Below are 72,089 nucleotides of genomic sequence, written 5' to 3'. Positions count from 1 at the left end.
ACAATGATGACCACAAAAGCATCAAGAAGATCATTGCAGCCCACTGGAAGACTCTCCTGCTGGACCCCTTCCTTAAAGACATTCTGCCCCCCAGACCTAATATCACTTTCAGAAAGAACAGGTCTCTCAAAAATATGCTGGCACCCAGTAAACTCAAAGCACCAAAGAAACAAACTGCCCTGCTGGACACCCCACCTGTCACCGGTTCATACAAGTGCAGCAAACCCTTTTGCAAATGCTGCAACAACATTGCAAACAAATGCACCAAGTTCACCTGCAGGATCACCAACATCACGTACCCAATCAAGAGTTTCATCAACTGCAGCACCTTCTACGTGATCTACCTCCTCGAGTGCCCCTGTGGTCTCCAGTACGTCGGACGTACCATCCATCCACTGAATCAGCGCATTAACAAGCACAGATCTAATGTCAACAAGGGGTACCAACTCCATAGTGTCTCCAGGCATGCAGCGGAAAAGCACAGTAGCGACTTTAGGTGTCACACCATCATACCCATTGAACACATCTCCGCCGACACGACCCACCACTTCGCAGTACTGAGGAAACGTGAAAACTTCTGGATCTTCACCCTCAAAACTTTGACCCCCTCATCAGATGCCTCCTCACTGCGGGAGAAGCTGACAGCAAGCCGCTGCCAAAACCACCTGTCTCTCCCCTCCCCTTCTACCTCTTTACTCCCTTACAGGTTTACAGCTCCTCCATGACAAGTTCTGAGTGTGTTCCGGACTTCGATGACCTCCAGATTAGATGACAGCCCGCCCGGATGATGATAAACTCTGACATCGGCATCCTGACAGCACTACAACACATCCATCTTCGTGATTGGGCGCCGCCGGGACCTGCCCAACAGTTAATGGTCATATTCTTCAAAATGGATTTGTCGCAGCTGCCTCTAGGAATCACCCGTAGAGGATATACACGTCTTCATTCTGATTGGCCTCCACCTGGATGGGTCCAGCAGCGATTGGCTTACACTTATGAACTTTTTCTACCGCCACCAGCGACAAGGACTTGCAACCCGGACTTATACGTCCCCCCTTTGATTGGCTCATCTAATATCACGGACAGCCAATCAACATCCCGCCCACTATCTTTGGACTACATCCTCGTACGGCTTATGTTCCCCTATGACAGCGTAACTGTACACAGCCAAGTTCGGCTCGCTCCTAATTGGCCACCTCTTCATCTCTCGCAGCAAGCGGTCAATCAGCTTAGAGAGGCTCGTCTCCATTCATTCCCCACAGCGGCAACATTGCATAGCGATGACAGCCTCCTCTTACTGCCTCCTGATTGGTCCCACAGACGCTGGCAGCTTCCTGATTGGTGGCCACCACGGATATTTCTCGCGGTTCAGTTTGAACATCCAAATACTCCTGTAAAAGACTATACCTATGCTTTTTTACATGTTTTATGTGGTTTTCATGCCCCTTCATTGAATATATTATATAGGTCTGTAATGCCCGGCCCTTACCTGGCCCCGGCATCTACCCCACATGACGTCACCAGCTCACCTGGTTTTGGCACCATTTTTCATGTATTTAAACACGTATACCTGTCACCTTGCCATACAGCAACCACCTGCAATTGAAAAAGGGAGCTGTGACTCCCGAAACGCGTCTTGCTTTACATTCATTGTTTTCTTTGATTTCTTATGCTGTAAGAAAAAATTATTCATTTATTTTTTACCAATACCCACGACTTTGGGTTATTTCCTTGGGAGCGCCATCGCAGCTTTTTTCTCCTATACCTCTGCATTACTCTACGGACTCTCCCCTGGACTCCGTCCTCACACTGCTGGCCTGCATACCAAGCTGCCCTCACTGGCAAGGAATATGCTACCCCCACCTGGGTACCCACCTACACCGGCTAAAGACCTACACCGCACCTAGGGCTACCTCCGCTTTTTTCCTCCATTTATTGCTATAGGATAGATAGGAATGGCCCGATAATGAGTCGGATAGAGGGGAAAGAGGGATGTTGAAATCTCCACATAGGACGTTTTGGCCCATTGCGAAGGATGACAATGCTTTTAGTGTAGGGCATAGAAAAGCCGTTTGGCCATGATTTATGGGCATATATGTGAGGCTGTGGCCTAACAGTTCACAGTTAGCAAAAAAAAGCAGGAACAAGGATCCCAAGCGATGAGAAGGTCAGGTTTTACATTTCTGCCTCTGAGGCAGGGGAGCGGGAGAAGCTGAGTCCATCCTCGGGTGGCGAGGGTGACCAACTGAACCACTGTAGGAAGCAAGTGTGGTCTGCTGAAGGAAAAGAGAGTCCCAATCCTGAAGGGAGATCAGCGGCAGCTTGAAGGTTGACAAAAAAGCAGGTAAGTTTCTCTCACTTCTGAGGGTGGTCGTTGTGGAACCATGCCTGGCTATAAGTGAGTAGGGGTATCCCCATCTGTAAACTATATGTGCATTCTGTAGAGTCTGCAGAATGGGTTTCAATGATGCTCTGAGCCTCAGGGTGCACAGGGAGAGATCTGTGAAAAGATGGACAACTGAGCTGTTGTAAGTCAGATGTTTTAGATCTCGGGCTTTGCGCATCACCTCCTCTTTAACCGTGTAGTGGTATGCCCTGCAGACGACATCTCTGGGATTGTTCGGGACTTTTGGCTTTCAAGGCTCTATGAGCCCTCTAAAGTTCAATGGGCATTTCAGCCAGCCATTGCAAGATTTTGTTAAAGATTCTTTGGATCACCCCCGGAAGGTCTTGAGGTGAAGGATTCGGGAAGCCCTTTAATACAGATGTTGATCCGACGGTTTCGGCTGTCAATGTCGTCTAGATGATCAATAGTGTCCGCCTGAAATGTTTGAAGTAGTTTGGTGGTTGACTTTAGCTCCTCCAGTTCTGAGGTTATAGAGGAGCGGAACCGTTCCAGGTCCCCCACTTTTTGAGATATTTGTGTAACCTCTGTCTTCACCGGCTCTAAATCGTTTTGCCAGGTGGACTTAAGATCAATGGCCAGGGAGAGCATGTCCATTTTAGTGGTCAAGAGGGCCAGGAGGGCTTGGAGCTTTGGCTGGTTCTTCTATGTATGGACTGCCATCTCTGGGGAGGGTAGGTGTGGATCCACCTGCAGTCGGGTGCAGGGCAGATCATCATGCAAGGTCGCAGGTGAGAAGAGTGCGCGAAAGTGGCGCCCTGTGAGGCGGTCCCTTTCTTGTGAGTCCTCCGAAGAGGAGTGGGTAGTAGGGGAGCATCCTGGTTGTTGCGACCTTTGAGGGGTTTTAAAGAGCTTTTTCTTTGCGGGGGGACTGGCACCCCAATATGGAGGCGAGCTGTCCCCCTAAGTGGAGTGCCCAATAGATGTAGATGGATCTGAGTCCATTTGCACAGAGTTGCTGGACTGGTCAGATGAGACTGAAGGCAGGCTGGGAGCTTATAGTTACATAGTTACATAGTTATTACGGTCGAAAAAAGACATATGTCCATCAAGTTCAACCAGGGAATTAAGGGGTAGGGGTGTGGCGCGATATTGGGGAAGGGATGGGATTTTATATTTCTTCATAAGCATTAATGTTATTTTGTTCCAGGAATGTATCTAATCCTGTTTTAAAGCTGTCCTGTTAATTGTTAAAGCAATCCTGTTAATTGTTCCTGCTGTGACCAGTTCCTGAGGTAGACCGTTCCATAAATTCACATTCCTCACGGTAAAGAAGGCGTGTCGCCCCTTGAGACTAAACTTTTTCTTCTCCAGATGGAGGGAGTGCCCCCCTCGTCCTTTGGGGGGGTTTAACCTGGAACAGTTTTTCCCCATATTTTTTGTATGGGCCATTAATATACTTAAACGTCTCTTCTCAAGACTAAACAATTGTAACTCCTTTAATCGCTCCTCATAGCTAAGATGATCCATGCCCCATATTAGTTTAGTCGCGCGTCTCTGCACCCTTTCCAACTCCGCAGTGTCCCTTTTATGGACAGGTGCCCAAAACTGAACAGCATATTCCAGGTGAGGCCGTACCAATGCTTTATAAAGGGGGAGTATTATGTCCCTGTCCCTTGAGTCCATGCCTCTTTTGATACATGACAATATCCTGCCGGCTTTGGAAGCAGCAGCCTGACATTGCATGCTATTCTGTAGTCTGTGATCTACAAGTACACCCAGATCCTTCTCTACCAGTGACTGACAGTTTAATCCCCCCTAAGACATACGATGCATGCAGGTTATTAGTACCCAGATGCATAACTTTACATTTATCCACATTGAACCTCATTTGCCAAGTGGATGCCCAGACACTTAGTCTATTCAAGTCATCCTGTAACTTATGCACATCCTCTATAGACTGTACCGTGCTACAAAGCTTGGTGTCATCTGCAAAGATAGAAACAGACCTGTTAAAACGATCCTCTATATCATTGATAAATAAATTAAACAACAGCGGGCCCAGTACTGAACCTTGGGGTAAACCACTAATAACCGGGGACCAATCAGAGTACGAATCATTGACCACCACTCTCTGGGTACGATCCATGAGCCAGTGTTCAATCCAGTTACAAACTAAAATTTCCAAACCCAAAGACCTTAACTTACCTGTCAGACGTCTATGAGGGACAGTATCAAATGCTTTAGCAAAATCCAGAAACACTATATCCACAGCCATTCCTCTGTCAAGGCTTCTGCTCACCTCTTCATAAAAGCAAATTAGATTGGTTTGACAACTTCTATCCTTAGTAAACCCATGCTGGCTATCACTTATAATACTATTATCCCCTATGTATTCCTGTATGTAATCCCTTATAAGTCCTTCAAACAATTTACCCACAATGCACGTTAAACTTACCGGTCTATAGTTTCCTGGGGAAGACCTAGAGCCCTTTTTGAAGATTGGCACCACATTCGCCTTGCGCCAGTCCCTTGGCACAATACCAGACACCAGAGAATCTCTAAATATCATGAACAGGGGTACAGATATTACTGAACTTGCCTCTCTAAGAACTCTTGGGTGCAATCCATCTGGCCCTGGAGATTTGCTTACATTTATATTACGTAACTTACCTTGTACCATCTCTACATTAAGCCAGTTCAGTACATTACATGATGTGTTACCAGCACTGACCTGGCCAATGTCAGCTCCTTCTTCCATAGTGTATACAGAACTAAAGAACCCATTCAGTAGCTCCGCCTTCTCTTGATCGCCTGTGACAACCTCCCCATTATCATTATTAAGGGGTCCTACATGCTCTGTCCTTGTTTTTTTTGCATCTATATATCTAAAAAAAAATATTTAGGATTAGCTTTGCTTTCTTTGGCCACCTGTCTCTCGTTTAGAATTTTTGCTGTTTTTATTAAATTTTTACAGATTTTATTAAGTTTTTAAATGTTATCGCTGACCCATCAGATTTGTATTTTTTGAAGGCTATTTTTTTGTTGTTTATTGCTCTTTTAACATAATTTGTCAGCCATGTAGGATTTAGTTTTAATCATTTATATTTGTTCCCCTTTGGTATATATTTAGCTGTATAGTTATTTAGAGTTGATTTAAAGATGTCCCATTTACCTTCTGTATCAGTATTTGAGAACACCTCCCCCCAGTCTATGTCCTGTAGTGCAGCCCTCAGCCCAGGGAAGTTTGCCTTTTTAAAGTTATATGTTTTTGCCTTCCCCGCCTGTCTTTGTTTTCTACATTTTAAGTCAAAAGTAACTATATTGTGGTCGCTATTACCAAGGTTTTCCCGCACAGTTACATTACCAACCAGCTCTGCGTTGTTGGAAATGATCAGATCCAACAAGGCATCACTTCTTGTTGGGTCCTCCACAAACTGGCCCATAAAATTATCCTGCAATAAATTTCGGAATTGACGCCCCTTTGTAGTTTTAGCCAACCCCGGACCCCAATCTATATCTGGATAGTTAAAATCTCCCATTATTACCACTGTACCTGCCCGGGCGGCCCTCTCTATTTGTTTATGAAGCCGAACTTCTATCTCTTCAGTGATATTAGGGGGTCTGTAGATTACCCCAAATATTATTTTTTCAGTATTTCCCTCCTTTTGTAATTCTACCCACAGTGATTCCACCTCCTCAAAATCATCACACACTATGGCATCGTTCACACTGACTTTCATACCACTTCATACAGACAGACTCCACCACCTTTTCTGTTCATTCTATCCTTGCGAAACAATGTAAACCCCTGCAGATTGACAGCCCAGTCATGCGAGGAGTCCAGCCATGTCTCAGTGACCCCAACTATATCAATATGTTCCTCCAGTATCAAGGCCTCAAGCTCCCCCATTTTATTTGCTAGGCTTCTGGCATTTGTGAACATACACTTTACATTTCCATTCTTTATGTTATTGGGGTTAATGGGATTCAAGGGTGCAAGTTTTATTTTCCTATGAAGCCTATTCCTATTAACTATTCTAACCCCTCCCTCCGCTCCACCCCCAGGTACATTTATAATTCCCACCTCTCTATCTACACTATCTTCCCCCTCTTTGCTGTAGGTTCCCTCCCCCCAAGTATCTAGTTTAAACACTCCTCCACCCTTCTAGCCATCTTCTCCCCAAGCAAAGCTGCACCCTCCCCATTGTGGTGCAGCCCGTCCCTACGGTAGAGCCGGTAACCGACAGCGAAGTCAGCCCAGTTCTCCATGAACCCAAACCCTTCCTTCCTACACCAGTTTCTGAGCCATTTGTTTACCTCCCTGATCTCCCGCTGCCTCTCTGGTGCGGCTCGTGGTACTGGTAGTATTTCAGAAAATACTACCTTGGAGGTCCTTGCCTTAAGCTTGCGGCCTAAGTCCCTGAAATCATTTTTAAGGACACTCCACCTACCTCTTACTTTGTCATTGGTGCCAATATGTACCATGACTGTTGGGTCCTCTCCAGCCCCGCCCAGCAACCTGTCAACCCGATCCGCGATGTGCCGAACTCGTGCGCCAGGCAGACAACACACTGTTCGGCGATCCCGGTCTTTGTGACAGATTGCCCTGTCTGTCCCCCTAATAATTGAGTCCCCCACCACTAGTACCTGTTTGGCCTGCCCTGTACTCCTCCCTCCCTCCTTACTGGAGCAGACACCCCCCTGGCGATCAGAGACGGTATCCTGCTGCAGTTCTGCTAGCTCTGTAATGGCATCCCCCTCATCTGCCAAGCGGGCAAACTTGTTTGGGTGTGCCAGTTCAGGACTAGCCTCCCTGACACTTTTTCCCCTACCCCTCTTTCTAACTCTAACCCAGCTAACTGCCTGACTGTCCTGCAACTCCGTCCCACTGTCCTCTAGACATGTGCAATTCGGTTCGGCACGAATGTCTAATTTACCGAATTTTACCGTTTTCGTGCATTCGGACCCATCCGAATGCACGAAAACATATTTTGAACATTCCCGAATTGCCACGATAATACGAATAGCAAAGTAACAAATACATTCGTTATTTGCCGAACATTCGGTAAATCTTTTTAGTCTTTTTTTGGACTTTAGCGATCCTAAAAAATTATGGAGATACCTTTTTATATTAAAATTTCGTAGGGTATCATAAAAAAATCATAATAAAAAAGATACAGTAGTGATGGAAAAAATTGTATCTAACGAAATGTATCATTTTTATTATGAAATGTTTATTCATTTTTAAACAGGGATCAATTTATGTGAGCGGGTAAAGCACTAAAAATGTAGCCGACAATAATAAAAATGTGGTGTGTGCGTGTTTTTCACTTTTTTTTAAAACATTTTTTAGGCAGTACTACTACTTCCAGCATGGAACACACTCTTCCATGAAGGGAGTAGTAGTTACCTGTACTAATTGACAGATCGCAGGGGTCCCTTGCGATCCTCTTGTATAATGTATAGATGCGGCGGCTGCTCTTCTATGGTCCCCTGCACTCACGTTTATATACACAAATTCATATTTCCCGCAGAGCTGTGATTGGCCAGTTCATTCCAGCCAATCACAGCTCTCTGTGAGAAATAGGAATATGTGTATATATACGGCCGTGCAGGGGACCATAGGAGAGCGGCCGCAGCATCCATACATTATACAGGAGCATCACAGCGGGTGTCAGGAGTGATACCCGCAGTGATCTTTCCTTTACTACAAGTACTACCACTCCCAACATGGAGTACACTCTGCTCCATGCTGGGAGCTGTAGTACCTGTATTAATAGACAGATCGCAGCGGGTGTCAGAAGTTACACTTGCTGCGATATGTCTATTAATGCAGGTACTACAGCTCCCAGCATGGAGCAGAGTGTGCCCCATGTTGGGAGTATTAGTACCTGCAGTAAGGGACAGATCCCAGGGATGTCACTTCTCCTGACACCCGCTGCGATCCTCCTGATGTGAATGTCGGGATCAGCTGTTCTCAGGGCTACAGAGCCCGGAGAACAGCTGACGCTGAGCCGTAGGTATACATCGTATATCTACTGCCCAGCAAGAACTTACAGCGAGCCTGCAATGTGTATACAGTATACACATTGCTGGCTCACTTAACCCCTTGCTGAGCTGTGCGCTATGCGCAAGCCCAGCAAGGGAAGAGTTAACTTACACTGCTGGACAGTGTAGGTTAACCCTTTGGGCGGTATACACTATATACAGCTATCTATAGAAGACGAAGTCCAGCTTACTTCCCTCGAGTCCCGGGCCGGGTTCGTGTAGCTCCGCCCCCTAGTGATGACGTCATTAGGGGGCGGAGCTACAGAAGGGAACAAGGCTAGTTTATTTGAAGCTCTGTTCACATTGTACGTTTTGTATAATGTGAACAGACCCTTCTGGCAGTGTCTACCCAGGCAGGGAGACTCCAGCTGTTGCTAAACTACAACTCCCAGAATGCCCAGACAGCCAAAGGCTGTCTGGGCATGCTGGGAGTTGTAGTTTTGCACCAATTGGTGGCTCCCTGTTTGGGTAGACATTGCATCATGGGTGCTCTCCCCAGCGGACAGCGGCAGAAATGTCATAACCATTTTTTTTGTGTTTTTTTTTTTCGTTTCAGATCCGTGTATGCAGAGGATTACTGCGGATTCGATGGATTACGGCGGATTATTATTTTTTCCTTTAATAAAATGGTTAACGAGGGCTGTGGGGGAGTGTTTTTTTAAATAAAATAATTTTTCCAATGTGTTGTGTTTTTTTTTTTTTATTATTGAATTTTCAGGGTTAGTAGTGGAAGCTGTCTTATTGACGGAATCCATTACTAGGCCAGGGCTTAGTGCTAACCCCCAATTATTACCCCGGTACCCACCGCCACAGGGGTGCCGGGAAGAGCCGGTACGAACAGGCCCGGAGCGTCAAAAACGGCGCTCCTGGACCTAGGCGGTAACAGGCTGGCGTTATTTAGGCTGGGGAGGGCCTGTAACAATGGTCCTCGCCCACCCTGGTAACGTCAGGCTGTTGCTGTTTGGTTGGTATTGTGCTGAGAATGAAAATACGGGGAACCCTATGCGTTTTAAATTTTTAAATTTTTTTTTATATTTAAATAAAAAAAAAACGCATAGGGTTCCCCGTATTTTCATTCTCAGCACAATACCAACCAAACAGCAACAGCCTGACGTTACCAGGGTGGGCGAGGACCATTGTTACTGGCCCTCCCCAGCCTAAATAACGCCAGCCTGTTACCGCCTAGGTCCAGGAGCGCCATTTTTGACGCTCCGGGCCTGTTGGTACCGGCTCTTCCCGGCACCCCTGTGGCGGTGGGTACCGGGGTAATAATTGGGGGTTAGCGCTAGCTGTTTTTGTGGCTAGCACTAAGCCCTGACCTAGTAATGGATTCCGTCAATAAGACAGCTTCCACTACTAACCCTGAAAATTCAATAAAAAAAAAAAAAAAAAAACACAACACATTGGAAAAATTATTTTATTTAAAAAAACACTCCCCCACAGCCCTCGTTAACCATTTTATTAAAGGAAGAAAAAAAAAATCCGCCGTAATCCATCGAATCCGCAGTAATCCTCTGCATACACGGATCTGAAACGAGAAGAAAAAAAAACAAAAAAATTGGTTATGACATTTTTGGTGCTGTCCGCTGGGGAGAGCACCCATGATGCAATGTCTACCCAAACAGGAAGCCACCAATTGGTGCAAAACTACAACTCCCAGCATGCCCAGACAGCCTTTGGCTGTCTGGGCATGCTGGGAGTTGTAGTTTAGCAACAGCTGGAGTCTCCCTGTCTGGGTAGACACTGCCAGAAGGGTCTGTTCACATTATACAAAACGTACAATGTGAACAGAGCTTCAGATAAACTAGCCTTGTTCCCTTCTGTAGCTCCGCCCCCTAATGACGTCATCACCAGGGGGCGGGGCTACACGAACCCGGCCCGGGACTCGAGGGAAGTAAGCTGGACTTCGTCTTCTGTATACAGCTATCTATAGATAGCTGTATATAGTGTATACCGCCCAAAGGGTTAACCTACACTGTCCAGCAGTGTAAGTTAACTCTTCCCTTGCTGGGCTTGCGCATAGCGCACAGCTCAGCAAGGGGTTAAGTGAGCCAGCAATGTGTAAGTTCTTGCTGGGCAGTAGATATACGATGTATACCTACGGCTCAGCGTCAGCTGTTCTCCCGGCTCTGTAGCCCTGAGAACAGCTGATCCCGACATTCACATCAGGAGGATCGCAGCGGGTGTCAGGAGGAGTGACATCCCTGGGATCTGTCCCTTACTGCAGGTACTAATACTCCCAACATGGAGCACACTCTGCTCCATGCTGGGAGCTGTAGTACCTGCATTAATAGACATATGGCAGCGAGTGTAACTTCTGACACCCGCTGCGATCTGTTTATTAATACAGGTACTACAGCTCCCAGCATGGAGCAGAGTGTACTCCATGTTGGGAGTGGTAGTACTTGTAGTAAAGGAAAGATCACTGCGGGTATCAATCCTGACAGCAGCTGCAATCCTCCAGTATAATGTATGAATGCGGCGGCCGTTCTCCTATGGTCCCCTGCACAGCCGTATATATACACATATTCCTATTTCTCACAGGGAGCTGTGATTGGCTGGAACCATCTGGCCAATCACAGCTCTGCGGGAAATATGAATATGTGTATATATACGTGAGTGTAGGGGACCATAGAAGAGCGGCCGCCGCATCTGTACATTATACAAGAGGATCGCAAGGGACCCCTGCGATCTGTCAATTAGTACAGGTAACTACTACTCCCTTCATGGAAGAGTGTGTTCCATGCTGGGAGTAGTAGTACTACCTAAAAAATGTTTTATAAAAAAGTGAAAAACACGCACACACTACATTTTTACTATTGTCGGCTGCATTTTTAGTGCTTTACCCGCTCACATAAATTGATCCCTGTTTAAAAATGAATAAACATTTCATAATAAAAAAGATACATTTCGTTAAATACATTTTTTTCCATCACTACTGTATCTTTTTTATTATGATTTTTTTATGGTACCCTACGAAATTTTAATAAAAAAGTATGGCCATAATTTTTTAGGATCGCTAAAGTCCCAAAAAAAATAAAAAATTTACCGAATGTACCCGAATACTGAATGTATCCGAAAAATCGAAACCGAAAATATTGCCGAACCGAAATTTTTTTCCAAAACGAAAAAACGAAACGAAATGAAACGAAAATTTTTCTAGTGCACAAGTCTACTGTTTTCCCCCACCTCTATTCCCGAGAGTGCCTGCTCAGTGAGCACGAGACTCCTCTCCATGTTGTTAATGCTTCTCATTGTTGCCAGTCGCCCCTCTAGATGCAGGATCTGGGCTTCCAAACGGACAACTAGCACACATCTCGCACAACAATATGCACCCTCAAACTGTTGTTCAAGGATTGCATACATTGAACAGATGTACATTGGACTGCATTTTCCAACATGGAGGCCATTTAGTTATGGGGATTTCACAAATGTATAGGAAAAAACAGACAGTCAAAATTACACTTAACATTTTTTTGTAGACCTTGTGGGCTCAGAAATTAACACTCACAGCGATCTCAACCTCCTGCTTTCAAAAACTCCTGTTTTTGTAACTCCTCTTTCACGCCCCCTCTTACACAGCAACACTCAGAAGAGCAAGCTCTCAATAAGAGTACCAAGCTAAGATTTATACACCTGTGCCCAATCTACTCCTCCTCCCCCTAGAGGTGGAACAGAGAAAAAAAATAAAATGAAAAAGGGTGTTTAAACTATGTGCAAAAGAGAAAGACTTACCCAAAATATGAATGTGGACTATAGGCAGTCGCACCCACTCCACAGATTCACTCCGCACAACAGATAATCCCAGTTTTTGTAACTCCTCTTTCACGCCCCCTCTTAGTAGGAGTTAGATCTCACAGGGTTAATAGCTGTCTGTGACACAGTAATGGCAGTGGGTGGATAGGTAGAGTCCAGTGCTGCAGGAGTTGAGTAGGAGTTTGGGCCTTGTAGCTCTGCTGCTGAGTAGTTGAGGGACTGAGTGCCACCCTTGGGGAAATGAGGCTGAGGGCTAGGCACTGCTGCAAGGGAGAAAGCACCTTGGATCTGTGGTTCAGCTTGTGCAGGGGCCCCCTGAGTCTCATGGTGCGGCAGGCTGAGGGGAGCTCCAGGGGAGGAGCGATCCACCATGTTCAGGGGAGCTGCGCTGGTCACGGCCCTCTGTGTGCAGGAAGGCTGCCTGGGTCTGGGGGTGCTGGTACTTTACAAGAGTTGTTGGTCCTGTGCAGGGTCAGCTGTCTCCACTGCCGGGTCTCTCGGGTCCTCCATATCTGCCCGCATTTTCACGCTGCTGCGCATAGAAGAAGAGGAGCAGGCGCGCTGCTCACATGGGGGAGACTCTGGCTGATCCTGCGCCGTTGTCTGCGGAGGGAGCCGCAGGTCAGCGCTAGCCGGGTCCCTGTGGCTGCTGTGCGGCCAGAAAAAAGCTGTGATGACGTGTGCTGAGGTGAGGGGCTCCCCAGGAGCTTTAGGCTTCCGTTTGTTCTTCTGTCTGCCGCCCATAACGGCCGAAATTAGCCCTATAGTCTGCAGGCCCTCAGGGAGCTCTTGCAAGCTGCGGCCATCTTCTAGCGTGCCAAGCCACGCCCCCCTAACATGTATCTTCAATAGAGATTTCAACATTCACGTTTTAATATTAAGGGTTGTGAATCTCTCTTGTGTACTCATGCTGCTGCCTGCTCCTGTATGGGTCATATAACAACTACATGGTTTAGTGATGCTGCTGAGCCTAGGACATTACCTATATATATGTTTATAGTAGCACTAGGTACCATACATCTTCAATTGAAATTTCAAAATTAATCTTTTATCATTAGAGATTGTGAAGCCCTATTGTCTCCTCATCTGCCGCCAACTCCAAGCTGTGTCATTCAGCCACTATATGGTCTCCTCATGCTTTAGCCTCATCCAAGCTGTGTCATTCAGCCATTATATGGTCTCCTCATGCTGCCATCACCTCCACGCTGTGTTGTTCAGCCACTATATAGTCTCCTCATGCTGCCAAAACCTCCACGCTGTGTAATTCAGCCACTATATGGTCTCCTCATACTGATGCCACCTCCAGGCTCTGTCATTGCGCCGCTCTGCCGCTGTGATTCTAAAAGCGATGTCGGCAATCTGCATGTTATTCTGAATAACAGTATTATTTCACTACCCCAGCACACTCCATATGTGTGTTTGAACACAGTAAAGTGTTCTACACCCCCTATTGAGGCTCTCTGTAGGCCAGAACTAGCTGTTTTTAATATAATTTTGCCACAAATACATTTGGATAGAAACACATTTTTTCTAAAAATTCAGCGAATCGGCCGAATCAAATTTTTCAAAAGTTTGCTCATCTCTAGCTGTGACATCACTGGCTGCTGATAGGCTGCATCCTGAAAGTGATTCAGGGTCATCCCGCCTACCCCCTTCCCGCCTTCTCAGAGTTGACCTTACATTTGGATCTGCCATTTTAGATTCCCTGGACCCTGGACCACACTAAATGGAGTTTAAAGAAGCGATTCACATGATAGAATCGCGGCGATATTCGCATTCGTTGTGAATCAAATTTGTCATGAAATTCGTAACGAATTTGGGTTCATCAGCTTCGATTCGCTCATCTCTAACTATAAAGTTTGGAAGTCTTTATGGACTTGCTGTTCTTTATCTTTCATGTAAAAAGCATGCACTTTATGAACATAAAACCGATCTGTTATGTACAAACTATGTACCATACATTTTTTATGGTCATTTGGAAAAAAAAAGCATGAAAAAAAAATACTGAATTTAGCCTTTTTTTTATGTTTTATGTGTGCACTAATGGACCATTTTCCATTGACAACAATGGAACATATTAGAAATATAGAATATTAGAAAATCAGAGTTTTGGAACCAAGTTCACAAAGTGAAACATTTACCAACATATGCAATTTTATGCAATATTTTATTTTTATTACAGCCAAAAAAGCAAGTGTGTAATTGAATATGTTGAGAAAATTTGTGAACATACGCTAAACTGGTTTCACTGTAAAAAATAAAATAAAAATTTTGCCTAAAACAACAACCTTTTATTTCAATATACAGTTCAACAAGACAACTCTCACAAGGTGGCTCCAGAGGTGCAGGATATGTCAGGTGTTTACACTCTCTTAAAGACAAAGTGACTGACGAAGCGCCTAGGGGTGTGATACAGTCTGTGGCCTGACGTCTGAACTCCCCCCGGATCCACCTGCCGCCTCCCTGGATAGAACGATGCTGTCTTCGAATTAAGAAGTCCCGTTTGCCTGCACCCGGACCGGTGAGCGATCCTTATCTTTTGCCATTGTGTGATTTCTTTCGTCAGGCGTTTACCCGCCATCTGCCCCCCTGCTAGGGGGCGGTCCTCTTCTCCAGTAGGGGTGGGCCCTTACGAGGAGCCCCAGCTGGTGAAGTATCTGTCTCCTCTGTCCCTCGTTGGGCCGGTTGTTTCTGCCAAAGGGTCGAGGATCCGGTTGGTTGTCTGTGGGAATCAAATATTAAAATGACTATCTATGGAAGAACATACACAGAGGATAATCTCCATCTTCCTACTTTCCCCGTCTTTGCAAATTCCAAGCATTTTTTTTTTTGGATTTTCTGTTTGGTTGTTTTTGTGTGCGTAATTATTTTTTTTTAAATAAAGTTGTCATAGGTATGGGGGGGGGGGGGGAGTGTCATTAAAACCTGTGCAGAGTAAAAAATTATCAGTTGTCCATAGCTACCAATCAGATCTCAAATCTGAAATCTGAAAGATGAAAGAAGCTATCAGATTGGATTTATGGGCAATTGGTCAACTGGTCACTGGAAAGGTTTTGATAAATCTCCCTCAAAATACTTTGAAAAATCGCTGCAGTTTTTCTAGCAGCTCTTTCGTAAGCCAGAAGTGAATTTGAGAAGAATGGGGAAGATAAATGATTAATTCTTCTCCCCTCCGATTGATCCACTTCTGGCTTTGGCTGCATCAAAGATTTATAATGTGTGCGTATTCAGACATTTTTCAGGTTATTATTATAATGCCTAAAACTAAAACCCCAACCTTATCTAAATGCTGAATGCTGAAAAAAGCAGGACAAACCCAAACAACGCAAAAAAATAAAAAAAAAATAATAAAAAATCCCCAAAGATGAATGCAGTGCTTTTTAATATTTTACAAGGACTTTTATGTAACATGGGTACAGTGTTTTGGAGAGTAAACAGTGTGTGGGAATGCTTGTATTGTTGTTTCAAAATTTAAATTTTTTGTGAAATCATCAAGTGACTAAATATATCTTCTTCCATATATTAATTTGGAAGGAAAAACGGGACATTTATCTGTATGGCGCCTATTCCCAGAAAACCAAAATGGCACAGGATATTTGTTAAAATAAAATGGTGTTTATTGGTACAAAAAAGGGTGCATCACCCTTTTTTGTACCAATAAACGCCATTTTATTTTAACAAACATTATGTGGCATTTTGGTTTTCTGGGAATAGGCGCCATACAGATAAAAGTCCTGCTTTTCCTTCCAAATTTATATTGCTGCACCGCGACCTGGAGGTCACGGTGAAGGACAATAAGGCTGCTGCCCATATTTTAGACTACAGACCCCAGCGAGTCTACAGGCGCACTGAGGTGTTGTGCCCTCAGCTCAAATAAACACGGTAAGGTGCAACTACTCATGCACACGTTACCCCACCTTAATAATACTCCACTAGGAGTGTACCTAGTTTTTTTCCATATTACCTTCTTCCATATATTGTCCCTTTTAATCTTTAATCTCTGATCATTGTATGGAAATCTTCAGCCAAGTGCATGAGCCCTTAAGTATTTAACTGAAAACTTGGCGGGAGCTCTAGCGACAGTTGGGACCAACCTGATCAGGAGCCATAAGGAACTACAATGAGCTAGAAGGAGTTGTCTTGTGTTACAAGGAAGAAAAGTCACACTTATTTGAGAGGTTAAAGATTTGTACAGGGGGCATTTGCTCATGGTGGCCTCTAGATTCCATTGTAATAACATAAGGAGCTCATTTTATTATAGCAATTACCAAACACGGTTGTACATTATATCATATCCATCAATGACTTAACCTGACCCCAACATGTTTCTAACATTTAAAGCATAAAGGCAGCCGCAAAATTCATTTTATTACTAGCGTTATGATCTGACCTAGCATGGTGATGTCCTGACAACTCAAAGTATAAATAAACTTGAGAAAATCTAAAAAAAAAAAAAAAATTGGGATATCGCGAATAAAGATACCATATATCTCCAATCGCCAATCTCCAATATCTCCAATCGGGATATCTCCAATCGCCTTCACTTATACAGCAGTTTATTTCCAAAGCGATGATTATGAGGTAAGTAGTCATACATTTCATTGCATTTAAAGGGGAAGTACTTTCAACAGGCAAATGCAATGAAGTATTTGGTTACAAATGGATTGCACATAGTTTATTTGTTATAGTTTATTTGTTAGTGCATTTGTTATTGTTTGACTTACCATTAGAAGAAAATGAAACAATGACAATTATCACCAAACATGAACGTGTGCTGGAACCAATGAATAAAATAAATGTATCTATACTAAAGTATTTTTCCCAATTTAAAAAATCTTCCTCCATTCACAACAAAGGGAATAAGAGGCTGGTTTGTCTGGGTCTTACAACTGTGACTCTTGTGATCCTTTGGAGAAAAATTGTCCCCAGAATAAATAAAGCACAATAAACATGTCTCTTGTGCTCCATTCATTCTCTATAGGGGTCTTGAACATTGCCAAGCTTTAAGGACACAGCCCTTTTTCACCTTAAGGACTGAGCCCTTTTTCGCAATTCTGACCACCATCGCTTTACGAATTAATAACTCGAAAACACTTTTACCGAATATTCTGATTCTGAGATTGTTTTTTCGTGACATATTGTACTTTATTTTGGTGGTAAATTTTCGGCGTTACTTGTATCCTTTTTTGGTGAAAAATCCCCAAATGTCATGAAAATTTAGAAAATTTAGCATTTTTCTAACTTTGAAGCGCTCTACTTGTAAGGAAAATGGATATTTCCAATAAATTTTATTTTTATTCACAAATACAATATGTCCACTTTATGTTGGCATCATAAAATGGACATATTTTTGCTTTCTGAAAAAATTAGAGGGCTTCAAAGTAGAGCAACAATTTTCAAAAATGTCATGAAAATTGCAAAATCTGAAGGGACAGATGTTACAGAACTACAACTCCCAGCATGCCTGCCTGGGCAGTCTAGGCATGCTGAGAGTTATAGTTTGGCAACATCTGGAGGGCTACCGTTTGGGCACCACTGTAACAGTGGTCTCCAAACTGTGACCCTCCAGATGTTGCAAAACTACAACTCCTAGCATACCCAGACAGCCTTTAGCCTTCCTAGTGGTTGCCACAGTAAAGATCACAGTAAAGATCAATAAGTGCACGTACATCTAAGTAGTGTACAATTTTGTACCTGTTAATCTGTCAAGGGCCTACATACTGTGAAAGTCCAGGCAAAAGTAATTACCGGCTGGTGTTTTACTCCAATAAGTTTTTTTAAAGCGTACTTGAGTGCATTTTTCTGCCCTCATACTTGGATACCACATACATAAATCTAAGTAATGCACAATTTTGCACCTGCTATTCTGTCAAGGGCCTACATACTGTGAAAGTCCAGGCAAAAGTAATCACCGCCTGGTGTTCTAGACAAATATTGTTTTAAGCGTAGTGAAGCGTATTGTACTCTCCTCATATACAAATAAAGGATGTCAGGCAGAGAAGTTCCAGGACGTGCTCAGAGGAGTGGCAGAGTCCTAAATTCATCAGGCGTAGGCAGAGGTCATAGCAGACAAGGGCGAGGGGAAGCAGGAGTTGCAGTGAGAGGCCTGAGCTCCCGGTATTGGCTGGCGGTCGTGTCTCGACCAGCAACCTATCTGCCATCATGGATTGGTTAACACGGTCATCCACTTCATCACAAGTGACATCTAATACCACCAGTTGGTTCCTCACATACAACCCTCAGTTTGCATGGCCCAGGAACAATCCCTGTCCTCTCATTGCCTCTGTCCTATGCTGTTCCCTCCCTTAAAGAAGTATCTTATGCTGTCGGTTCAGCTCCACTATTCAGTGAAGATGATCTAATAGAGGACAGTCAGCAGCTACTGCCCAGTCAAGAAGTGGAGACATCTGCTGCTTCCTCCGCTAGGTGTGCAAGTAGTAATAAGGAGAGTGATGTGGGAGGTGGTCTTGCCAGTGTTCAGGGTCCTGAAGCAGACATTGTTGAGGAACCTGAGGAGGACATCAGTGATGTGCACACACTTGTTGATCATGATGAAGCCGATCGCAATTGGGAGCCGGGTGTAGAAGGGTCTTTATCATCAGAGAAGAGGGTTGCAGGTTGCACATGAGGCAGCAGCTAAGCCAGCAAGGTGATAGCATGCCTGGTAGTCAGCATGGTGGTAGAAGTGGATATTCTGGAGCCAAACATGCCCGGGGTAGACCACCTGCTTTGTGGCAACCTACCTTCCCGGGAGGTAGTGGAACAGAGGTTCCTGGAGACAGAGGCAGTAGCAGTCAATTGGTGTGGACTGTTGATGGGAAAATCAGCTACTCGGTGGTGTGGCAGTCTTTAATCAAGCATCCGGAGGAGGTTAACATAGCCACATGCAGGATATGTCGGCAGAATGTAAGGCGTGGCCAGGGTCCCAATGTTGGCACCACGGCCCTGCATCAACAAATGCTGCGCCACCATAAAGGGGCCTGAGACAGCCGTGGCTCCAATGTGGGGGTCCAGCCTGCTGCATCACCCAATGGCATGCCGCTTTCAGCCAGCCAAGGCTCCACCAACTCAGCCGAAGGGAGCTGTGTGTCGTGCCCTCCTTCTGTCGTTCCAGATGTTCCTGCTCCTCCTGCTTTTAGTCAGTCATTCCACCAACAATCCATCGGTGAAGCCATGTCCAAGAGACAACAGTATGCGCCAACTCATCCAATGGTGCAGAAGCTGAATGTGCTCCTGTCCAAGCTGCTGGTGCTGCAGTCCCTCTCTTTTCAAGTGGTGGACTCTGCACCTTTCAGAGAACTGATGGCTTGTGCCGAGCCGAGGTGGAGAGTGCCTAGCCATCATTTATTTGTGAAGAAAGTAGTACCAGTGCACGAGAGTGCAGACGTCTGGAGGTGTAACTATGGTCAGGGACAATACATGTCCTTTACGGCTCACTGGGTGAATTTAATTCCTGCACAGCCACAACACCAACTTGGACATGTCACGCCGCTTCCTCCCCCACGCTCTCAGGCCGTTGGTCCTGTGAAAGTGTGCGACTCCGCCTCCTTATCCTCCACTGTGTTCTCCGCCTCCACTGCCCAGACAAGTCTCAGTGCCCCTTCAGCATACCATGTGTTCAGGGCCCGGCAGTGTCACGCTGCTGTTCTTCACAAGGTTTGCCTTTGCCTTCGCGAACGGAGTCACAGAGGAGAGGAACTGCTAAAAGTCATTCATAAAGAAATCGAAGCATTGCTTACTCCACAAAAACTGGAAATGGGAGCCATGGTGACTGACAACGGGAAGAAAATCTTGTCAGTGCTGTGACTGGGAAGGCTGAGCCATGAACCTTGCAAGACATCCTAACAATGGGAAGGAAACTTTGCATGCACTTCAGCTACTCTTACACCGCAAAGCAGACCACCCTTGAGCTGCAGCATCAGAACGGTGTCCCCCAATATAGTCTGATTTGTGACGTTGCCACACGTTGGAATTCCACCCTCCATATGTTGGACCGACTATATGAACAGAGAAAAGCCATCACCGATTTCTTGATGATCCAAGCAGATAGGGGTACTCCCTCATGTAACTTCAATGTGAATCAGTGGCAGCTTATACATGACACCTGCTGTTTGCCCAGGTAATTTGAGGAAGTCACATTATTAGCAAGTCACCAGGATTACGGGATGAAGGACATCATTCCACTGCTTCGTTTCCTACAACACGTGTTGGAAACGATGGCTGGTCAGGGCAATGGAGACGTGGTGTCTACAGCTCAGGGCCACATGAGCCCTGTGGGGGCTGAACTGGAAATGGAAGGGGAGGGGCACAGTGGAGCACAGTTTAGGTTTCACCAAATGGTCATTTTTTCTAGTCATCTGACAGGTGAGAAGGATAAGAGGAAGGTGAGACAGAGGATCCAACCATGGCAGTATGCAATAGAGATGGAGGCAGGGAGTCCCTCCGAGTCACTTGCACAAACAGCACGATGCATGCTCACTTGCTTGCGTAGTGACCGCCAAATTTTCACCATTCAGTAGCGGGATGACTGCTGGCTTTCCACCTTATTGTGCCCTCGCTACCACCACAAAATGGGGGCCTTTTTTACACCCACTGAGAGGGAGAACAAACTGACCTACTACAGAGACATCTTATGTAGTCAGTTGGCCGATGCCTATCAGCGCCATCGTCCATCCTCTTGCAGGTCTGACTCAGGGGGCCCTCTGTGCTCACCTTCCACTGCCATGGCTGCTGGAGAGGGGTGGGATGGCAGGAGCAGTACAAGCTCCATCAGCAGTAGCTTGAGTCTACAGTCGCTGATGTGTAGCTTTCTTCACCTGCATAGTGAAGCAACTCTCAGCAGCAGGTAGACCTGGAGCAGGACCTGAACCAGCAGGGGATGGCATACCTTGACATGCCCATGCCAACACACCTTGAAGATCCTCTGGACTTCTGGGCAGCCAAACTTCATTTATGACCGAAACCAGAAGAGTTTTCTCTGGAAAAGCTGTCCTGCCTGGCCAGTAGTGTGCCATCAGAGTTGGTGTTTAGTGCGGCGGGGGCCATAGTAACCCCAAGTAGAACTGGTCTGTCCACATAAAATGTGGATAGACTGACCTTTGTGAAAATGGATAAGGCACGGATCGGCTAGGATTTCCACCCACCAATGCCTGATGCATCAAAGTAGATTGACGATGGTGCCACACCAACACTTCAAAAATATGGATAGTGCCAAACAGATTTAAAGAGCTGCTCCCCAGTTACAAACATTCCTCTGCATCAGACCTTTTTTCAACCACCTTTGTCACCGAGTACTGGTATTTCCACCCACTGCACCACTCTGTCACCGAGTCCCTTTCAGGACTCCTGATGCTGCTTCTGCCACCTCCAGGCTGTCTCATTCAGCCACTATTTGGTCTCCTCATGATTCAGCCACCTACAGGCTGTGCCATTCAGCCACTCTATGGTATCCTCATGCTTCAGCCAACTCCAGGCTGTGCCATTCAGCCACTATATGGCCTCCTCATGCTTCAGCCATCTCCACGCTGTGGCATTCAGCCACTATATGGTCTCCTCATGCTTCATCCACCTCCAGGCTGTGCAATTCAGCCACTATGTGGTCTCCTCATGCTTTAGGCAATTCCAAGCTGTGGCATTCAGCCACTATATGGTCTCCTAATGCTTCAACCACCTCCAGGCTGTGCAATTCAGCCACTATGTGGTCTCCTCATGCTTCAGGCAATTCCAGGCTGTGGCATTCAGCCACTATATTGTCTCCTCAGCTTCAGCCAACTCCAGGCTGTGCCATTTACCCACTATATGGTGTCCTCATGCTTCAGCCAACTCCAGGCTGTACCATTCAGCCACTGTATGGTCTCCTCATGCTTCAGCCAACTCCAGGCTTTGCCATTCAGCCACTATATGGTCTCCTCATGCTTCGGCCATCTCCAGGCTGTGGTATTCAGCCACTATATGGTTTCCTCATGCCTCAGCCAACTCCAGGCTGTGCCATTCAGCCACTATATGGTCTCCTCATGCTTTAGCCGCCTCCAGGCTGTGGTATTCAGCCACGATATGGTTTCCTCATGCTTCAGCCAATTCCAGGCTGTGCCATTCAGCCACTATATAGTCTCGTCATATTTCAGCCAATTCCAGGTTGTGTCATTCTGCCACTATATGGTCTCCTCATGCTTCAGCCACCTCCAGGTCTGGGCCATTACCTAAAAGCACTAGCTACCATAAATCTTCCATTTAAATTTTGAAATTCATATTTTAATTTTAAGGATTGTGGAGCCCTATTATCCAATCATGTAAAATCTTCAATTTACATTTTAAAATTCATCTTTTAGTCTTAGGGATTGTGAAGCTCTATTGTCTACTCATGCTGATGCCAGCTCCAGGCTGTGTCATTTAGCCACTATATGGTTTACTGTTGCTGCTGGTCTTGGGCCATTATCTAAAAACATTTTATGGTTTCACTAGCTAACCTAAATCTTCAATTTACATTTTCAAAAATATCTTTAATCTTCTCTATTGTGAGGCCCTATTGTCTTGTCAGGCTGTTGCCACTTCCAGACTAGGTTGTTCTGCCACTATATGGTCTCCTTGTGATGCCGCAAATTCCAGGCTGCGTCATTCTGACAGATTACAGTCTCATGCTGCTGCAACCTCTAGGCTGTGTCATTGTGCCGCCATGTGACTCCTTGTTAGATTGGGTTTTGTGGTCCTACAGTATTAGTTCAAAGTAAACACTGGGACATTAAACTTGGGAATCTAATATAAATCTTACATTTTAATTTTAAAAAATTCGATGTAATCTTTTCAAGACTGAGGTCCTATGGTTACATAGTTAGTATGGTTGAAAAAAGACACACGTCCATCAAGTCCAACCAGGGAATTGAAGTGAAGGGTGTAAGAGGATAAGGGAAAGGGATGTAGTTTTATAATTCTGCATAAGCATTAATGTTATTTTGTTCCACGAATGTATCTAACCCTGTTTTAAAGCTGTTAATTGTTCCTGCTGTGACCAGTTCCTGAGGTAGACCGTTCCATAAATTCACAGTCCTCACGGTAAAGAAGGCGTGTCGCCCCTTTAGACTAAACCTTTTCTTCTCCAGATGGAGGGAGTGCCCCCTCGTCCTTTGGGGGGGTTTAACCTGGAACAGTTTTTCTCCATTTTTTTTGTATGGGCCATTTATATACTTATATACGTTTATCATACCCCCCTTAAATGTCTCTTCTCAAGACTAAACAATTGTAACTCCTGTAATCGCTCCTCATAGCTAAGATGTCCCATGCCCCATATTAGTTTAGTCGCGCGTCTCTGCACCCTTTCCAACTCCGCAGTGTCCCTTTCATGAACAGGCAACCAAAACTGAACAGTATATTCCAGGGGAGGCCGTACCAATGCTTTATAAAGGTGGAGTATTATGTCCCTGTCCCTTGAGTCCATGCCTCTTTTTATACACGACAATATCCTGCCGGCTTTGGAAGCAGCAGCCTGACATTGCATGCTATTCTGTAATCTGTGATCTACAAGTACACCCAGATCCTTCTCTACCAGTGACTCTGCCAGTTTAATCCCCCCTAAGACATACAATGCATGCATGTTCTTAGTACCCAGATGCATAACTTTACATTTATCCACATTGAACCTCATTTGCCAAGTGGATGCCCAGACACTTAGTCTATCCAAGTCATCTTGTAACTTATGCACATCCTCTATAGACTGCACCGTGCTACAAAGCTTGGTGTCATCTGCAAAGATAAAAACAGAGCTGTTAATACCATCCTCTATATCATTGATAAATAAATTATACAACAGCGGGCCAAGTACTGAACCTTGGGGTACACCACTAATTACCGGGGACCAATCAGAGTACGAATCATTGACCACCACTCTCTGGGTACGATCCATGAGCCAGTGTTCAATCCAGTTACAAACTAAAGTTTCCAAGCCCAAAGACCTTAACTTACCTGTCAGACGTCTGTGAGGGACAGTATCAAACGCTTTGGCAAAATCCAGAAACACTATATCCACAGCCATTCCTCTGTCAAGGCTTCTACTCACCTCTTCATAAAAGCAAATTAGATTGGTTTGACAACTTCTGTCCTTAGTAAACCCATGCTGGCTATCACTTATAATACTATTATCCCCTATGTATTCCTGTATGTAATCCCTTATAAGTCCTTCAAACAATTTACCCACAATGCACGTTAGACTTACCGGTCTATAATTGCCTGGCGAAGACCTAGAGCCCTTCTTGAAGATTGGTACCACATTAGCCTTGCGCCAGTCCCTTGGCACAATACCAGACACCAGAGAATCTCTAAATATCATGAACAAGGGTACAGATATTACTGAACTTACCTCTCTAAGAACTCTTGGGTGTAGTCCATCCGGCCCTGGAGATTTGCTTACATTTACTTTACTTAACTTACCTTGTACCATCTCTACATTAAGCCAGTTCAGTACATTACATGATGTGTTACCAGCACTGACCTGGCCAATGTCAGCTCCTTTTTCCATAGTGTATACAGAACTAAAGAACCCATTCAGTAGCTCCGCCTTCTCTTGATCGCCCGTGACAACCTCCCCATTATCATTATTAAGGGGTCCTACATGCTCTGTCCTTGGTTTTTTTGTATTTATATATCTAAAAGAATATTTAGGATTAGTTTTGCTTTCTTTGGCCACCTGTCTCTCATTTAGAATTTTTGCTGTTTTTATTACATTTTTACAGATTTTATTAAGCTCCTTGTACTGTTTAAATGTTATAGCTGACCCATCAGATTTAAATTTTTTGAAGGCTATTTTTTTGTTGTTTATTGCTCTTTTAACATCATTTGTCAGCCATGTAGGATTTAGTTTTAATCGTTTATATTTGTTCCCCTTTGGTATATATTTAGCTGTATAGTTATTTAGAGTTGATTTAAAGATGTCCCATTTACCTTCTGTATCAGTATTTGAGAACACCTCCCCCAGTCTATGTCCTGTAGTGCAGCTCTCAGCCCAGGGAAATTTGCCTTTTTAAAGTTATATGTTTTTGCCTTCTCCGTCTGTCTTTGTTTTCTACATTTTAACTCAAAAGTAACTATATTGTGGTTGCTTTTACCAAGGTTTTCCCACACAGTTACATTACCAACCAGCTCAGCGCTGTTGGAAATGATCAGATCCAACAAGGCATCACTTCTTGTTGGGTTGTCGACATCATATTACCTGTGGAATTATCACAAGAATCCAATGAAACAGCTTGGAGCGATAACAATGAACCATAACTGATTAAATTAAACATTTGCACTTTCATAATCAGGGGGGCGCTGTGAGGTAGAGGATTGAACATGTGGTATCTCGCCTGGCAGAGGACTGCCAGCTCGATGCTCACCAGAATGGGTACTCAAAAAATTCAAATAAATTCAAATAAAATAAAATGACTTAAAAAATCTCTTTATTCTCTTCAATTTTGACACCATATGGTCTCCCTGCTGCCACATGGATGCTCTGCAGCAGTGATACTAATAACAATGCCTGTAATCTGCATGTCATACTGAATTACACTATTATTTCACTTACACAGCACACTCCCTATGCGTGTTAGGACAAGGCAAAGTGCTCTACACTCCTATTGTATTACACTCCAAATTATATTCATTGGTAGACTACATTTGGGCCAAGAGGATGCAGGATGTAACTGTACATACTGCTCCTGGACTATAAAGAATGCTCAGGTGCCTAGCACACTTCATACCCGGTTGGTATGGCTAATGCCCCTGGCTAATGTCAGACATCGTCAATCAGGCTGATAACAGGCATTAACCCCAATCAAAGTTGAAAATTGTATGTCCTGGAATTGTAGTTAAGCTGACTGAGACCGCCGCAGGAAAATCACAGGGTTACGATCTGCTTACAGCACAGACAGAGGTCTCTTACCCTTTTTCCTGAGATTGGCATTCCATCTTTGCAGGCAGCCTCAGCAGCCTTTAGTAATGGAGTGCTGATAACACTGATCAATACTGTACTATGCCCTAGCATTGTTCAGTGTATGCAATCAAAAGATTGCATGTAGTAGTCACCTGAAGGGACTAAAAAATTGTAAATAAAAAATATCCACTCCAGCTCAATTTGTAAACCTGTCTGTGACTCGGACCAGTGCTTGGCGGCACTCAGACAACAGGATACAAAAAACAAAAGGGTCCAGCTCAGATATGTCCAAAAATCATCTAGTCTTTATTGTTAAAAGCCAGCACATCACAGGAAAAGTGACACGTTTCAGGTGTTGATGTGCACTCTTAATCATACATTTAAGAGTGTACATCCATCTGCACTGGAAGTCTGTTTTTAAATTCAGGCTTCATACATATTGGGGGAGATTTATCAAAACCTGTCCAGAGAAAAAGTTGCTGAGTTGCCCATAGCAACCAATCAGATCGCTTCTTTCATTTTTAACAAGGCCTCGGTAAAATGAAAGAAGCAATCTGATTGGTTGCTATGGGGAACTCAGCAACTTTTCCTCTGGGCAGGTTTTGATAAATCTCCCCCATTGTCTTTGATTTATATCTGGATTTTTTTCTTCAATATTATGTTCACCTTTTAGATGGGAAACTCATATGAAGATCTGAAAGGCTACAAGATTATCAGGGGGTGCAGGAATTATCATCTTGACGAGTTTCCGAGTTACGAGTCATCATCATCTTTATGCTGTGTACAGGGCATTTACTTTTTGAAATTGCCCTAAAATTGTGCAGTTTTACCTCAACTTGCATAATATCTGTAAGATTCTGCTGTGTGCGATAGAATCACCCAATTTTACTAAAATTTTGGAAAATAGCAGTAAAATTGCATAGGAAATTAGCAGCTTAAAGCTAATTAAATGCCCGGTATGAACACATTATGAGTTTACGAGTGACAAGTCATCATCATGGATGCAGGTAAATGCTTTCAAATGATTTCAAGAACACGTAAATGGGTCACTTTTATGAGTGGGAAATTCAGTGAACCTCTCCAAAAGACCAGCTCTTTGAGAAGACCATACTTGTTATGTAAACCAAATATTGTATGACTGATTTTCAGTCCACTAACCATAAAGAGATAAATATAGACCAAGTGGTGCCTTTATACTCTAAAGGGGTTGTCTTATTAGGTCAGAGTCTGTCCATCTTTCCAATATTACAGCAAAGAGAAGTGTCAGGATTCGGCAGGCTGGAGGTGGATCCTCTGTGCCAGAGAGGGATTGGCGTGGACCGTGTCGGTGGACCGGTTCTAAGTTGTTACTGGTTTTCACCAGAGCCCGCAGCAACGTGGGATGGTCTTGCAGCGGCGGTAGCAACCAGGTCGTATCCACTGGCAACGGCTCAACCTCTCTGACTGCTGAGATAGGCACGGTACAAGGGATTAGACAAGAGCAGAGTCGGACGTAGCAGAAGGTCAGGGCAGGCAGCAAGGATCGTAGTCAGGGGCAACGGCAAGAGGTCTGGAACACTGGCTAGGGATACACAAGGAACGCTTTCACTGGCACAATGGCAACAAGATCCGGCAAGGAAGTGCAGGGGAAGTGAGGTAATATAGGGAAGTGCACAGGTGAACATACTAATTAAAAGCCATGCGCCAATCAGTGGCGCACCGGCCCTTTAAGTCGCAAAGAACCGGCGCGCGCGCGCCCTAGGGAGCGGGGCCGCGCGCGCCGGGACAGCACAGACGGGGAGCGGGTCTGGTAAGCGTGTCAGGATGCGCATCGCGAGTGGGCGCGTCCCGCAGCGCGAATCGCATCCCGGCTAGGGACATTTTCGCAGCGCACCCGCTCAGCAGGTCTGACCGGGGCGCTGCGAGTAGGAGAACGCTGTGAGCGCTCCGGGGAGGAGCGGGGACCCGGAGCGCTCGGCGTAACAAGAAGTCTCTTCAAGAGTGTCTCCTGCTCCATTTATACAGACCTATAAAAATGCAAGTTACTAAATACCTATCGGGTTAGCCAATAGGCAGCTCCCTAAAAACACTGAAGGCTACCCTTATAGTACACACAGTTAAAAACCTGACTCGCGTGCAGTGCTGTGCCGTAGGTTTTTCTGCCTCGCATTTTAATGGACAACATCCAGTGTGAGAAATGTGCGAGAACTGCTTAGAGTGTGTGAGAACAGTGTGAGAACTGCTTAGAGGGTATTGAGCTGTGGTTCCTGTTACCCATTTTTTATATTTTTTGCAATTTTTTAAGTTAAATACTTGTTATACAGGCTATAATATCAGATTATAAGGAAGGGAAAACCTCACTGACCTCCATAATTTCAGATGGTGTGCGATATTGATGGTGCAGTCGAAGGTCTTTAGTGGTGTCACTGGTCACTTCGTAACGGGTTTTGATGGATATTACACACACACACAGGCTACTTACATAATGTGCAGGCACCATACAGATTTTAATGTCTTCATCCCCTAACAGATAGGTACATTGTAAATGTAACATTTAACATCTTGTGTTTCCAGGCAGTATAAGAAGCCATTTTCCATGCGTTGTGATTCTGGACATGACGGTGTCTTTTTACTCAAATGAGTTCCAGCCTTATGTCTATATCCCTTGAGAAATGGGAGAGCCTAATGAAGACTGGCAGACAAGGTATTGTGCCTCTGATATCATGTTTACCTTTGACCCTTATCTAGTATTGAACTTGCTCTTTTGTTTCATAATAATGACATAAACAAAGAAAAGCTGCAGTACTTATCACCGCTGCTAGTAAAAGTTCCCGAAAAGGACACACAACATTCAACTGGCTGCAGAACATTCAGCCCCTTTAAACAGCTCCTTGGTGGGGGTGTACCAGAAATCGGACCCCACCAACCTAGTATTGATGGCCTATATGTTGTATTACCCCTTTAACCCTCCCTATCTTTTTTTTTTCTGTGTACCCTTTGTAGATGTATTGCATGTGTTTGGTCCTATGCCTGTCATTGTGGCAACAGAGAGGGAAGATGTCATCAGAAGATACAGGAATGAAACCGTGGGGGTTTTATGTCTTGTCATTTAATGTTAATCCATATACTAGGAGGTCCACATATTACAGCTTGCACATAGCATATTTCTTGCATACCTCTTGACTGCTGCTACATAGGGACCTGCACTATTCTTTGTTAGTTTCCTGCCGCTGTGCTGTGGGCCTACCAATGTTGTATATTGTAGTAACATATCTCACAATCTAAAGCCAAAGGCATTACAACATTGTCTGTAAAGTATTTTTTTTTTCACAACTATCATCTTTATCCACTCCGCTGTTGTAGATCCTTGTGCGCACAATCATTTTGGCTGTGTATGTAATAAGCATGTGGAAAATGCATTTGGGGACATTTAGTTCTGTGTGAGGTTCTGTTTTCTGGATCTTTTCACATATTACCACCACTGCCTACCCCATGAAATAAAAAATTTACACCATATTTGGGATCCATAAGATATTTTTTAAAGTACTTATGAGTGTATCAGCAGATGTACTGTTGGAAAATGGCCGGTTTCCATCTTCCCCAGTATTTCACAAATGATCTACAGCATTATAAGATTTCATATTTCCAAATCTCATGCGCTCTCTTTTCTAACCATTGTATCTGTTTGAATGACCCAATCTTATAATGTGACTTTTCCCCTCCCTATAAACAATATACGGGCTGTACAGAGACACATGAAGCCCCTGTAGTGATAGTCTCAGTGATACTCTGCATGCTGCAGTCTGGTGGTCCATTCAGCTTCATATTATAAATTCATATTTCTCTTCCCAACAATACATAAAAGTGTGTACCTCTTTCGCCATGTTTTAGTTGCCTTTTATCGTAATTTAATTTAAATAAAAGAAAACAAGCGGTATTCAGGCGCTGCCAGAGATTCTGAAGCAGCAGAGTCCCATTGTATTTAATGGGGTTCTGCTGCCCTGTCCATTGCAAAAATTCCATGCCAGAAACATCCATTTTCTGTGTCTGCAGAAAGAATGAACCTTTTAATTCTTTCTGCGCACTCTGCATGGAATATATAGCCATCTATGAGATGGTGCATTGCCCTGCGGTCTTAGCGCCGCCGGCATGTTATGTCAGCACCCGCAGTCTCCGGAATGTTTGCACAGAGATTTTAAAACAAATATTTTCCTTATTTGTGTCTTTCATGACATAATTATTTAGAAACCTTCTGGCTAGATCTAAAGGCAGAACAGGAACTCTACAAGTCTCTTCGGCAGACCCTCTGTGAATGTGAGACTGATAGCCGGTAATATTGAGTACGGGGATCCACTTCCACTGGAAGTTCTGGAAGCAGGCATTAAGATATAAGCAGGTGAGTTACACCCCACTGGTCAGAGGAGGCAGTATAGGCAGGTAATACATTTTGTTGAGCTTACTTGAATCTCTCTCTGCAGGTTGTCTTATGAGTGAACAAGCATCGATCCCAGCTAGTAGCTTTTGTACGACTCCAGAGCTTGGCTGGAAGGGATATAGGAAAAATCTGATGGGAGATTAAAATTTGGTGTATTTGCCTCAAATTCTGCATGGATTGCATGGTGTAGACTCACTATAGATTTCACTCCTCACAATTAATAAGTTGAAATCCATAATAAAATGCACATGTTATACACATGGATTTTAGAGCTGATTCACAGCTTTGATGGGGAAATATGAAGGATCCCTTGTACTGTTCTTATTGTTAAGACCGAAACTCCATAGCCTTTATTGGCAAAGTTGTGTTTGTAACAACAATAATCATCCCCTCCCTTTTTTCCATCAGTAGTGACGATCATATTGTATCACCACCTCAAAATGTAACCATGGAGCTCTAGCCTTAAAACCAAGGTCATGTGTTAACACCAAAAGTCTTACAGTTCAAGTCCTTGTCAGTCCCACCTTGAGGGGGTACTCCAGTGAATTAACCCTATGTAATATCTGCTCGAGGAGGGGGACAATAAACAAGACAATCCTTTTTTTACACGGAAGCCCGCACACAGCGTTCGGAGTAATGAACTTCCGGATGCTGTGAGCGGAGCTCCGAACTGCAGGGCAGCGCACAACCCCTTTAAGGTTATTTTTAAGGCAGCAGTGTCATGGCAGGGTGCACTGGTGCTGGTGCTTGTCACACCATGATAGATGCACCCTCCATCCAGGGATATTTGAAAAAAATAAATAAATAAATAAAAAATAATAATAATAATAAAAAAAAAAAAAAGGGAAATAAAAAAGTAAACATGTCACGTAGCAAAGAGTGTTTAGAGGAGTCGTGGGTAGTTACACTATACGGGGAGGGGGGGGGGACGCAGTCAGAGCGTTTTCTGGCATGGTTGGAGGTGGTTTGGTTCTGGTGTAACCCATACAAACCGGTTGTCATATTTATTGCAGATTTGGGTGTTCTGTATCCGGTGTTACGTGTGCGGCTATGTTCTAGCATATCTTTGTTCAAGTTACGTCTAGTGGCTACGGTTAGTACTCACCGTTCATCATGTTGTTTCAGTCTTCATACTGCACTTACTATCATTACCTTTCCGTAGGTCGGTGGTAGTTTCACGTCTCGGCCACGGCAATTATATACATTCACACTTGAGTTAATTGTTAGTACACAGCTGGTACACATAGGCATTGAATCATTGTTAATCTGACTCGTTTTTCAGATGAGGTTCAGTGCGTCTCTCATTACTGTCACGTTTTCTTTGAGTACAATTGTTGACACGGGTAGCGGTTGCTGTTATCTTGACTATTCTTCAAGGGTGACCGCTTGCCTGCGGTGGTTACTGACACGTCTTCAGAGCCATTGCTAGTTAGTCAGGGACTTTGTATACTGTAATCTTGGCTCGCGGTCAAGAGGTATTCATGGTCTTAAATTACTTTCATGGCTACACGTGTCATGCATACATATCACAGTCAATTGCAGGCAGTCTGTTACACGTAGCGCAAGCTAAACATACACGAGTTCGTTATCACCTTCAGCAAATACAGGGAGGTCATATGCTCGGTTAGTCTAGAGAGAAGGGAAGAGCTCGACCTGTACTTGCTGAGGGTTACCGAGTATGCTTACACATATGGTGGCACACACTTCTTTGACTATCATAGAAGCTTTTCGGCTATGGCAGCAGCAGCGTATAGCCAGGATGGTTATGTCACTGATTGGAGCATCGAGGACCCGCAAATGTTTTGCAGCCATTTTGCAAGTCTTAAAGTCCCGGCGTATGCATCCTGTCAGGCTATTACAGCATGGTGTGTAGGGCTCAATCAACAGGGTGAGCAAGGTGCCAGCAGACCGTCCGTGTCAACTAACAGCTTCTCGAGGGCCCCCCGTCTGCAGACAGGTTGGGCTGCCCCGTGCACTATCTCGGTGGAACGCAGATATGCAACAACTACAATGTCTCGTCCTGTAATTATAGTAGTTGCAGGTTGTTGCATGTTTGCTTCTATTATTTTAGGGCTCACCCGGGCTCAGCTTGTAGACAGAAGGGGCCGGCATGACTAGGCGGGGTACGCACCTCAGTCCTGGCAGCGTTACTTGTGGATCACCCAAACCCAGCCTGGGTTCAATGGTTGGTCAACAGTTTCGCAGGAGGTTTCCACTTTGGCATGGTTGCTTTACCTGAAACCACATGTGAATGCGACAACCTACTTTCTGCTGTGCATGATCCCCATGTAATCACCGAATTATTAAAGGCAGAAATTGTGAAAGGTTACATGATCGGGCCTTTTGAAGTCTCTCCCTTTACAACATGGAGGGTCAGCCCGGTAGGGGTGGTGACGGGAAAGTTCAGTGGCAAGAAAAGGATGATATTTGACCTGTCGGACCCTCATGGGTCTAGTATTCCCAGCATAAATTCCCTCATCCCGTCCGATGAATTTACCATGCAGTACTCTTTCATAGATGAGGCCATTCAGGTTATCCTGGCATTTGGTCCAGGGGCCTGGATGGCTAAAGCAGACATCAGAGACGCATTCAAGTTGCTTCCATTGCACAGGGACCACTGGCAATGGTTTGGTCTCAAATGGCAAGGGTCATATTATTTTTCTACCAAGCTGACCTTTGGTTGTAAAAGCACTTTCTTTTGCTTAGTTGCCCACGGGAAGAGCCAGGTCAGTTGGTCAGACTGCTCAAGCTGTTTGAGGATATTGGGGTTCCAGTGTCTCCCACTGGGAGAGTGACGACTAAGGTCGAGCTACAAAGTTTGTTGGGCATGCTTGCTTTTGCAATAATGGTAATTCTGCAGGGCAGAGCGTTTGTATCCAGAATATTGTCTCTTTTGCACGGGGTCCTACAGCAACATAGCAGGGTTGTTCTTGATCGCCAAGCCTAGGCTGATCTCCACATGTGGGACAGGTACATGGCCCAGTGGAATGGCACAGCTATGTTTGTCCCGCCGGCCTCTGACTTGTCGCCCAAAATCTGCACCGATGCATCATCTTCCTGGTGCAGTGTGGGGCAACAAGTGGTTGGCGGGGCAATGGAAGCAGGAAGTGTTGGCTCTAGCGGGTTTTGGTAGTACATCAGCACTCTTTGAAATTTTTCCCATCATAGCGGCGGCAGTAGCATGGAGTGACATGTGGACGGGTCAGACAGTAGAATTCTCATGTGACAATGAAGCTACAGTAGCCATAGTCAATAAGGGTAGTTCCAAGCATGCCACAGTCATGAGTTTTGTCCGTAGGTTAGTTTGGGTGTCTTTGCAGACACATCCCAGGGGTGCAGAATATAGCTGCCGATGCGCTCTCAAGAGCTAATTTTCGCAGGTGGCTCCACAGGCAGAGGTGCGCGGAGCACAGGTCCCATGTTTGGCACAGTTAATCATAGACTAAATTGGTACACATAAGTAACCCAGGAGTTGATGTCTGACGCACTGGCCCCCAACACCAAGAAAGCATACCATGCAGGCTATAACACCTTCAGGTCTTATCTGGGTCAGCACAATATTCCTTTCTCTTTCGACACCACTGTCATTCTATCTTTCATCGGTTTCTGCCACTCTTCTCTACACTTATCTCACAGCACCATCAAGTCTTATCTTTCGGGTATTCAGCACTTCATTTCCCTTTCTTATCCGGACAGGCCTTCTATCCTATCGGTGCAGGCTATTAAGTCGGCACTCAGAGGAGTGTTGGCCCGTAGCTCCAGAGTCCCATTCATTAGGAAACCCATCACCGGCGACATTTTTAGAGCCATGTCTGATATCTTGGACAATAATCCGTTTGGCTTTGGGCGCAGCCTGGTACTGAAGTCCGCCATGTACCTAGCGTTTTTCTCCGGCCGGGGGAATTCTCGTGTGTTAGGCAGGGTTCAGCACACTTACACAAAGCTCACTTGAGGTGGCAGGGTTCTTGGTTTGAGGTCTCACTTTCCATCACCAAGACATGCCGGTGGGGTACGGTGGTCAGGTTCTTCCCTTCTGGCAACAAGTGGTGCCCGGTTGCGGTACTGGCACAACTGGCACATTTTCTGAGCGATAAGCCTCCGGAGTCTCCTCTGTTGCCTTTCGGTCCAGGTGCCCTGACCACGTCTGTATTCACATCATATGTCCGCACATTGCTTGGCACGTTGGGGCATAACCCTTGGCAGTTTTCATGACACTCATTTTGCATTGGGGCAGCCTCAGCTGCATCCGGGCACAAGGTGCCGGCACATGTGATACAGAAATTGGGTAGATGGCGTTCAGATGCTTACTCCACTTATGTCCCAGATCCCTCACGGGAGATGGCAGAGGCTTTTCGTTATTTAGTGTTATAATTAATAAACTTGGTTAAATTACTCTACATGGTGGTGTATTTTTTGCCCTCTAAAGGCGGACCCTCGACGCGGTTTTCAGGCACACCACAACCGCTATGCTAGCTACAATTAGTGTAAGGTCAATGTGTGTTGTTAATCAAAGTTCTTTCAGGTAACCGCTGGCAGGAGGTAGCAGGTAAGCGCACGTATGGTAACAAGCCCTGACCACAAGTAGAAAGCCTATCTGGCTGAATTTGTGGGAGGGGCTTGGGGTATATAATCCCCACTAACCCCTCCCTCAGGGCGTATACGGGGTTGGTGAAACCCACCCGCCTCAACCCCCTTTTTTCTCTCATCATACTCTATTAGGGAATGCCCTCTAAAGGCGGACCCTCAACGCGGTTTTCAGGCACACCACAACCGCTATGCTACCTACAATTTGTGTCAGGTCAATGTGTGTTGTTAATAAAAGTTCTTTCAGGTAACCGCTGTCAGGAGGTAGCAGGTAAGCACGCGTACGGTAACAAGCCCTGACCACAAATATATATATATATATATATATATATAATTCAGCAAGAAGGACCGCACTCCCAAGGATGTCCACGGGTGCAAGCTGGTCGGGCCTAGGTCAAGAGCCCCCACAAAACATCCAGTAAAACAAAACAACAGCACTCCGGATAAGATGAAAGCGTGTCAGGCTTCATTCATCAGATGCCATGAAGTTTCTACTGTCTCTCACGGTCTTTGTGGACAAAGACCGTGAGAGACGGTTGAAACATCGTGGCATCTGATGAATAAAGCCTGACACGCTTTCATCTTAACCGGAGTGCTGCTGTTTTGTTTTACTATATATTACACAAAAACTGGTTACCCCAATTATTACCATAAAAGCACACAGGAGATTTATCAAATCTTGCTATCCTGCTTCCTCCAGGAGCAGTGAGATGGGGGTGCAGGAGCTACTATTCATGCCTCCAATCAAAATGAAATGGGCAATTACAGAACTCAGTGCGGTGCCAACTATCCGACGCTCCATGTACATCCGCTGAAACGACCTGTCGGTGGATGCGTGTCACAGACCCACCAGCGAGGCCGCAAGACTGCAACGTCACTGGGGGGTTAAGAGACACATCGCCAGTGCATCCCGGGAATGCGCACCGAGTGCTCCAAACTATTACAGCAATCTTGTTAGTGGGCTGGAGGACAGGGGTAATCTAAATAGAAGTATATGAAACAGGGAGGCTCAGGAAAATATAGTTTTATATTTATACACACATATAAAGGAAGGGGGTCTGTCCTGGCTGGTCTCCTTCCTTTTTCCTTTAGTAAAAAAAAAAATGTGCATAACTCCTTCATTCCAGGGAACTGAAATTGTTTTAGCAAATTAATGGAGGAGGGTATCGATCAAAGTGCCACGGAAAGCAAAGGGAAATAAACACCAGACCTTTCTGTCATGGGGGGAGGGGATGGAGGCAAAACAAGACGCAATAAAAAGAGGCTTATTGTGACATTCGGTATGTGGCCCCCTCTTCTATCTGTGTCAATGGTAAGATCCATCTAGGTGCTGGTCCTTTTCTTGGAAAGAACAGTCTTCAGGATTATTCTTGTTATCAATATAAACAGGAACTCTATGGGCCAATGATAAGTCAATAGGGTCTGTCTAGACTCCATAGGATCTAAATTAAACCAGATCTGTAAAAGCTGTCATGGCTCTGTTAATAATAAAGCCATGATGCTACTGTGAACAGAACCTTTTTGTTTAATGTTTTTTTTATAATGAATAAATATGCCTTTCCGATCAGAGTTCATTTTATATTCCATCTCGTTAAATGTCAGAAAAAATGACAGATTTTAATAAAATTGCATGTTTTAAGTGATCCCAGCACAATGTTGAGTTCTTGCAGCTCTGTGAGTCCCCAAGTAAATTACCCTCATTACGAGAAGTTACAGTAATGCCATAGCGCTCCTATGAACTTATCACTGTCTAATTGTTGCATTGCCTGTCTCACCAAAGAACGAGATTAATTATGTTTCTGGAAAAGGTGATCTGTATTGTGGTGATGTGTCAGAATTACTTATTAACAGAAACATTCTTTAATCTACCACCAGTTCCAGGGAGAAAACTCACATCTGAACCTGTAAAAATAGAAGCAAAATTAACATTCACTGTGGAGTTTCTCCAAACCAGGGAAGATATTTTTTACTTTGAATTAGAACTTGCTCTTAACACCTTGTCAGCTCCTGAAAAATGCTGATCGGTGGACTGTCAATACAGAAATCAGTTGGCATGACTCTCTGTGGATCACTCCAGGGAAATCAGGGCTAAGCAGAACTAAATTCCAAGTGCTTAACCCCTTCATGACTCAGCCCATTTTCACCTTCAGGACCTGGGCATTTTTTGAAAATCTGACCACTGTTACTTTAAACATTAATAACTCTGGGATGCTTTTACTTATCATTCTGATTCCGAGATTGTTTTTTCGTGACATATTCTACTTTATGTTATTGGTAAAATTTCACTTATATTTGCATCCTTTCTTGGTAAAAAATCTAAAAATTTCATGAAAATTTTGAACATTTTCCTTTTTCTAAATTTGAAAATCTCTGCTTGTAAGGAAAATGGATATTCCAAATAAATTACATATTGATTCACATATACAATATGTCTACTTTATGATTGCATCAAAAAATTGACAAGTTTTTACTTTCGGAAGACAACAGAGGGCTTCAAAGTTCCGCAGCAATTTTCCAATTTTTCTCAAGATTTTCAAAATCGTACTTTTTCAGGGACCAGTTCAGGTTGGAAGAGGATTTTATGGGTCTTCATATTAGAAATACCCCATAAATGACCCCATTATAAAAACTGCACCCCCCAAAGTATTCAAAATGACATTCAGTAAGTGTTTTAACCCTTTAGGTGTTTCACAGGAATAGCAGCAAAGTGAAGGAGAAAATTCTAAATCTTTATTTTTTCACTCGCATGTTCTTGTAGACCCAATTTTTGAATTTTTACAAGGGGTAAAAGGAGAGAAATCACCCTAAAATATGTAACCCAATTTCTCTCGAGTAAGGAAATACCTCATATGTGTATGTCAAGTGTTCGGCGGGCGCAGTAGAGGGCTCAGAACGGAAGGAGCGACAATGGGATTTTGGAGAGTGAGTTTTTCTGAAAGGGTTTTTGGGGGGGCATGTCCCATTTAGGAAGCCCCTATGGTGCCAGAACAGTGAACCCCCCCACATGTGACCCCATTTGGAAACTACACCCCTCATGGAATTTAATAAGGGGTGCAGTGAGCATTTACACCCCACTGGCGTTTGACAGATATTTGAAACAGTGGACTGTGCAAATGAAAAATTTTATTTTTCATTTTCACAGACCACTGTTCCAAAAATCTATCATACACCAGTGAGGTGTAAATGCTCACTGCACCCCTTATTAAATTCCATGAGGGGTGTAGTTTCCAAAATGGGGTCACATATGGATATTTATTGTTTTGCGTTTATGTCAGAACCGCTGTAACAATCAGCCACCCCTGTGCAAATCACCTCAAATGTACATGGCGCACTCTCCCTTCTGGGCCTTGTTGTGCTCCCCCAGAGCACTTTGCGCCCACATATGGGGTATCTCCGTACTCGGGAGAAATTGCATTACGAATTTTGAGGGTCTTTTTTCCCTTTTACTTCTTGTGAAAATGAAAAGTATAGGGCAACACCAGCATGTCAGTGTAAAAAATTTAATTTTTATACACTAACATGCTGGTGTAGACCCCAACTTCACCTTTTCATAAGGGGTTAAAGAAGAAAAAGCCCCCCAAAATTTGTAAGGCAATTTCTCCCGAGTACGGAGATACCCCATATGTGTCCCAAAACTGTTGCCCTGAAATACGACAGAGCTCCAAAGTGAGAGAGCGCCATGCGCATTTGAGGCCTAAATTAGGGATTTGCATAGGGGTATTCTATGCCAATGATTCCGCAACAGGGTGCCTCCAGCTGTTGCAAAACTCCCAGCATGCCTGGACAGTCAATGGCTGTCCGGCAATACTGGGAGTTGTTATTTTGCAACAGCTGGAGGCTCCATTTTGCAAACAATACCGTACCAGATGTTTTTCATTTTTTGGGGGGAGGGGGGCTGTGTAGGGGTATGTGTATATGTAGTGTTTTTTACTTTTTATTTTAGGTTAGTGTAAGTGTAGTGTTTTTAGGGTACAGTCACATGGGCTGAGGTTCACAGCAAGTTTGCCGCTGGGAGTTTGAGCTGCAGCGCAAAATTTGTGCCATCTCAAACTTGCAGCACTCACTGTAAACCTCCGCCCATGTGAGTGTGCCCTGTACATTCACATTGGGGGGAGGGGGCAAACATCCAGCTGTTGCAAACTCCGAGCATGCCCTTTGGCTGTCCGTGCATGCTGGGAGTTGTAGTTTTGCAACAGCTGGAGGCACGCTGGTTTGGAAACACTAAGTTAAGTAATAAACTTTCAAGTGTTTTGCAACCAAACTTAGTGTTTCCAAACCAGTGTGCCTCCAGCTGTTGCAAAACTACAACTCCCAACATGCATGGTCTGTCAGTGCATGCTGGGAGTTATAGTTTTGCAACAATTGCAACAGCTGGAGGCACTGAGGTAGGAAACGGACAATGTTTCCCAACTAGTGTGCCTCCAGTTGTTGCAAAACTACAACTCCCAGCATGCACAGACTGCCCAGGCATGCTGGAAGTTGTAGTTCGGCAATATCTGAAGGATCAGATGTTGCCGAACTACAACTTCCAGCATGCTTGGGCAGTCTGGTATGCTGGGAGTTGTAGTTTTGCAACATCTGGAGGTCCACAGTTTGGAGACCACTGTATAATGGTCTCCAATCTGTGCTCTTCCAGATGTTACAGAACTACAACTCCCAGCATGCCTGGACAGACTGAGCATGCTGAGATTTGTAGTTTTGCAACATCTGGAAGAGCACAGATTGGAGACCATTATACAGTGGTCTCCAAACTGTGGACCTCCAGATGTTGCAAAACTGCAACTCCCAGCATGCACAGAAAGCCAAAGGCTGTCTGGGCATGCTGGGAGTTGCAGTTTTGAAACTCCCAGAGGCAGCAGTGAGATCGCTTTATGGCGATCTCACTGCTGCCAATGAAGATGCCGCCCTGCTGCTGCAAACTCACCGCCGGGACGCACCACCGCCGGAACCGCCTGGAGGACGCCGCTCGCGCCGGGACCGCTCGGGACACCGCATGGCCGGGTAAGTGATGTCGGGGGACGGGTAAGGGACACTTAGCAGAGCGGTGTGTGTCCCGATCCCCGTGATCGGGACTCACATACCGCACTGCTAAGTATTCTGATAGCGAAGATTTGACTAGCTGATAGCAGCGATCGCTGGGGGTGGGGTGGGGGATGAAAGCCCCCGTGGTCGCATGGTAAGATGGCTGGCTATCAGTGATAGCCACCATCTTACCGGGCGCTGCGGGATGCCGCGAGTAGCGGCAAAAATGTTCATGACGTACCTGTATGTCATGGGTCGGGAACACCTTGCCACTCATGACGTACAGGTATGTCATAGGTCGGGAAGGGGTTAAAAGGGTAAAACAGTCAGTGAGAATGGAGCCGCATGGACAAGAATGGATTTGCATTTTAAAAACCTGTTGGTGCAAGATGTCTTACACTTTAGACTCTATGGGGGAGATTCACTATCGTTGTATATTCTTCGTAGTATTTCAGACGAGAAAAATCTGAGCATGGGTCTATTGCCGCGGCTAAAAGCGAAAGTAAAAAGTGCCGGTTAAATCAGTGGGCTGTTCGGGATAGCCGCGGCATCCCGAACAGCTTACAGGAAAGCGGGAGGGTCTCTACCTGCCTCCTCGCTGTCCGATCGCCGAATGACTGCTCAGTGCCTGAGATCCAGTCATGAGCAGTCATGCGGCAGAATCATCGATCACTTTTTATATAAATTAAAAATGAATAAAAGTGATCAATAAGTCCTATCAATGCAAAAATGGTACCGTTAAAAACTTCATATCACGGCGCAAAAAATGAGCCCTCATACCGCCCCATACACGGAAAAATAAAAAAGTTATTGGGGTCAGAAGATAACAATTTTAAACGTATTAATTTTCCTGCATGTAGTTATGATTTTTTCCAGAAGTACAACAAAATCAAACCTATATAAGTAGGGTATCATTTTAATCGTATGGATCTACAGAATAAAGATAAGGTGTCATTTTTACTGAAAAATGTACTACATAGAAACGGAAGCCCCCAAAAGTTACAAATGATTTTTTTCCGTTTCACCGTAGATTTTTGGGCAAAGTGACTGACGTTATTACAAAGTCGAATTGGTGGCGCAAAAAATAAGCAATCATATGGATTTTAGGTGCAAAATTGAAAGAGTTATGATTTTTTAAAGGCAAGGAGCAAAAAACGAAAATTCAAAAACGGAAAAAACCCCGGTCTTTAAGGGGTTAAGAGGAGAGTTGTAGCAGCAACAAATGATAGAAGTGCATCAAGAGGGTATATACACCAGCAGTTAGTTAATAACAGTAAAGTAGCAGCAAAGCAATAAAATGCCATATGCAAAGTAAGCAGGCATAGATCATACAAGGGCATAAACAGATGCAAACAGGCAAATATGTAAACATAGACATCAAAAACACTAGATAATAGTGATACCAGCAAGTGCAGCATGCAGGCCTCCACATCCAAATGTTTTCGCTCCTAATCTTCTTCCAGGGCGTGATAGCACCACCATTTTTTATGTGATTTTATTGTGTCTTGTCTTTCAAGCATATTTGTTAATAAAATACTTTTTATAACTATGATCTTCATACGCTGTTTTATTTATGTATTGGATTTTCAGTCTTGGCGTAGATCAGTTACGCACGGGAAGTTTGTTTATAAAAGTCTCAGAGCCTGAGACAAGTATACAGTGGGGATCAAAGGTTTGGGCACCCCAGGTAAGAATTTGTATTACTGTGCATAAAGAAGCCAAGGAAAGAGGAATGCATCTCCAAAAGGCATCAAATTACAGATTAGACATTCTTATAATATGTCAACAAAAGTTAGATTTTATTTCCATCATTTACACTTTCAAAATAACAGAAAACAAAAAATGGCATCTGCAAAAGTTTGGGCACTAGACTTGTGCACAAGAAAAATTTCCGTTTTATTTTGTTTTTTCGTTTTGCATGAAATTTTCGGTTGGGTAATATTTTTGTTTAGAGTTTTCGGATCCATTCGGTATTCGGGTGTTCGGTTTGATTTTTTGGATACATTCGGTATTCGGGTGTTCGGTTTGATTTTTCGGATACATTCGGTATTCAGGTTTTTATTTTCTTTCGGATGCATTTGGTATTCGGGTACATTCGGGTAAATCTTTTTTAAGCAGGGGACTATTATCGGGAGAGTGTGTGTGCAGGAAAAGAGGGCAGCCGCAGAGATCGGAACATTGGAAGACAGGTAAGATAATATAATTTTATGTGATTTATTACTAATACATAATGTAATGTTGAATGAATGAGTAAATGAATGAATGAATGCTGTATGAATGATTGATGTGTTTGATCGATGTGTTTGATTGTCGGGTGATTTATGTATAACATGTCATGTCGCTTGCGCTAACACTGTTACTGTTACCAGGGTGCCTCCAGCTGTTGCAAAACTACAATATCCACCCAGCATGCCCTGACAGCCAAAGGCTGTCTGGGCATGCTGGGAGTTGCAGTTTTGCAACAGCTGGTGGCACACTTTGGCAAACATGTGCAAAGCTTTTTAATTCATTTTCAAATTCCGCTCGCTTTATGCAGAAAAGGGTTATAGTAGGTCAATGACATGCATAGTAATTGCCGTGGGAACATTTTTCATTCATAAAACCGCAGACTTAATTGGATAATTGCCATTTAGAATGTTTGGGGTCCCAACGTTCTAAACAGCAATTATCCAATTAAGCCTGCGGTTTTAAGAATGAAAAATTTTCCCATGGCAATTACTATGCATGTCATTGACCTACTAACCCATTTCTGAAAAAAGCGAGCCTAATTTGAAAATGATTTAAAATGCTTTGCGCATGTTTGCCAAAGTGTGCCTCCAGCTGTTGCAAAACTGCAACTCCCAGCATGCCCAGACACCCTTTGGCTGTCAGGGCATGCTGGGTGGGTGTTGTAGTTTTGCAACAGCTGGAGGCACCCTGGTAACAGTAACAGAAAGAGTGTGTAGTGCAACAATGTTAGCGCAAGGACCAATAAAAAAATTAGAATGAATTATTTACTTTCGTTTACGGATAACGAATGCATTCGTTATTTACCGCATGCATTCATTAAATAACGAATGCATTCCTTATTTTGCTATTCGTATTATCGTGGCTATTCGGGAATGTTCAAAATATGTTTTCGTGTATTCGGATCGGTCCGAATGCCCGAAAACTGTAAAATTCGGTAAATTAGACATTCGTGCCGAAACAAATTGCACATGTCTATTGGGCACCCTGCAGAATTTATAGGATGCACTGCCCCCTTTGCAAAGCTGAGACCTGCCAGTGTCATGGATGGTTCTCAATCATTATCTGGGAAGACCAGGTGACGTCAATCTCAAAGGTTTTAAATGCCCAGACTCATCTGACCTTGCCCCAAGAATCAGCACCATGGGTTCTTCTAAGCAGTTGTCTAGAAATCTGAAACTGAACATAGTTGACGCTCACAAAGTTGGGGAAGGCTATAAGAAGATAGCAAAACGTTTTCAGGTGTCAATATCCTCTGTTCGGAATGTAATTAAGAAATGTCAGTCATCAGGAACAGTGGAAGTTAAAGCAAGATCTGGAAGACCAAGAAAAATATCAGACAGAACAGCTCGCAGGATTGTGAGAAAAACAATTCAAAACCCCCGTTTGACTGCACAATCCCTCCAGAAAGATCTGGCAGACACTGGAGTTGTGGTACACTATTCCACTATAAAGAGATACTTGTATAAATATGGTCTTCATGGAAGAGTCATCAGAAGAAAACCTCTTCTACGTCCTCACCACAAAAATCAGCATTTGAACTTTGCAAATGAACATATAGACAAGCCTGCTGCATTTTGGAAACAAATTCTGTGGACCGATGAGGTTGAAATTGAACTTTTTGGCTGGAAGAAGGAGAAGAGAATATAATGAAAAGAACCTCTGTCCAACGGTTAAGCATGGGGGTGGATCAATCATGCTTTGGGGTTGTATTGCAGCCAGTGGCACAGGGTAAATCTCACGAGTAGAAGGAAAAATGGATTCAATAAAATTTCAGCAAATTTTGGATGCTAACTTGATGCCATCTGTAAAAAAGCTTAAGTTAAAGAAAGGTGGTTTCTACAAATTGATAATGATCCTAAACACACCTCAAAATCCATGGGGGATTACATCAAGAGGTGTAAACTGAAGGTTTTGCCATGGCCTTCACAATCTCCTGACCTCAACATAATTGAAAATCTATGGATAGAACTTAAAATAGCAGTGTGTGACAGACATCCCAGAAATCTCAAAGAACTAGAAGACTTTTGTAAGGAACAATGGGCAAAGATACCTGAAACATGAATTGAAAAACTCTTGGCTGGCTACAAAAAGCATTTTCAAGCTGTTATACTTGCCAAAGGGGGCAGTACAAGATATTAACTCTGCAGGGTGCCCACACTTTTGCAGACACCATTTTTTTGTTTTCTGTTATTTTGAAAGTGTAAATGATGGAAATAAAATCTAACTTTTGTTGACATATTATAAGAATGTCTAATCTGTAATTTGATGCCTTTTGGATATTTTTCCATCTTTTCTTTGCTTCTTTATGCACAGTAATACACATTTTTACCTGGGGTGCCCAAACTTTTGATCCCCACTGTATCAAAAGTCGCATGTAGTACAGTCATTTATTCAAACGTACTTGCTGCCACACAAAACGTATACACTAAAGCAAACACCTCGTACGTCTTCTGGAAGGTGAATTCACTTGCTTATGTTCTTAGGTTCGGAAATTTGTTCAATAAATTTAACAAAATATAACAAAAATGACCAAAAAAATAAAAAATAAAAATTAGGGATTAATGGGATTAAATTGTATTAATTTAGATTTTTTAAATATTATTAGATTAGAATACCCTTACGATTCAAGCTAAAATGTCATTTGAAACATAAACAGCCTGTGAGGCATGGTACGTCCTAAAACATTGATGAAATATTTCCTAACTATTTAGATTGAATTTCTTCCGGGTCTGACATTTCTGCTTATTTTGCACTGATGCAACTTTTTTGAGACTGTCTAATAAAAGTCTCCGTTAATAAATTCCTGACCACTGCATTTTAAGCTCTATTGTAGACCACTATACTATTTCTGCAGAGAAGGGCTCTAAAGCTAAAATCTCAACTAAAAAGACTGAGACTTTCTGAGAGACAAATATAGACCATCTAAACTGGCCTAAACAGTTAAATAAATGTCCCCCTATATGTCAAGTGGATCACACATTGTGTCTTGACATGGCTTTAAAATATTTGTACAGAAAATTTTGGTATGCTTCTCACAACATACAGCACATTCTTCATTCTTCTCTTGTCCTTTCTGGGTTTGCTGTCCTGGGCATTTGCCTCTCCAAAGCATCTGCCTTTACTGGCTGTCCACTACTACTGGCCACCTGCCTCCCCTGGCTGTTCACCTCTCCTCTGTCTGTCTGCTTCTCCTGGGTGCCGGTCTGTTGAAGTTTTTTTTTTTTTTTTTCTGTGCTTATGCTTTCTCGATAATTTCAAATGGGCACTGCAAAAACGTTTCTATATAATGTTTATAATAACTATATATGATGGGTCTTCTTCCCTTCTGGGGAGAATTCTGGCTTGGCATAAATCCCAATCAGTTTCTGAAGCTTTGTAACTGAAGCAAGAGCTGATCTTAGGGCATGCTACCTGAGAAGGTGGTGTGATGAGCTGCTATATATATATATATATATATATATATATATATATATATATATTTGTAATATACATTGCTTAAAAAAAATATTATTTTGGGGTGAAATAATACTGTGTTGTTCCTGCAGCTATTGCCTGTGTGTCTTAGCTGGAACAAATACAGCATGTGTGGGCGGACAAAAAGGGCTCTGTGCACTGAGGCTGTATGACACACCCTGGCTCACACAGCAGGCTGATTGACAAGCCAGGAGACTGCACAGGGCCCTGCCCATCCTCACTTCCTGTATTTTTTCCCAGCACAGAGACACACAGGCAATAGCTGTAGGCACAAGACAGCCTTTTTCCCCCAAAAAATATGCAAATTTTTTGTCCAATGTATATTACAAATATAATACAAATTATATATATATATATATATATATATATATATATATATATATATATATATAATCTACATTATTTTGAATGTTCTTGCAAATGACAGTACCCATATTGTAAAGACAGTTTAAAGGGGTTCTTTATAAAGCATTTATTTTTCTTGCATTAAACAATTGTCTCTTTCTGAGGTGTATGTATTCAGAAAAATCTACACTTCCACAGGTAACAGACTATTCCATTTCAATACTGCTAGACTCCTTTTGCATTGGGAGCTAACTTTTTATTATGCATGTGTGGCCACTAGCAGTAATACATAACATTCTCCTCAAATCCCCTGCTATTTCCATTACTGAAGTCTAAGCACAGGACCTAATCTTCTTTGATCTGGTTTTAGTATTTATATGTAAAAAGCTGTGTAAATGCTGTGAAGACTGTGAAACCCACTTCTTCCACCCACACAGAGTGATTGACAGCTCTCCCTGCATACAAACCCATACAATAATAGCTGTCAATCATTCTTTATGGGCAACAAAGCAGGACTCTCAGGCTTTCTCTATGAGTCCAGGCAGCAATTCATTAAATGAACAAACTGAATCAAATCAAAGAAAACTATACATCCCTGAGCTCAGCAACAATGTCTCTATCCTATCTTTCAGACGTGAGCATAGCAGTGCTGACAGATTGGTTTTAAAACTTTAAGCTAAATCTATCATGAAGTGGTAAATGATGACAGAATAATAAAGGTTTACGTGACAGTATGTGTTTTGATCTAAATATTCTGACATCTATACTCAAACATTTTCAGAAAGTGCAGCTTTGTATGGAAGGAATTATATTGTCTCTGATGTCCCCTTTTCCTTTTCTCTTCTTTAGTACTTAGCTGTTCAAAGAAAAGCCACAATTCTAGCATTAGCCAAGAGCGTGCCGTCCACCAAAGACCATCATTTGAATAAAATCCATTATTTCAGTCTTGAAACAAAACAAAATAAATTGGTGGCCTCTTCACACTCTCATGAAGAGGATGTTAATCCTTTTTAGACTACTTTTCAAAGCCTTCTGCCATCAACTCCTCAACTTTAGTCTCTTGACATTTGCCAGTGATCAAAGGAGCATTAGATTGCAGAGAAAGACAAACCCTGCAAAGTACTGCATGTGGAAATCACTTATAGTTAATGGAATAAAAGAGGAGCACCACAGGTACAAGGGTAGGAGCCAAAAAATACCCTTAAATCTTGGTAAACAGAACACATGCTCAGATTGTAAAGGGGATTATATTTCTTCAATTTTAATGGCAATTAAAGGCTTTTTACTTTTACGTCAAAATTGTGTAGCTCATTATTATTTATTTTTATTTTTTGCAAATAACACATCAGAAATAAACAGAATAACAGTAGAGTAAACCTACTCCAATTAACTAGAATCCACGTCAATGAAATACTGGACTCAGTTGGTGATTGCTGATCTGTAAAGTGGCTTAGCCCCTTAACAACATGCACCTTAAATGTACGGTGCTGCATAGTGTCATGCGGCTGTGATGTGAGCGCAGGAGATGTGCTTGCTTCATTCCCGGCGGGTTCCGGAGGCTGTCAGCAGCGATCGCGCTGATGTCTGCCATTAACCCCTCAGATGCCGTGATCAATGCCGCAGAAATCAGATCAGTCAAGATGGCGGACGGAGGTCCTCTCACCTGCCTCTGTCCGTCTCGAGGGGTCTTCTGAACGGATCTGCCTTTCATCAGACCAGAGCAGAAGATAGCTGATAATACTGATCAGTGCTATGCCCTATACATAGCACTGAACAGTATTAGCAATCAAATGATTTCTATAAATAGTCCCCTATGAGGAATAAAAAAGTGTAAAATAAATGTAACCATTTTTTTAAAGTGAAAAAATTTTTGAAAAATCCCCTCCCCAATAAAGTTTTAAATCACCCCTTTTCCCCATATTAATACAAAAAAGTGTAAAAAACTATCAATAATAAACATATTTGGTATTGTGCGTAAATGTCCGAAGATATAAATATATAATGTTAATGATCCCGTACGGCGAACGGCGTTAATGTATAAAAATAAAAATAAAAAAAAAATTCAGCTTGTCACATCAAACAGCAAAAAAAATTTAATAAAAAAACAATCAAAAAGTCAGATAAACACAAATTTGGTACCAAAAAAACTGCAGATCATGGTGCAAAAAATGAGCTCTCACACATCCCCGAATACGGTAAAATAAGAAAGTTAGAGGTGGTCAAAAAAGGGCAATTTTAAACATACTGATTTTGTAAAAAAGTTTTAGATTTTTTAACGACTGTGCAATAATAGAAAAGTATGTAATCATGAGTATCATTTTAATCGTATTGACCCAGAGAATAAAGAAAACATGTAATTTTTACCGCAAAGTGTACTGCATGAAAATAACCCCCCCCCCCCCCCCCCCAAATTTGAAAAATTAGATTTTCATTTCAATTTCCTTACACAAAAAGAGTTATGAATTTTAGAAGGTGAGGAGGAAAAAAAAGAAAAATTCTGAAATAAAATGGGCTGTGTCCTTTAGGGGTTAAAGTATAACTATAATGTACACTAATATAATGTTAATGCAGCAGGATATACTTCTACATCTCCAAACAATTCTGTAGCTAAAATGAGCCATCTATGTAATACCTGGCAGTCCCATAGAATTGCATGGGACTTCAGGCAATTCTGTAAACTATTTACTTTAGCAGACGGCTACAGAGATGCTAGGTGTTTAAAAAGTGTGTCCACTGAATTATCATTGTAGTTGCACCTTAAATAACTTTGTTTAGGTTTTCAAGGTATGGACAGTGTTGACTCTGAAGAACATGGCCCAGAAACAAAGAAACTGTAGTCCCTACAGCTCGGTTTCAACTGGGTTTGGTGGTCCATGCCAAGTGTTTACTTCTTATACTATGAAGGAAAAAAAATTTTGAACCCTGATCATTTTGACAATTTTTCCACTGACAAAGAAATAACCAGTCTAATTTTAATGGTAGGTTTATTTGAATAGTGAGAGACAGAATAATAAACCAAAACATTTCTGGCTCCCAGGTGTCTTTCATACAGGCAATAAGCTGAGATTAGGAGGACTCTCCTAATTTGAGACCTACACAAGGCTGGAATGGTCTACAAGACTATGACCAAGCAGCTTAATGAGAAGTTTACAACAGTAGTGCGAATGGAAGGATTTATCAAAACCTGTTCAGTAGAAGAGTGGTGCAGTTGCCCATCGCAACCAATCAGATTGCTTCTTTCATTTTTAAAGAGGTCTGAGAAAATGAAAGAAGCAATCTGATTGGTTGCTATGGGCAGCTGCACCACTCTTCCTCTAGACAGGCTTTTATAAATCTCCCCCTATGTAATGAAGGACTGAAATCCTGCATCGTCCATAAGATCCTTTTGCTCAAGAAAACAGGCCTGTCTGAAGCTTGCCAATCAATCTGAATAATTCAGAGGTTCATTTTCTTTCACTGTACCAGACAGTACATGGCACTCCACAGATATAGCTAGTATGACATTTTTATTAGTATATTTTCAATGCAAAAAAATTCAAGCAAGTCATTCAAACATTTACAATTGTGAATATGTAACATCAAGTCTACATATGGACAGGAATTCAAAAGACAGCCATTTTCTGCACTGAAAAAATAGTAATACAAATGCTGTATAATTGCTTTACCCATGGAATGACGTGGGTTGTCTTGAACATAAGTTCTGAATTGTAGCACCCTAACACCAGGCACCCTGACTTACGAATAGTGCAGTGATATTGTGTCTCTTGGAAGTTTTCTTGTTAATCTTGCTTTCATGTGAATCATTTACTATCATTTAATTAACTTATTGTTTTTTTACATCAATCTCAAGGAATAATCACTAGCCACACAGTATTAAGCTTTCCTGGCAATAAACTACATTTTGACATGTCATTGAGACATGTCAAAAGTTTCGATCAGTAAAGGTCTTGCAGAAAAGACCTCCATCAATCGCTAGAACGAGCAGTATGAAGAAGCCCTCAGCTAAGACAAATTCTATAGAAAGTCTATTGAGCGCTTCTCATGTAATAGAAACAGAGAAACATAGAATGTGTTGGCAGATAAGAACCATTTGGCCCATCTAGTCTGCCCAATAATCTGAATCCTATGAATAGTCCCTGGCCCTATCTTATATGAAGGATAGCCTTATGTTTATCCCATACATGCTTAACACCTTCACTGAATTTGCAGCTACCACTTCTGCAGGAAGGCTATTCCATGCATCCACTACTCTCTCAGTAAAGTAATACTTCCTGATATTAGTTTTAAATTAGAGGGGCAAAGGTTTAAAAGTATGTCCTCTTGTTGTAGTTTTTCTTCTTAATAAAAAGAAGAGAAATGGGGAGAGGAGGGCTTAGTTGTGTGCTTTTCTCCATTTGTTCTAGCGATCTGTAGGGGTCTCAGTACCCAGACCCCAACTGATCAAAACTTCTGACAAGTATCTTTGACTCGTTACCTTTTTTTCACGGTAACACTTTAAAGACTATGGCCCTCATTTACTTAGAAAATCGGGTTGTAAATCTATCTTGCTTTCTTACCCGACTGCTTTTTTCCCCTGGTATTTATTATTATGTCGCATCTTGTTTGTCGCACGTGCGTTTTGTTGCTTTTGGTTTCCAACTTCTCTGAGTTGTCGGGAAAAAATCCACAACAATTCAACAAATTCGGGTTGGAAACCTTTATAAATACGTGGGAAAGCTCAGAAATGTCAGGTTACGCCCCTTTTTCGTGTTTGGGAGAATCCACATCGGGTCCGTCGGGAAAAAATGTTGCATCGTGTCGCAGACTGGCGCACGATGTCTGTGACATGTCGCAAAAAAGATGCGCAAAAAAAACCCAACAAAACAAGTCGGGTTTAGAATAGTAAATGAGGGCCTATGAGGGAGATTTACCAAAACCTGTGTAAACCCAGAGTGGTGCAGTGTTCACCTTCACAACCATGTTTTATTATGTTTTGTGTTTTACTTTCATTGTATATTAAATGAAAATGTATATAAAAAAAAAATAGCAAGTAGTCTTCATTATTTGGTTGAATTTAGGAGTGCAGTGTAAATGAATGTGTGACCCATGGTAACAAACTGTGTAGTCTGATCCTGCAGTTATACCTATATTTGTACCCCATTTTTTCAATTAATCTACCAAATATATATTAGGTAGTAATTAGGAAGATGTAGGGGACAGACAGATAGCAAAGAGTATGACTGCACAAGGAGACACATACATCTGCATGGCACCTGTAGACACATACATCTGCATGGCAGCTGTACAACATTTAAAAAAAATATTAACAAAGCTGCTTTATTTTTCGTTTTCTGATATATTTAAGAAATGAGAACTAAATTATATGCAAAGACGTGCATAGATTTGAATCTCAATACCTCAAGAAGCCTTTGATATTGCTCAATAATATGATTATAAATAGATCCCTGCAGTACACAGGTCCCTCAAGTTGGTAATAATAATAATTGGTTCAGAGATTAACACGTTGAAACCATTGTATCTTGAGAACAGAACTCTACAGAAAATTAGAAATTGGTTCCAAGGTTTCCAAAATGTCAACCCAAAATAATAGAAAAAGTAAGATTAAAGAAAAATGAAATATTTTATTATCAATACAGATAAAGCAAGGCCGTACACATAACAGTCATACATTTCTCCTAGATGCTGTAAATAATGTTATAAATAAATGGCAGGAGCTTCCTCAAGGTCCGGAACTGGTGTCTAAAGGAGCAGCTAATCCTAGCACAGGTACAGTACCGCACCATACTGTAGGGAGGCACTACTAGACAGCATAGCTATATATGCCCTTCAACCACACATTCGGATCCTATAGCCATTTACACAAACCATAGCTCTACACTTTTTCTGGCATTGTATGTTGAGTATGGATTCAAGTTAAAATAGCCTAGGGAAGACCATTTTATGTCAAAAATATTGTAACCTGAGGCCATTGTAAGTTAAGGAACCGACAAAGTCGGCAGAAGGTGAAGCGTGGAAAGGGTCCCAATGTTGGCACCACGGCTCTGTGTCAAAATATGCTGCACCATCATAAAGCGGCCTGGGAGAACCATGGCTCCGATGTAGTGGTCCAGCCTGCTGCATCACCCAGTGGCATGTCGCTCCCTCTTTCATCCAGCCAAGGCTCCACCACCTCAGCCAAAGGGAGCTGTGTGTCATACGCTCCTTCTGTTGCTCCAGATGCTCCTGCTCCTCCTACTTTTAGTCAGTCATTCCGCCAATGATCCATCGGCGAAGCCATGTCCAAGAGACAGCACTCATCCAATGGTGCAGAAGCTGAATGTGCTCCTGTCTAAGTTGCTGGTGCTGCAGTCCTTCCCTTTTCAAGTGGTGGACTCTGCACCTTTCAGAGAACTGATGGCTTGTGCCGAGCTATGTTGGAGAGTGCCAAGCCATCATTTCTTTGTGAAGAAGACAGTACAAGCCCTGCACAATTTTGTGGAAGAGAAGGTGGGTCAGTCCTTGAGCCTGTCGGTGTGTACCAAAGTGCACAGCAGTAACGACGTGTGGAGCTGTAACTATGGTAAGGGAAAATACATGTCCTTTACGGCTCACTGGGTGATTATGGTTCCTGCACAGCCACAGCACAAACTTGGACAGGTCACACCACTTCCTCCTCCACGCTCTCAGGCCGTTGGTCCTGTAACAGTGTGCGACTTCGCCTCCTCATCCTCCACCATGTCCTCAGCCTCCACTGCTCAGACAAGTCTTAGTGCCCCTCCAGCATACCGTATGTGCAGGGCATGGCAGTGTCACGCTGTTCTTCACATGGTTTGCCTTGGCGAACAGAGTCACAAAGGGGAGGAACTGCTAAAAGTCATTTGTAAAGAAATCGGAGCATGACTAACTCCACGAAAACGGGAAATGGGAACCATGGTGGCTGACAATGAGAAGAACATCTTGTCTGCTCTGTGACTGGGAAGGCTGAGCCATGTGTCCTGCATGGCACACATGTTCAATCTGGTTGTCAAGAGGTTCCTGAAGTGTTCCCCCCATTAGCAAGACATCCTAACAATAAGAAGGAAACTTTGCATGCTCTTCAGCCAACATAGTCTGATTTGTGATGTGGCCAAACGTTGGAATTCCACCCTTCATATGTTGGACCGACTATACGAACAGAGAAAAACCATCACCAATTTCCTGATGATCCAAGCGGATAGGGGTACTCCCCTTTGTAACTTCAATGTCAACCAGTGGTAGCTCATACGTGACACCTGCTGTTTGCTCAGGCCCGTTGAGGAAGCCACATTATTAGTAAGTCGCCAGGATTACGGGATGAACTACATCATTCCACTGCTTCATTTCTTACAACACCTGTTGGATACGATGGCTGGTCAGGGCAATGGAGATGTGGCGCCTACATCTCACGGCCAAATGAGCCCTGTGGGGGCTGAACTGGAGGAGAAAGGGGAGTGGCACAGTGGAGCACAGTTTAGGTTTCGCCAAATGGGTGGTTTTTCTAGTAATCTGAAAGGAGAGGAGGAGCACGAGCAGCCAGAGGAGCTAGAGGGTTTTGAGGAAGGCGAGACAGAGGACCCAGACACACCGTGGCAGTATGCAGTGGAGATAGAGGCAGGGAATCCCTCCGAGTCACTTGCACAAATTGCACGATGCATGCTCGGTTGCTTGCGTAGTAACAGCCGAATTGTCACCATTCGGCAGCGGGATGACTTCAGTTACGCCGAGCGCTCCGGCTCCTCCTCCGCCACCGGAACGCTCGCGGTGTCTTCTGCCCTGCAGCGCTCCTGTCGGCATCGCTGAACGGAGACGTTGCTCTGTTGTGCCCGGCGGGAATGCGATCCGCCTAGTCCACCAGATTAGGAGCATACTTGTCCCCCAGAGTAGGCAGCATAGATGTCACCCAGATTAGGCAGCATAGATGTCCCCCAGATTAGGAGCATAGTTGTCCCCCAGATTAGGAGGATAGATGTTACCCAGATTAGGAGCATAGGTGTCCCCCAGATTAGGCAGCATAGATGTCCCCCAGATTAGGAGCATACTTGTCTCCCAGAGTAGGCAGCATAGATGTCACCCAGATTAGGCAGCATAGATGTCCCCCACTTTAGGAGCATAGTTGTCCCCCTGATTAGGCAGCATAGATGTCACCCAGATTAGGCAGCATAGATGTCACCCAGATTAGGAGCATACTTGTCCCCCCAATTAGGCAGCAGAGTTGTCCCCCAGATTAGGCAGCATAGATGTCACCCAGATTAGGAGCATACTTGTCCCCCAGAGTAGGCAGCATAGATGTCACCCAGATTAGGCAGCATAGATGTCCCCCAGATTAGGAGCATAGTTGTCCCCCAGATTAGGCAGCATAGATGTCACCCAGATTAGGAGCATACTTGTCCCCCAGAGTAGGCAGTATAGATGTCACCCAGATTAGGCAGCATAGATATCCCCCAGATTAGGAGCATAGTTGTCCCCCAGATTGGGCAGCATAGATGTCCCCCAGATTAGGAGCATACTTGTCCTCCAGAGTAGGCAGCATAGATGTCCCCCAGATTAGGAGCATAGTTGTCCCCCAGATTAGGCAGCATAGATGTCACCCAGATTAGAAGCATACTTGTCCCCCAGAGAAGGCAGCATAGATGTCACCCAGATTAGGCAGCATAGATGTCCACCAGATTAGGAGCATACTTGTCCCCCAGAGTAGGCAGCATAGATGTCACCCAGATTAGGCAGCATAGATGTCCCCCATATTAGGAGCATAGTTGTCCCCCAGATTAGGCAGCATAGATGTTACCCAGATTAGGCAGCATAGATGTCACCCAGATTAGGAGCATACTTGTCCCCCAGAGTAGGCAGCATAGTTGTCCCCCAGATTAGGCAGCATAGATGTCACCCAGATTAGGAGCATACTTGTCCCCCAGAGTAGGCAGCATAGATGTCCCCCAGATTAGGCAGCATAGATGTCCCCCAGATTAGGAGCATAGTTGTCCCCCAGATTAGGCAGCATAGATGTCACCCAGATTAGGAGCATACTTGTCCCCCAGAGTAGGCAGTATAGATGTCAGCCAGATTAGGCAGCATAGATGTCCCCCAGATTAGGAGCATAGTTGTCCCCCAGATTGGGCAGCATAGATGTCCCCCAGATTAGGAGCATACTTGTCCCCCAGAGTAGTCAGCATAGATGTCCCCCAGATTAGGAGCATAGTTGTCCCCCAGATTAGGCAGCATAGATGTCACCCAGATTAGAAGCATACTTGTCCCCCAGAGAAGGCAGCATAGATGTCACCCAGATTAGGCAGCATAGATGTCCACCAGATTAGGAGCATACTTGTCCCCCAGAGTAGGCAGCATAGATGTCACCCAGATTAGGCAGCATAGATGTCCCCCAGATTAGGAGCATAGTTGTCCCCCAGATTAGGCAGCATAGATGTTACCCAGATTAGGAGCATAGGTGTCCCCCAGATTAGGCAGCATAGATGTCCCCCAGATTAGGAGCATACTTGTCTCCCAGAGTAGGCAGCATAGATGTCACCCAGATTAGGCAGCATAGATGTCCCCCAGATTAGGAGCATAGTTGTCCCCCAGATTAGGCAGCATAGATGTCACCCAGATTAGGCAGCATAGATGTCACCCAGATTAGGAGCATAGTTGTCCCCCCGATTAGGCAGCATAGTTGTCCCCCAGATTAGACAGCATAGATGTCCCCCAGATTAGGAGCATACTTGTCCCCCAGAGTAGGCAGCATAGATGTCACCCAGATTAGGCAGCATAGATGTCCCCCAGATTAGGAGCATAGTTGTCCCCCAGATTAGGCAGCATAGATGTCACCCAGATTAGGAGCATACTTGTCCCCCAGAGTAGGCAGTATAGATGTCACCCAGATTAGGAGCATACTTGTCCCCCAGAGTAGGCAGCATAGATGTCCCCCAGATTAGGAGCATAGTTGTCCCCCAGATTAGGCAGCATAGATGTCACCCAGATTAGGAGCATACTTGTCCCCCAGAGTAGGCAGTATAGATGTCACCCAGATTAGGCAGCATAGATGTCCCCCAGATTAGAAGCATAGTTGTCCCCCAGATTAGGCAGCATAGATGTCACCCAAATTAGGAGCATACTTGTCCCCCAGAGTAGGCAGCATAGATGTCACCCAGATTAGGAGCATAGTTGTCCCACAGATTTGGCAGCATAGATGTCCCCCAGATTAGGAGCATAGCTGTCCCCCAGATTAGGCAGCATAGACGTCACCCAGATTAGGATCATAGTTGTCCCCCAGATTAGGCAGCATAGATGTCACCCAGATTAGGAGCATACTTGTCCCCCGGAGTAGGCAGCATAGATGTCACCCAGATTAGGCAGCATAGATGTCCACCAGATTAGGAGCATAGTTGTCCCCCAGATTAGGCAGCATAGATGTCCACCAGATTAGGAGCATAGTTGTCCCCCAGATTAGGCAGCATAGATGTAACCCAGATTAGGAGCATAGTTGTCCCCCAGATTAGGCAGCATAGATGTCACCCAAATTAGGAGCATACTTGTCCCCCAGAGTAGGCAGCATAGATGTCCCCCAGATTAGTAGCATAGTTGTCCCCCAGATTAGGCAGCATAGTTGTCCCCCAGAGTAGGAGCATAGTTGTCCCCCAGATTAGGCAGCATAGATGTCACCCAGATTAGGAGCATAGTTGTCCCCCAGATTAGGCAGCATAGATGTCACCCAGATTAGGCAGCATAGATGTCACCCAGATTAGGAGCATAGTTGTCCCCCCGATTAGGCAGCATAGTTGTCCCCCAGATTAGGCAGCATAGATGTCACCCAGATTAGGAGCATACTTGTCCCCCAGAGTAGGCAGCATAGATGTCACCCAGATTAGGCAGCATAGATGTCCCCCAGATTAGGAGCATAGTTGTCCCCCAGATTAGGCAGCATAGATGTCACCCAGATTAGGAGCATACTTGTCCCCCAGAGTAGGCAGTATAGATGTCACCCAGATTAGGCAGCATTGATGTCCCCCAGATTCGGAGCATAGTTGTCCCCCAGATTGGGCAGCATAGATGTCCCCCAGATTAGGCAGCATAGATGTCACCCAGATTAGGAGCATACTTGTCCCCCAGAGTAGGCAGCATAGATGTCCCCCAGATTAGGAGCATAGTTGTCCCCCAGATTAGGCAGCATAGATGTCATCCAGATTAGGAGCATAGTTGTCCCCCAGATTAGGCAGCATAGATGTCCCCCAGATTAGGAGCATAGCTGTCCCCCAGATTAGGCAGCATAGACGTCACCCAGATTAGGAGCATACTTGTCCCCCAGAGTAGGCAGCATAGATGTCATCCAGATTAGGAGCATAGTTGTCCCCCAGATTAGGCAGCATAGATGTCCCCCAGATTAGGAGCATAGCTGTCCCCCAGATTAGGCAGCATAGACGTCACCCAGATTAGGATCATAGTTGTCCCCCAGATTAGGCAGCATAGATGTCACCCAGATTAGGAGCATACTTGTCCCCCAGAGTAGGCAGCATAGATGTCACCCAGATTAGGCAGCATAGATGTCCACCAGATTAGGAGCATAGATGTCACCCAGATTAGGTAGCATAGATGTCCACCAGATTAGGAGCATAGTTGTCCCCCAGATTAGGCAGCGTAGATGTCACCCAGATTAGGAGCATAGTTGTCCCCCAGATTAGGCAGCATAGATGTCACCCAAATTAGGAGCATACTTGTCCCCCAGAGTAGGCAGCATAGATGTCCCCCAGATTAGTAGCATAGTTGTCCCCCAGATTAGGCAGCATAGTTGTCCCCCAGAGTAGGAGCATAGTTGTCCCCCAGATTAGGCAGCATAGATGTCACCCATATTAGGAGCATAGTTGTCCCCCAGAGTAGGCAGCATAGATGTCACCCAGATTAGGCAGCATAGATGTCCCCCAGATTAGGAGCATAGTTGTCCCCCAGATTAGGCAGCATAGATGTCACCCAGATTAGGCAGCATAGATGTCCCCCAGATTAGGAGCATAGTTGTCCCCCAGATTAGGCAGCATAGATGTCACCGAAATTAGGAGCATACTTGTCCCCCAGAGTAGGCAGCATAGATGTTCCCCAGATTAGGCAGCATAGATGTCCCCCAGATTAATAGCATAGTTGTCCCCCAGATTAGGCAGCATAGATGTCACCCAGATTAGGCAGCATAGATGTCCCCCAGATTAGGAGCATAGTTGTCCCCCAGATTAGGCAGCATAGTTGTCCCCCAGATTAGGCAGCATAGATGTCACCCAGATTAGGAGCATACTTGTCCCCCAGAGTAGGCAGCATAGATGTCACCCAGATTAGGCAGCAAAAATGTCCCCCAGATTAGGAGCATAGTTGTCCCTCAGATTAGGCAGCGTAGATGTCACCCAGATTAGGAGCATAGTTGTCCCCCAGATTAGGCAGCATAGATGTCACCCAGATTAGGAGTAAACTTGTCCCCCAGAGAAGGCAGCATAGATGTCACCCAGATTAGGCAGCAGAGATGTCACCCAGATTAGGAGCATACTTGTCCCCCAGAGTAGGCAGCATAGATGTCACCCAGATTAGGCAGCATAGATGTCCCCCAGATTAGGAGCATACTTGTTCCCCAGATTAGGCAGCATAGATGTCCCCCAATCAGCACGGGCCGGTTAGAGCCAATCAAAAGGCCGTATGTGTCAAGCGGGCCGTACAATCCCCAGGTCTGCCTCAGAGGGTTTCATAACCAATCACAATAGAGAAAATTTTGTTGTAGGAGCATGGTCAATCTACTCAGACCCATCTGTCATTGGTGGCTAGAAATCCTTGCTGATCCATCCCTGATTAATCTTGACAAACATCAGTCTCTCCACATTTTTAGTGGTCAGACAAGTTCACCGTGTGGTGCCTATGGTCCCGGCCGCACTAAATACCCGCTCTGATGGCACACTACTGGCCGGGCAGGACAGCTTTTCCAGGGCAAACTCAGCTAGTTGCGGCTATAAATCGAGTTTGGCTGCCCAGAAGTCCAGCGGATCTTCAACGGTTGTTGGCAAGGTCATGTCGAGGTAAGCCATCACCTGCGGGTTCAGGTCCTGCTCCATGTCCATCTGCTGCTGATGAGTAGCTTCACTATGCGGCTGAAGGAAGCTACTCATCAGCGACTGTAGACTTAGGCTGCTGCTGATTGAGCCGCTACTGCTCCTGCCACCCCTCCCCTCCCCAGCAGCTGTGGCAGTGGAAGGTGAGCGCAGAGGGCCCCTCGAGTCAGACCTGTGAGTGGATGGACCATGTGGCCGATAGGCATCGGCCAACCGACTACGTAGAAGCTCCCTGAAGTAGGTCAGTTTGTCCTCCCTCTCAGGCCCCCATTCTGGGCCGGTAGCGAGGGTCTAGTAAGGTGGAGGTCCAGAAGTCATCGCGCTGACAAATTTTGACAATTCGGGGGTCACTACGCAAGCAACTCAGCATGCATCGTGCCATTTGTGACAGTGACTCGCTGGGATTACCTGCCTCCATCTCCACTGCATATTGCCACGGTGTGTCTGGGTCCTCTGAATCGCCTCCCTCGTAATAACCCTCCAGCTCCTCTGGCTGCTCATGCTCCTCCTCTCCTGTCCAATGACCAGAAACACCGGCCATCTCATCCAACGTAAACTGTGCTCCGCTCTGCCCCTCATCATCCTCCTCCAGTTCATCCCCCACAGGACTCATGTAGCCTTCTGATGTAGGCGCAACATCTCCATTGACGTGACCAGCCATGTTTTCAATCATTTTTTGGAGTAAATGTAGGAGTGGAATTACATCATTCATGGCGTAATTCGAGCGTCTAACAAAAAATGTGGCTTCCTCAAAGGGCCTCAGCAAACGGCAGGTGTCACGTATGAGCTGCCACTCGTTCACATTGAAGTTACACAGGGGAGTGCTCCTATCTGCTTGTATCATCAAAAAATCCGTGATGGCTTTTCTTTGTTCGTATAGTCTGTCCGACATATGGAGGTTGGAATTCCAACGTGTGGCAACGTCACAAATGAGACTATGTTGTGGGATACCATTCTGATGCTGCAGCTCAAGCAAAGTGTGCTTGGCGGTGTACGAGTGGCTGAAGTGCATGCACAGTTTCCTTGCCATTGTCAGGACATCTTGCAAATGGGGTGAAGAATTGATGAACTTCTTGACAACCAGATTCAACAAGTGTGCCATGCAGGGCGAATGGTTCACACTTCCTTGTCGCAGCGCGGCCACAATGTTCTTCCCATTGTCGGTCACCATGTTCCCATTTCCAGATTTCGTGGAGTAAGCTATACTCGGATTTCTTCCCTAATGAACTTTAGCAGTTCCTCCCCTGTGTGACTCCGTTCGCCAAGGCAAACCATGTGAAGGACGGCTTGACACCGCTGTGCCCTACACACATGGGCATGAAGGGCCACTGAGATTTGAACGTGCAGTGGAGGCCGAGGACACGGGGGAGGAGGAGGAGGCGCACACTGTAAAAGGACCAACTGCCTGGGAGCCAGAGCGTGGAGGAGGAAGCGGTGTGACCTGTCCAAGTTGCTGTTGTGGCTGTGCAGGAACAACATTTACCCAGTGGGCCGTAAAAGACATGTATTGTCCCTGCCCGTAGTTACAGTTCCACACGTCGGCGCTGCCGTGCACTTTTGAACACACCGACCGGCTCAAGGACTGGCCCACCTTCTCTTGTACAAACTTATGCAGGGCTGGTACTGCCTTCTTCGCAAAGAAATGACGGCTTGGGACTCTCCACCTCGGCTCGGCACAAGCCATCAATTCCATGAAAGCTGCAGAGTCCACCAGATGGAAAGGGAGGGACTGCAACACCAGCAACTTGGACCAGAGCACATTCAACTACTGCGCCGTTGGATGAGTGGGCGCATACAGTTGTCTCTTGGACATGGCTTCGCCGATTGTTGACGGAATGGCTGACTACAAGCGGAAGAAGCAGGAGCGCAAGAAGGAGGGTTTGACACAATGCTCCCTTCGGCTGAGGTGGTGGAGCCTTGGCTGGATGACGGAGGGTGTGGATGACCACTGGGTGATGCGGCAGGCTGGACCGCTACCTCGGAGCCATGGTTATCCCAGGCCGCTTTATGGTGGGGAATCATGTGTTGACGCAGGGCCGTGGTGCCGAGATTGGGACCCTGGCCACGCTTCACTTTCTGCCGACAGATTTTGCATGTGACATACGCTAAGGTCCTCCGGATTCTTTATGAAGAACAACCACACCGCAGAGTAGCTGATTTTCCCACCCGCAGTTCGTACTATTTCACTGCTATTGGCGCCGTCTCCAGGAACCCCTGTTCCACTACCTCCCTGAATGGTAGCTTGCCGCGAAGCAGGTGGTCTCCCCGTGGCACGTTTGGCTCCTGAATTTCCACTACTCCACCACCATGCTGATTGCCAACCGTGCTACCGCCTTGCTGCCTCATAGACATAGAGCAAATCTCTTCACCTGATGATGATGAAGCCCCGGCTTCTGCCCCCGGCTCCCAATTGCGATCGGCTTCATCATCATCAAAAGATGTGTGCATGTCACTGATGTCCTCCTCGTGTTCCACAACAGTGTCTGCCTCAGGACCCTGAACAATTAAAACACCGCCTCCCACATCACTCTCCGCATCAATACTTGCCCGCCTTGCGGAGCAAGGGACGCATGTCTCCTCACATTCTTGGCTGCCCATTAGATGCTGACTGTCCTCTATTACATCGTCCTCACTAAATAGTGGAGCTGAACCCAAAGCATGAGATACTTCTTTGGGAGAGGGAACAGCATAGGACAAAGGCAATGGGATTACGGAGACTGCTCCCGGGCCATGCCAACTGAGGGTTGTGTCTGAGGAACCCACCGACTCTTGACTGGGGTTGTCAGATGTAAAAGGTAGTAAATAGTACACTACTTGGTTCTATGTATGCCCTTTGCAATGATGAGCGCACTGTTAAGCGTATTTATATGCAGAAAAAAACTCATTTTTTGTTGTATACACCAGCCGGCGTATACTAATGTGTGGAATGGCACTAAATTTAGTACCGAGACAGAAATACAGGTACTTAATAGTACACTACTTGCTTGTATGTAGGCCCTTTGCAATGATGAGCGAACTGTTAAGCGTATTTGTATGCAGGAAAAACTTTTTTTTTCTTTAATACACCGGCAGGTGTATAACGTGTGGTATAACACTGAATTTAGCACAGAGACAGAAAAAAAGGTGGTATATGGTACGCTATTTGCTTGTATGTAGGCCCTTTGCAATGATAAGGCCACTGAAAAAGCGTATTTGTACGCAGGAACACCTTTTTTTTTCTTTAATACACTGGCAGGTGTATAACGTGTGGTATAACACTTAATTTAGCACAGAGACAGAAAAAAAGGTAGTACATGGTACGCTATTTGCTTGTATTTAGGCCCTTTGCAATGATAAGGCCACTGTTAAGCGTATTTGTACGCAGGAAAAAATAAATTCTTTAATACACCGGCAGGTGTAAAACGTGTGGTATAACACAGAATTTAGCACAAAGACAGAAAAAAAGGTGGTATATGGTACGCTATTTGCTTGTATGTAGGCCCTTTGCAATGATGAGCGAACTGTTAAGCGTATTTGTATGCAGGAAAAACTTTTTTTTTCTTTAATACACCGGCAGGTGTATAACGTGTGGTATAACACTGAATTTAGCACAGAGACAGAAAAAAAGGTGGTATATGGTACGCTATTTGCTTGTATGTAGGCCCTTTGCAATGATAAGGCCACTGAAAAAGCGTATTTATACGCAGGAACACCTTTTTTTTCTTTAATACACCGGCAGGTGTAAAATGTGTGGTATAACACTGAATTTAGCACAGAGACAGAAAAAAAGGTAGTATATGGTACGCTATTTGCTTGTATGTAGGCCCTTTGCAATGATAAGACCACTGAAAAAGCGTATTTGTACACAGGAAAAACTTTTTTTCTTTAATACACTGGCAGGTGTATAACGTGTGGTATAACACTGAATTTAGCACAGAGACAGAGTAACAGGTGAAAAATGGTAAAAAGGCACTAAAGTCCACACTAATATGACTTATTTCTGAACAGCAGCAGGACCCAACAGTGCAGCACCACCAAAAAAAAAAAACCCAGGGATTAAACCCTAAATTGCATTCTGTCACACAATTCTGAGCAGCAGAAGATTTGTGGAGCAAAAAAAAACTCAATTGGGCTGAAAAATGAGGAGATAAGATGCTTCAGAAAGTTCAGGCAGCTTGGAGATCTGTATGAGGCAGCTGACAGCTATCTGCCCCTCTCTGCTGCAATGCTCAATAACGTGAATAGGAGGTTTAGCAATCAATGATCCTTCTCAGTGTAACAGCAAAGCACTCTGCACTCCTGTCTTTCCCTAATGCTGATGTGACTAGCAGTTGCAGTGTAACGCTGTGGTATGAGCTAGTCACACACACACAGTCCCGTCCTCTCCATCTGAGTGCATAGATGAAATGAAGAGAGGCAAGATGGCTGCCGATTATATAGGGGCTGTGACATCACAGGGGTCAGTGAACACTGATAGGCTGCATCTCACATGTGGTTCAGGGTCAGCCCGCCTACCTTCATTCCTGCAGCTTTTTCCCGCCCTCCCATAATCCCCTGCCCCATGTACTCACATGTGGATCCGCCATCTTAGGTCTCCAATAGCCTGGAACGCTGTAAAATGGAGTTTAATGAAGCGATTCGTGCGATAGAATCGTGGCGATATTCATATTCGTTGCAAATCAAATTTTTCATGAAATTCGTTACGAATTCGGGTTCGTCAACTTCGATTCGCTCATCTCTACTCACTTTCACGGACGGCAGAATTGTGGCAAATTTATATGTTAAGCGTTTGTCACCATTAACTGCAGTATTGTGATATATTTATTTGTGTGTTAAGTGCTAAGGACTTTTGACCACAGAAATGTGTTACATCTATGCTCTTGGGGATGATTATTTAATACTACGTATTGTAGAATTGTAGTATATCAGGGTATTTGCCGTCTATTGTAGCTGACCACAGAATAGTGGTAGCTCGATCCTAGGTCTAATGAGAAATCATAGAGAGATTGCTTCAAAACCTAGAAAGTCGACTAGCCCAGTCAAGGATAACACAGCAAAAATGGATAAATATTTTGCCTCACCAGGGGCAGGATCAAAACGTGGACAGGGGAAAGGTGGTGCTTTGAAGGAAACAATATTAGAAAGGGATAAGGAGTCAGGAAAAGCAATCCTGAGTACCACTCTGGAGACAATACTGGAGGCCATAAATAAATGTAATGGGTCTATAGATTCGATGAATTCGAGTAGAATACAGACATAGCGCACATCTACAATCTTGTATAATGATCTGATTGCTTCTCAGCACAATATTAAAAACTAACAGGTTGTTAGTATACATTTTCGATCAAAAAGTACAAGCCCACTCGCCACGTCAAGGCCACTTATTCAGAGTGGGTCCCTAACGTCCCTAGCATAAAATGGCGTAGCACCGGGCGGCGACCACCACCGCCGCGACACAGATGCCCACGGGGGGGGGGGGGGGGAGCGACCCACTGGCAGAGCAGCCCCAATGCCTCTCAAACCAGTCTATGGGCCGCACCCGCCAGCAGACACAGTGCCACGGCAGCAACGGACGCCGCCCCGCACCACACCAGTGTGAACAAGGTGTAAAGGCTCACTTACCTAGCTCTCCCAGTCAGACTGGGAGACTGCTAGGAGTGAAATGGCCCTAGTGTGGCTAATTACCACCTATATAGGTTTGGGCTGAGGGGTTGGGGAAGAGTGCAGCACATGTTCAAAAAAAAAAAAAAAAGGAAGGATAGAAATCACAATATGAATTCGAGTAGAATACAGACATAGCGCACATCTACAATCTTGTATAATTATCTGATTGCTTCTCAGCACAATATCAAAAACTAACAGGTTGTTAGTATACATTTTTGATCAAAAAGTACAAGCCCACTCGCCACGTCAAGGCCACCTATTCAGAGTGGGTCCCTAACGTCCCTAGCATAAAATGGCGTAGCACCAGGCGGCGACCACCACCACCGCGACACAGATGCCCACGGGGGGGGGGAGCGACCCACTGGCAGAGCAGCCCCAATGCCTCTCAAACCGGTCTATGGGCCGCACCCGCCCGCAGACACAGCGCCACGGCAGCAACGGACGCCGCCCCGCACCACACCAGTGTGAACAAGGTGTAAAGGCTCACTTACCTAGCTCTCCCAGTCAGACTGGGAGACTGCTAGGAGTGAAATGGCCCTAGTGTGGCTAATTACCACCTATATAGGTTTGGGCTGAGGGGTTGGGGAAGAGTGCAGCACATGTTCAAAAAAAAAAAAAAAAGGAAGGATAGAAATCACAATATGAATTCGAGTAGAATACAGACATAGCGCACATCTACAATCTTGTATAATTATCTGATTGCTTCTCAGCACAATATCAAAAACTAACAGGTTGTTAGTATACATTTTTGATCAAAAAGTACAAGCCCACTCGCCACGTCAAGGCCACCTATTCAGAGTGGGTCCCTAACGTCCCTAGCATAAAATGGCGTAGCACCAGGCGGCGACCACCACCACCGCGACACAGATGCCCACGGGGGGGGGGAGCGACCCACTGGCAGAGCAGCCCCAATGCCTCTCAAACCGGTCTATGGGCCGCACCCGCCCGCAGACACAGCGCCACGGCAGCAACGGACGCCGCCCCGCACCACACCAGTGTGAACAAGGTGTAAAGGCTCACTTACCTAGCTCTCCCAGTCAGACTGGGAGACTGCTAGGAGTGAAATGGCCCTAGTGTGGCTAATTACCACCTATATAGGTTTGGGCTGAGGGGTTGGGGAAGAGTGCAGCACATGTTCAAAAAAAAAAAAAAAGGAAGGATAGAAATCACAATATGAATTCGAGTAGAATACAGACATAGCGCACATCTACAATCTTGTATAATTATCTGATTGCTTCTCAGCACAATATCAAAAACTAACAGGTTGTTAGTATACATTTTTGATCAAAAAGTACAAGCCCACTCGCCACGTCAAGGCCACCTATTCAGAGTGGGTCCCTAACGTCCCTAGCATAAAATGGCGTAGCACCAGGCGGCGACCACCACCACCGCGACACAGATGCCCACGGGGGGGGGGGGGGAGCGACCCACTGGCAGAGCAGCCCCAATGCCTCTCAAACCGGTCTATGGGCCGCACCCGCCCGCAGACACAGCGCCACGGCAGCAACGGACGCCGCCCCGCACCACACCAGTGTGAACAAGGTGTAAAGGCTCACTTACCTTGCTCTCCCAGTCAGTATGATTATTTAATACTACGTATTGTAGAATTGTAGTATATCAGGGTATTTGCCGTCTATTGTAGCTGACCACAGAATAGTGGTAGCTCGATCCTAGGTCTACTGAGAAATCATAGAGAGATTGCTTCAAAACCTAGAAAGTCGACTAGCCCAGTCAAGGATAAGACAGCAAAGATGGATAAATATTTTGTCTCACCAGGGGCAGGATCAAAACGTGGACAGGGGAAAGGTTTTGCTTTGAAGGAAACAATATTAGAAAGGGATAAGGAGTCAGGAAAAGCAATCCCGAGTACCACTCTGGAGACAATACTGGAGGCCATAAATAAATGTAATGGGTCTATAGATACATTGGCAATTCAGATAGGAGTGATTGGAGGGGATATAATAACGATTAGGGACAACTTGAAAAATATTAAGGAGAGATGTTCAGAAATGGAGGAAAGGATTTCTTCAGTAGAGGATGAAGAACAAGCAGTTAAATCTCAGATAACTAAAATATTAAAAGAGAACAAAACCCTGGCCGAGAAAGTAATAGATATGGAGGACCGCTCCAGAAGGAGTAACTTAAGAATAGTAGGGATTACAGAAAGGGCAGAGGGAAACGATCTAACAGGTTTCCTAAGGCGGTGGATGTTCACAATATGTGAGGAAAAAAACTTTTCACCTTTTTTTCACATTGAAATGGCACACAGAATACCTAGTCAGATCACACAAGGCATTAAATACCCAAGGGCAATTATCGTGAAACTGTTAAATGCGAGAGACAGAGATACCTTTATGCAGATTACAAGGGGGAAAAAAGAAATAATGTTTGAAAACAAAAAGGTGATGATTTTCCCCAACTACGCAACAGAAACTCGGAGGAAGAGAGAGCTGTTTAACCCCTTCCCGACCTATGACATACCGGTACGTCATGGGTGGCAAGGTGTTCCCGACCCATGACATACAGGTACGTCATGAACATTACTGCCGCTACTCGCTGCATCCCGCAGCGCCCGGAAAGATGGTGGCTATCACTGATAGCCAGCCATCTTACCGTGCGACCACGGGGGGTTTCATCCCCCACCCCCCCCCCCCAACGATCGCTGCTATCAGCTGGTCAAATCTGACTAGCTGATAGCACCGTTTCGCTATGAAAATACTTAGCAGCGCGGTGTGTGAGTTTCAATCACGGGGATCGGGACACACACCGCTCTGCTAAGTGTCCCTGACCCGTCCCCCGGCGTCACTTACCCGTCCGAGCGGTGTCCCGAGCGGTCCCGGCGTCCTCCATGCGGTCCCGGCTGCGCTGCGTCCCGGAGGTGAGTTTGCAGCAGCAGTGCGGCATCTTCATTAGCAGCAGTGAGATCGCCGTAAAGCGATCTCACTGCTGCCTCTGAGAGTTTCAAAACTGCAACTCCCAGCATGCCCAGACAGCCTTTGGCTTTCTGGGCATGCTGGGAGTTGTAGTTTTGCAACATCTGGAGGCCCACAGTTTGGAGACCACTGTATAATGGTCTCCAATCTGTGCTCTTCCAGATGTTGCAAAACTACAAATCTCAGCATGCTCATTCTGTCCAGGCATGCTCGGAGTTGTAGTTCTCTAACATCTGGAAGAGCACAGATTGGAGACCATTATACAGTGGTCTCCAAACTGTGGACCTCCAGATGTTGCAAAACTACAACTCCCAGCATGCCCAGACTGCCCAAGCATGCTGAAAATTGTAGTTCGGCAACATCTGATCCTTCAGATATTGCCGAACTACAACTTCCAGCATGCCTGGGCAGTCTGGGCATGCTGGGAGTTGTAGTTTTGCAACAACTGGAGGCACACTAGTTGGGAAACATTGTCCGTTTCCTACCTCAGTGCCTCCAGCTGTTGCAATTGTTGCAAAACTATAACTCCCAGCATGCACTGACAGACCATGCATGCTGGGAGTTGTAGTTTTGCAACAGCTGGAGGCACACTGGTTTGGAAACACTAAGTTTGGTTGCAAAACACTTGAAAGTTTATTACTTAACTTAGTGTTTCCAAACCAGTGTTCCTCCAGCTGTTGCAAAACTACAACTCCCAGCATGCATGGACAGCCAAAGGGCATGCTCGGAGTTTGCAACAGCTGGATGTTTGCCCCCTCCCCCCAATGTGAATGTACAGGGTACACTCACATGGGCGGAGGTTTACAGTGAGTGCTGCAAGTTTGAGATGGCGCAAATTTTGCGCTGCAGCTCAAACTTCCAGCGGCAAACTTGCTGTGAACCTCTGCCCATGTGACTGTACCCTAAAAACACTACACTACACTAACACTAACCTAAAATAAAAAGCACTACATATACACATACCCCTACACAGCCCCCCCTCCCCAAAAAATGAAAAACGTCTGGTACGCTACTGTTTCCAAAACGGAGCCTCCAGCTGTTGCAAAATAATAACTCCCAGTATTGCCGGACAGCCATTGACTGTCCAGGCATGCTGGGAGTTTTGCAACAGCTGGAGGCACCCTGTTTGGGAATCATTGGCATAGAATATCCCTATGTCCACCCCAATGCAAATCCCTAATTCAGGCCTCAAATGCGCATGGCGCTCTCACTTTGGAGCCCTGTCGTATTTCAGGGCAACAGTTTTGGGACACATATGGGGTATCGCCGTACTCGGGAGAAATTGCCTTACAAATTTTGGGGGGCTTTTTCTTCTTTAACCCCTTATGAAAAGGTGAAGTTGGGGTCTACACCAGCATGTTAGTGTAAAAAAATAAATTTTTTACACTGACATGCTGGTGTTGCCCTATACTTTTCATTTTCACAAGAGGTAAAAGGGAAAAAAGACCCCCAAAATTTGTAACGCAATTTCTCCCGAGTACGGAGATACCCCATATGTGGGCGCAAGGTGCTCTGGGGGCGCACAACAAGGCCCAGAAGGGAGAGTGCGCCATGTACATTTGAGGCAATTTGCACAGGGGTGGCTGATTGTTACAGCAGTTCTGACAAACGCAAAACAATAAATATCCATATGTGACCCCATTTTGGAAACTACACCCCTCACGGAATGTAATAAGGGGTGCAGTGAGCATTTACACCCCACTGGTGTATGATAGATTTTTGGAACAGTGGTCTGTGAAAATGGAAAATACAATTTTTCATTTGCACAGTCCACTGTTTCAAATATCTGTCAAACGCCAGTGGGGTGTAAATGCTCACTGCACCCCTTATTAAATTCCATGAGGGGTATAGTTTCCAAAATGGGGTCACATGTGGGGGGGGTCCACTGTTCTGGCACCATAGGGGCTTCCTAAATGGGACATGCCCCCCAAAAACCCTTTCAGAAAAACTCACTCTCCAAAATCCCATTGTCGCTCCTTCCCTTTTGAGCCCTCTACTGCGCCCGCCGAACACTTTACATACGCATATGAGGTATTTCCTTACTCGAGAGAAAATGGGTTACAAATTTTAGGGTGATTTCTCTCCTTTTACCCCTTGTAAAAATTCAAAAACTAGGTCTACAAGAAAATGCGAGTGTAAAAAATGAAGATTTAGAATTTTCTCCTTCACTTTGCTGCTATTCCTGTGAAACACCTAAGGGGTTAAAACACTTACTAAATGTCATTTTGAATACTTTGGGGGGTGCAGTTTTTATAATGGGGTCATTTATGGGGTATTTCTAATATGAAGACCCTTAAAATCCACTTCCAACCTGAACTGGGCCCTGAAAAATTACGATTTTGAAAATCTAGAGAAAAATTGGAAAATTGCTGCGGAACTTTGAAGCCCTCTGGTGCCCTCCAAAAGTAAAAACTTGTCAATTTTTTTATGCAAACACAAAGTAGACATTTTGTATATGTGAATCAATATGTAATTTATTTGGAATATCCATTTTCCTTTCAAGCAGAGACTTTCAAAGTTAGAAAAATGCAAAATTTTCATGAAATTTTTAGATTTTTTACCAAGAAAGGATACAAATATCAGTGAAATTTTACCAATAACATAAAGTAGAATATGTCACGAAAAAACAATCTCAGAATCAGAATGATAAGTAAAAGCATTCCAAAGTTATTAATGTTTAAAGTGACAGTGGTCAGATTTTCAAAAAATGCCCAGGTCATGAAGGTGAAAATGGGCTGGGTCATGAAGGGGTTAAAACAGTAAAAAGAAGGTTATATCAAAACGGAGTAAAATTTTCACTGTTATTTCCAGCAAGAATGCGTGTAAGGTATAATGAGCAAACTCTCTTTTTCAGTAATGTAAACGAAGCAACAGAATGAATGGATAAGCAGGGCTTACAAAAGGTAGTAATAGAGTAAATTTAGAGGAGATTGAGGATCAGGAAACATGCTAGGCAAGAGGCTTGCCAAGAATTGGGTTAAGCCATAAAGGGGGGGGGGGGGCGGGGAGTACCTTTCTTCCACCATGTTTATTATATATATATATATATATATATATACATGTACATTTTTTTTTGTTCTCAGTTTTGTTCACTTCCATACCTCCATATTTACACCTTCTCTTTTCTCTCTATTGAGAGAACGGGGGGGGGGGGGGAAAGGAAGAATTAAATGGATAAAATTATACAGTTGGGTACACGATTGATAGCGTGGAATATTAGGGGATTAGGAGACAAGGTAAAAAGAGTTGCAGTTATGGAAGTTATTTATCATCGAGAGAATTCCAATAGAAAATTTATCACCAAGAGAATTCCAGAAGTTATGGAAGTTATAAAGAATCACTTACCGGGAGTAGTAGGATTAATAGAAACCAACCTAACGCAGGAAACAATAGGGGTGTTAAAAAGAAATTGGTGGTCGTATAGTTATCACGCATGTTTTACGTCACAATCAAGAGGAGTGTCTGTTTTAATTCACATAAATATTAAATGGGAATTGTACGGCAAATGTATAGATAGATACGAAAGGTATGTAGTTTTGCCCGGAAATTTAGAGGGGCTAACCTGTATAATTGCGTTTGTATATATGCCCCCTCCATTTACGCACAGGGTGTTGGAGGAGATATTAGAATTTTGTGGGGAGAAAAATAATTGCCCCATCTTTCTACAGGGTGATCCTAATTCAGTAATAGAAGAAGAAATAGATGGGTTAAGGGGTAAAAATAATGTTGGAATAAAAAAGGGGTCACCATTATTAAAATATTGTCAAGAGGTGGGATTAATAGATATGTGGAGAGTTAAAAATCCAGCAAAAAGAATTTACTCCTGTTGGAATAAAACATGTCAAACACTATCAAGAATAGACATGTGCCTAGCAAATAAAGAGGGATCCCCTAAGATAGGAAAAATAAGATATCTTGCTCGCTGTGTCTCAGACCACACCCCAATAGAAATTAATATTAACACGCATATATTAGAAATAAATGGGATGAAATAAATAAACCCCTATTGGTTGGAATTAATAGACTTAAAAAAGATAGAGGAGCATATGGAGGAATTTTTCCTATTTAATTGGGGTACAACATCAGAACAGATGGTATGGGACACAGCAAAATGCTTTTTGAGGGGAGAAGTGATGCTGGCCATCTTCAGAAAAAAGAAAGAATTTAGAGAAAAAGAGCAGGGGCTGATATCAGAGGTGGTAAAAACGGAAGAAAGATACATAATGGACCCTGCTAACATAGAGAAGCAAGAAACATGGAAAGATAATCAAAATTAATTAAATATGTATTTAGAAGATAAAAGTTAGAATAAATTAAAATTTTTGGG

At 44.3% G+C, this 72,089-nt stretch overlaps 1 long non-coding RNA gene across 2 annotated transcripts; it reads left to right on the top strand.

The window, feature by feature from the left end:
- Nucleotides 1–28,605: 28,605 nt before the first annotated feature.
- On the top strand, nt 28,606–47,385 carry LOC130366865 (uncharacterized). 2 transcript variants are annotated; one of them, XR_008891960.1, is made up of 3 exons: nt 28,606–28,737; nt 30,279–30,429; nt 46,972–47,385. It is a non-coding gene; the product is annotated as an uncharacterized LOC130366865 (long non-coding RNA). The 2 variants fall into 2 exon arrangements; XR_008891961.1 differs by lacking the exon at nt 46,972–47,385 and adding an exon at nt 30,512–30,749.
- The last annotated feature ends 24,704 nt before the right edge of the window (nt 47,386–72,089 follow it).

Source organism: Hyla sarda, chromosome 4 (assembly GCF_029499605.1).
Source record: "Hyla sarda isolate aHylSar1 chromosome 4, aHylSar1.hap1, whole genome shotgun sequence".
Taxonomy (NCBI): Eukaryota; Metazoa; Chordata; class Amphibia; order Anura; family Hylidae; genus Hyla; species Hyla sarda.
The sequence above is the reverse complement of the archived record's forward strand: the minus strand, read 5'-3'. Positions and strand labels throughout refer to the sequence as shown.